The 72,089-nt window shown below is 39.9% G+C and overlaps 2 protein-coding genes across 5 annotated transcripts in view; both read left to right on the forward strand.

Moving 5' to 3' along the window:
• Positions 1-13,672: 13,672 nt before the first annotated feature.
• Positions 13,673-54,178, forward strand: LOC146488681 (histone-lysine N-methyltransferase 2C-like). Of its 3 annotated transcripts, none has more exons than XM_085119335.1 (42): positions 13,673-14,063; positions 15,386-15,432; positions 17,197-17,342; positions 18,221-18,317; positions 19,251-19,339; positions 20,267-20,765; positions 21,430-21,534; positions 21,950-22,007; positions 22,919-23,096; positions 24,049-24,163; positions 24,604-24,912; positions 25,375-25,878; positions 26,010-26,126; positions 26,207-26,419; positions 26,789-26,970; positions 27,243-27,407; positions 28,301-28,500; positions 30,254-30,891; positions 31,322-31,477; positions 31,608-31,930; positions 33,233-33,396; positions 33,825-34,514; positions 36,112-36,185; positions 36,701-36,748; positions 37,390-41,610; positions 41,930-46,222; positions 46,840-46,953; positions 47,318-47,427; positions 47,639-47,765; positions 48,242-48,376; positions 48,561-48,679; positions 48,788-48,920; positions 49,646-49,811; positions 49,883-49,971; positions 50,368-50,415; positions 50,638-50,774; positions 50,874-51,063; positions 51,410-51,445; positions 51,598-51,678; positions 52,041-52,136; positions 52,538-52,624; positions 53,642-54,178. In XM_085119335.1, exons 1-42 carry the CDS (start codon positions 14,057-14,059, stop codon positions 53,732-53,734), a joined length of 15,399 nt encoding a protein of 5,132 aa, XP_084975461.1. In that variant the 5' UTR covers positions 13,673-14,056; the 3' UTR covers positions 53,735-54,178. The 3 variants fall into 3 exon arrangements, with proteins under 3 accessions (XP_084975461.1, XP_084975453.1, XP_084975470.1); XM_085119327.1 differs by having other exon boundaries at positions 13,674-14,063; positions 19,227-19,339; XM_085119344.1 differs by having other exon boundaries at positions 13,674-14,063; positions 19,227-19,339; positions 28,301-28,422.
• Positions 54,179-58,807: 4,629 nt separating this feature from the next.
• The window catches only part of LOC146488682 (uncharacterized), a 24,035-nt gene continuing 10,753 nt past the window's right edge, over positions 58,808-72,089 (forward strand). The window contains exons 1-7 of one of the 2 annotated variants that reach the window (XM_085119368.1): positions 58,808-59,496; positions 65,974-66,531; positions 67,392-67,436; positions 68,371-68,402; positions 69,297-69,463; positions 70,547-70,637; positions 71,315-71,397. In XM_085119368.1, the coding sequence (XP_084975494.1) occupies positions 59,049-59,496; positions 65,974-66,531; positions 67,392-67,436; positions 68,371-68,402; positions 69,297-69,463; positions 70,547-70,637; positions 71,315-71,397 (1,424 nt within the window). In that variant the 5' untranslated portion in view covers positions 58,808-59,048. The remainder of the gene's footprint in view (positions 59,497-65,973; positions 66,532-67,391; positions 67,437-68,370; positions 68,403-69,296; positions 69,464-70,546; positions 70,638-71,314; positions 71,398-72,089) is intronic. The other variant, XM_085119375.1, reaches the window with a different exon arrangement.

Consider the following 72,089-nt stretch of genomic DNA (forward strand, 5'->3'; position numbering starts at 1 on the left):
CACGTTTGAACGGATTTTTTTTTTCTGGGTTAGTCGGAAGGGTGGGGTTTTTGAAAAAGAAATACACCACAGCGACAAACCGATGAGTGGTTTTGTTTTTGAAAAAGGCCGGTAAGTGAACGTTTCTGCGTCCTTAGATCATGAAACCATTTTCAAGTTCGAATTGTCAAGAGTTATTTGCATATAATTAAAGATCAAAGTCTTAATAAATAGCCTGTGGCGTTATGAGGTCGTCGAAACGTTCGTTTTTATCGCTTATTCAAAACCGTTATTTTTTATTAACAATTTTGTTGTTATCATTATTATTATTATTATTATTATTATTATTATTATTATTATTATTATTATTATTATTATTATTATTATTATTATTATTATTATTATTATTGAGAATGATGTATTATTCAGTAAGTGACACAGGCACACTCGGAAAAAAATCCAAGTGCTCCTATCAGGAGTCGAACAGCTTTTGGTCGCTTACGAGATTGCAGTCTCCTAAGCAACCAGCTCTAGTTACGGCCACTTTTTCCAATTCCCGAGGTGGTCGGTATTTCTATCAGTCTCAAAGGTTACCTGAAACAGACAGCAGGAGACTGGAGTTCGAGTGCTCGACGGTGAACCATATTTTCACATAGTACGTTGTATCTTGCTTTTACACGTTTACTTTCAAAGGTTACCGACTTTTTTGCTTTGGGGGAGGGACACTACAAACAATGTAATAAAGATTGAAATCCTGCGCAGTGTAGTCAATTAATGAGAATTTAAAGACTTGTATAAAATCGACGCCGTTAAGAGAGTTTCAACCGACGTTTCGGCAATGCTGCCTTCTTCAGGGTACAAAACTATACCGTTAAACGGTGTGCGACAAATGCAGACTGCAGACTGCAGACTGCAGACTTGCAGACCTGCAGACCCTCAGACTAGCAGAGTCAACATACTGGCCTTTCCCAATTCATTTTAAAAATAACATCGTGCAACCTCAACCATTCCACATCACGCGCTGTCCGCTTGGTACTACTCACGGTTGTCCTTGAGGAATAAAATTCGTATGTGCACCAGTTTTGAGAAAACGTTGTCGGCTGTGTTAAATGATCGAGCAATTGTAAATTAAACCGATTGTGACATTCACATGTAAAGTCCATGTTGAAACAATCACATCGTATCTGAAAGTATGTACACCCATCGGGCTCAGACGGAAAGCTCTTCAACCTCGCTCGGCTCAAGGCCATGACCAAGATTCCAGATTCGGGAGACGTTGATCAGGAACATGCTTTTTGCAGATTTTGCAGCTCTTGTCTCTCACACAGAACAGCAACTCCAGACACTCATGGACAGCTTCTTCGTGCCAGCCAGGGCTTCGGGATGACCATCAGTATCAAAAAGACAGCATGTTGGATGTCGTCCATGAGTTCACTTACCTGGGCTCCACAGTGAGGGACGACCTCTCCATGGACACTGAGATCAGCAGACGCATTGGCAAAGCAGCCTCAACTTTCGCCAGACTGACCAAACGAGTTTGGGAAAACAAAAAGTTGACCACTCACACCAAAGCAGCTGTGTACAGAGCATGCTTCCTCAGCACCCTTCTCTATGGTAGTGAGTCCTGGACACTTTAATCTGGGCAAGAGAGACGGCTCAACGCATTCCACATGAGGAGCCTCAACCTCGTTCCCAGGGACTTTTCCCCAGAGGTTGGGGGAACTTAAGGCGCATCCTTGGCATCAAATGGTCCGACCATGTGACGAATACCGATGTGCTAGCGAAAATGGGACTCCTTCTCCAGCAGCGCAGACTCCGCTGGCTTGGGCGTGTCAGCCGCATGTCAGACGGGCGAATCCCCCAAGACCTGCTGTACGGGCAACTTGGTGCGGGCTCTCGAGCTCAAGGACGCCCAAAGCTGCGTTTTCGTGATGTTTGCAAGATTGACCTCAAGTCACTGGACATCGATGTCAACACATGGGAGGACTTGGCGGCTGACAGAAGCAGATGGAGGCATGAGCTCCACACTGGCTTGGCCAGGTCTGAATTCATAATCGCGACCGAATTCACAATCATAATCATAAATCACGAAATAAATCACGAATTCATAATCGCGCGCGTGCGCGCTATGCAAGTGCCAGCCCATACCAGCGCCCGAGCAAGTGAAAAACGAGCAATTCACGTAAAACTAAGACTCTTCGTAAAACTAAAGTCCTGGGCCCAATTGTTCAAAGCCCGATTAAGCAAATCCTTGGTTATCGAGTATATTTACTAATCCGTAAGGATTCGTCCAAAACATTTTGTGCCTTAGTTTTGCCTTAGACTTTTCTTTAGCATTAGCTTAAAATGAACCTTTAAATCATTATAAAGCCTCGGTTAACTTTTAATCGGAGATTAGCGTTAATCGGCTTTCCAACAACCCGGTCCTGATTAACGCCACTTGGACTAACAGTTCCACATTTAAAAATCAACCGCATCTTCTGCTTCTCCCGGTATTCTTGGTTGGCTAGGCCTGCCTTCAAAACTGCAACCTTCAGATCTTCGAGTGTATGATTCGCTTGATTGAAGTGGGCGGGCACAGGAAGGTCATTTCTCCCATTGATGACATCTCTACGGTGCTTCCTGAACCTGCCCTGCCAACCTACGACCAGTCTCCCCGATATAAACTGTTGATATTGATGGACATTTGGTGCATCTTAAACAGTAAACCACGTTGTCCGTGATGCAAGAATAATGTCCTGTGACATTACCTGCCCTTTGGGTGTTGTTATTGTGGGAGATAGATTGACGTGGGGACATGTACGGCAAACGGTCCTGTTACCAGGGAAGGTTCCTGGTGGTTGGTTCGAAGGGTTTTGGGGTAGGTTGCTACTGACTTGCAAATCCTTCAGATTCTTTGCACGCCTGAAAGCTTTCAGTGGTGGTTTATTGAAGATCTTGCCGGTCGTGCTGCACAGGACATTATTATTAGGAATTTACCAGGTGCGGGTTTTGTATGCACTCCCCCAATCTCTTGCAGAAAAAACTGTAACCCTCTTCCTAGTGTGATCCAAAAAAGTTATGACCCTCCCCACACTAAAAGACATGACAAGAATTATTAAACGAGATCAAGCCCCACCTTGTTCTGTTCATAACAGAAAGCGTGTTGTCCTCCTCCCTGATCTTGTACAGGTAGCAACGCGAGAGGAACTGTCATAATCGTTTTCATCACTTTCCTCCTCTTCCTCAGAGCTAGAAGAGCCAATTTCTGTTCACACAAAATCCACCGCCTCATCTTGATCTTCATCCTCTCATGAAAGAATGGCTTCTGCCAGCTCGTTGCCACTGCCAATGCAAATTATTCTTGTTGTGTTGCCGAGTTTGCTGAATTGCTTATTATATGTCTTTGCACTTCAATCAATTTAGCTTTCTTCAAAGGATGGGACTTCAGATGATGGTCCTGTCATCCTCTCTTGTACTGTATGTATTTGTCCAACACTGCTGGGGTGGATCCAGGATCTTAGTGAAGGGGCTTTTTTGATAAATGTCCCGGGGGACATTTATCCCCGGGGAAAAAAATTTGAAATTAGGTCCTTGGATAGGTGATTTCCAGCGTTTTAAAGGATAATTGTAGGTTGTTTCATGCCTTTGAAACAATCTCTGTTTTTAGCTATTTTAAACATGGACTACGCTTAAATATTTAAAATAATCGAGACCAATCTTCAAAAATAAAACTGAAATTACGGTGATATATTTGAATTGACTAAAAAATCATGCTTGAGTTTCCTCAAAAATGGGATCAACAAGTAACATTCTCCGAGGTTGTTGTTCTGCAAATCTCTGAACTACAGCATCATAATCGACGGACTTTTCATAGTGAGTGCTCATTAGCGCCAAGCCAGAGAGTATCTCCGTTGTCATAGTGGTCTGCAGGTAACTCTCGTTTTTCATTTCAGTTTAGGGGGTTCGACCGAACCATCTGAAGCACCCCTGGATCCGCTCCAGCACTGTTTGCTCACTTAGAGTCCCATTATTGCACATACCAACCCAATCATAGTCTTGGTAAGTCATTTTAGCTTACCAAGACAATTTCTCCAGTCTCTCGTTCTTCCTCTTTTCCTTCTTGAGTTCCAACAATTTCAAGTGCTCCAAATATGAAATATACTGAAATTGCAGTCCGGAATGGACATAATGTAATCTAAAATGTGTATGACGCTGACTTGTAAAACGTAAAAAAACAAACGTTTATAAAAACTTTAACAAGACGTTTCGGCCAAAAATCTTCGGCCTTCGTCGGTTTAAAAATTACAAATAAGCAAACGCTTATCTAACGTGGCAAAAAGATTGGAACGGGGAACACATATGGCGGTTTTCAACAAGAAAATAAACTAAGTCTTTGGCCAGGTTAAAAATTCCCGATAATTTCATCTTGCCCGACTAGAAATCATCCCGAAGAGCTTCTTTTTAAAGCCAAAGACTGTCACCTCCTCAAGCAAAGCCCAAAATATGCCAGCCTTCGTCCAAGCCCGAGTAACTAACGTTTACCCGTTTAGCTGAAAAACAGGACTACTGGTAGCAAGCATATTCGACCAGGCAGCAACTGCACTTGGAAGACTTTTTCCCTCATTAGACTTAATGATGTCCTCAGGAAAACTTTGCTTAAGGAAGCCAAACAAAACGCTAGGGCTAATGAATTTCTTCTCAGCTAAGAGCGCGCCGAATTCAAAGCGAGTTCGTTGTGCCGTGTATAAACGTTTGAGAGAGAATGGGGCTAGCTGGGCAAAACAATTAAAATAATGAGTCTACATCGGGTAGTTTCGGGGTGGGGGGGGGGGGGGGGTAAGGAGAAGAATAGCTTTTGTCTTTAAAATGACTGCTGGTGACTCTTGTATCGTACATCCTTAAATTTAATGGGAAATAAAAAAAATACTAATAAAAAAAAAAACAAGTTATATGTTAAGAAAAGTTAACAAAAATCATAGATTTCTGAGGGTATGTTCTTTTAAATTCAGACAGATATTATTAGTATTTGGGCTCAAATTGTTCAGACGGCTTGATATTCTTCTTTGTATCATTAATCACTTCAAGATAAACTGTAGTAACCAAATAAAGAGGAAATGGTGCCTCCACAAGTTATATTTTAGGCAAGAAATCATGTCAGTTTATGAGTGACACAAAGCAAGGGCTAACTAGTTCGTTGCATCGTTCGTTGTTCGTTGCATCTGGCACTCTCTGCGAGACCGAAATGCGGGCAATGAACATATTGATGTTCCTGGAATTTATAGCTCACTCACGTGATCTGTTCTCTCGCGCGGTGATCGTTCGTTACGCGTCGTGATTGTAGCACGCGCATACTGTGAACCGTTAGATAATCTTAGATAAGCGTTTGCTTATTTGTAATTTTTAAACCGACGAAGGCCGAAGATTTTTGGCCAAAACGTCTTGTTAAAGTTTTTATAAACGTTTGATTTTTAACGTTTTACAAGTCAGTGTCATACGCATTGTTGTCTGACTACAACACTTTTCGCTTGACTTGCAAAAATCACATAGTTTGCCGCCAGAAAATTCACAAGCCTCCTTCTGGTATTCAATAAACATCTCTACAATTTGGAAATGGGTATCCAATGGATGTTTGCATGGTCACACTTGAGAATACAAGGCACATTCATGTGAGCTGGAATTATGTATACTGTTCCAACAATTAATGTGTGTTGAAATAACAGTTAGTGTGTGACTGATGTTACTTTAGAAAATTGTATGTTGCAGCTGGTTCTGACAGAAAAAAACCATTTTACCGTGTATAAGAATGTGTAGATACTAAAGTTTTGTTTGATTTCTAAAAAGCACATTTTCTGTGCAACAGTTGACATACATGTAGGCTTGTTGGGTTATTCAGGTTGATCATTATTGAACTTAAAAATGCTTACTGTGCAAGGGACTTATTTATTTATTTATTTATTTATTTATTTATTTTTATTTTAAGTGAACAGCAATGGTTAAAAAAAAAAAAAAAACAACAACAATAACAACAAAGTTATGGCCCTCCCCAAAGCCCTGCTTAAATTTTTGGTGACCTCCCGTTTTTGGTTGGATAAAATGTAATGGCCCTCCCCCCATTTGCACCATCCCTCTCTCCCCTCCCCCCTCTAATTAATGACAGGTTCCTTACTCAAATCTAAAGGATAACTCATCTCGGAAAGTTTGTTCGGCCTTAAAAATTGTAAAAAAAAAAAAAAACAAAAACAACAAAAAAAAAAAACAAATCGTCAAGGGAAAACTGCCCGTTTGCGAAAGATTGTTTTGCGGCCTTCCAGGAAACGTGCCACAGAGGAAGCTTGTCAGTCGTTTTACAAGGGCAAATATATCGAGCTACAACTTATCAAACATAAATCACCGTGAAATAATTATTTAGCCTTTACACATGAACAAGTTACAATTTTCAAAATAAATTAAAAAAGTCCGGGAATCTTGCTATTGTGGTAGCACCAGCTTTAGTTTGCATTAATGTATGCCTGCTTTACGCTTGTCCACTCGCGGTTTACACTTCAACTCTAGTTTTCAAATGTTGTATGTGTATTTACTCCCAGAGGTAATCGTATCTTAGAGACACAAACCAACAGTTACTTTAAAACTGAACGGTTTTTTAGAATGTTTCAATACAGATATAACTCATCTGGACTTTAAAATAAGATACTTATTTTCTAGTAAAATTCCTTTCTTTTGGCACATGGCTTAACTTTTGAGCGGAGTCAAAAATATTAATTTACCAGTTGCATGTTTAATCACGATCAGGTTTATGAAATGTTGACGTCAAAGTTGTCTTTGTGAAGTTTGTTTTTATGAGGGACACAATGGAGAGAAAAAAGTCATGACATATTTCTCTACTTAATCAGCGCAAATTCCAACAATAAAAGATTTCGATTTCAGAAGTTTTAGATTTATCAGTTAACATGGTTTCCCTGCCCTTTATCTTTTAACACACACTATCAGTGTTGGTTAGTAATAATACGCGCCATTTACCTTGACAGCTTTTGTTTCGCACGCAGACGATGGTCATTAAATATTCGATGCTTCATATGCAAATTAGTAAGAGCAACATGTATGCGCTCCAAAATTACTTCTTCTATTTGAATATTAATTCACTCTTCCTCAGACGCACGTTATTGTGTAATTGCAAGGGGGATTCCCTGGCTGGCACTGTGATTGGTTAATTTCGTGCATGCGCATGCAACACTTTATCATTTGAAATCTTTGTTGGATCGGCCATCACGGTCTCAACTGTTTGGTCATCTAATGATATGAGCAAGCAAAAAGAAGTAAGGCGCTGGTTTAACCTCCATTATACAAATAATCGTGCCCATCGAAGTTCTCAGATATGGGGGCGGAGTATGTGTGGTAAATTACTCCCCCCAAAATTGATCAGAACTTTTATTATTCCTGATCTATATCATATAGAGAAGGCCCCTTAAGTAATAATTTATTCGGTGTAATTTTAACAAAGACAGTTTTGCCTTGTCATTGTCAACAAAGTATAATTTATGCTTTAATCTTAAAAAAGAACGGCTTAATATCAACCAAAAAAGAATGATAGCATTTTTATTCAAGTTTGAGTCAAATCACATCCTCATCAAGTTTTATACCGGGTACACATTATATTACATGTTGCCATGGTAGCAACCATCCTCTTCTCGATCTACCTTTAACCCTTAAATCCAGATTTGCTTGTATAGAGTCGAACCTTCCCAAACAACCATCTCTCTTTACCGACTGCGACCACTTCCCACACATGCCGGCAAACCTAGACTTAGTTAATTCCACACGGGTACAACTGTTACGTGTTTCACCACATGATCACATATTTATTGACTTGAACTTCAACTTAGAGTTTTTAGTTTAAATACAAAAAGGAAGAATTAAAGAGGAAAAAGGTTAACGGATAATAAAACAAATATACACTGAACAGTTGATCAATATTACCTCATCTTTCTCTACCTAACTAATGGGCCAGGGGATTTTCCCAGAAAATACTTTCCAAGAAGACACACCGATTGGGATAGATACCCCAACAAGACATTAACCCTCACACATGCAGGAGTCCCAGTATGATGACCTCTTTGCTATCACAACGCGGCAATACTGAATTCAAAATTATACCAAAAGGTATACCAGCTTCTTAATTGCTATACCAGCGATTAAAAAAGGACGTGTCTCGACGAGGACTCAATTTTGAACAGATACAACTAAAGTGGAGTGCGTATCCATTTTTCTTATGCTTAATCCAATTATCATTTTAATATTCATGGTATTTTCAAAGTTTGGATTACCAACTTGTTGGGGGTATTAAAGCGGTAAGCGCCTTTGGACTGTCGGTATGAACAGCGGCTGGAGGCTGATCTCAGCATTTCTCCTTACTTACAGCTTGGTGTCATTGTTTCCTTAGCTTAGCTCCACACATTTAGAGGAACCTAACAGCATACTGAGGGTAGCCTTGCAAAGGACTAACTTCACACCCAGAGGTGGGTAAAATTTTTCCTAGTTGTTTCGCCAAGGAAACTATGTTCCACCTTTCTTCACCTTTGTTGGAGTAGGATACACTTTTTATGGTGAAATCATGTAAACCTTGACGATGTTTCATTGGGTGTACCTTACAGCAAAAAGCGCCACATTTTAATTCTCCTTTTAAGTGCCAATGTAAGTACCCATTTGGTAACGAAACGCTCACCAAATTAACAGTTACGCCCATCTTTTACAGTTGATGTGATGACTTACAAGATTTTATCAACTTAATAAATGTAGATGTAGCCCAGTCTTGACATTTACAATTTGCAAGTCATGAGTGGCATTAACAATACATCGACATTAAGTATTAGAAAAACAATCAGATGAAGGGCTCAATCCGGATTAACAGAAACATGAATGAGTTAAAGGACCAAAAAACAAAACAAAAGTAAATCAACTTATTATGGGCCATGAGGTTTATAGTTTGCGTATTTGAACAAAAGTGACACATTACTCAGTCATCGAGCGTGTAAAGTTAAATAGTACTTGTGGTCGACTGCGTGGCAGAAGATAAGTAAATCTCCAAATCCAGCGTGATATTTTGCAGGCCACCAATTGAAAGGGGATTCCCCCATTGTCTGTCATCTGATTGGGTTACTAACCGGATATTTTTAAAAGGCGTCAATTAATTTCGCCATGACCAGATGACATGAAACCATTGACTCTAAGGAGGATTCTACTGTTCTAGCAATTGTACTGTGCAAAAGCGACCACCGATTTGAAGCCGAATATTACTGATATTTCTGGTGCTGATGGATGGACCGTTACGTTACATAATTCTGATATTCACTAGCCATCCTCCACGTAGGCTTGCAAACGCCTACAGCGTGCCTCCCATTTCCACAACTGGTTGGACTTCGCTTCATCTGCACAGGACGTAAAAACCTTTTGCTCCTCTATAAGACCTGTAAACTAATAATGGTGAAGAAGCGATGAAAGGCGGCTTCAGTTTTTGACAACAACCTTGTTCAAACATCCAAGATGATCACGAAGTTTTTGCTGTTACGCAAAGAATTATGCGTCAGTTGTTTCCATCTACCTGAGCAAACTGCAGGGCATTTGCTCATGTTGTTAGTCCAGGGGATAGGGCATTAGCCTCCGGTCATCTGCCATCCTCGTAATTTTGACCTCAAATATAGATCAGTGGCTTTGTTTTAGCGTTGAGTTCGTCAACAAAGAGCCCAGCTTTCTCTAAGGAAGCCAGCACCTGTTTTCAGTTTCTATTTAACTGATAGAGTCCTACAGAGATGGCGGATCCACTGCGGAAGAAACAGATACTAGCCTGAATACAAGGCTCATAGATCATGGGATCGGCGAATACATGTGGCTGAAACACGAAAATAAAACGCCGGAGGGGAAACTTAGGCTGCCACTTGAAGAACACTGAAAATCAAGGGCAGGTTAATGTCACAGGACATTATTCCTGTATCACGGACATTTACTGTTTAACATGCACCGAATGTCTATCGACAGTTTATATCGGGGAAACTGGTCGTGGTTTGGCGGACAGGTTTCAGGGAGCACCGCAATCTCGTACCCAGAGTCTTCAGGCTTTTTGGTCAGCGGGGCAACGCCGGGAAGACTCTGGGGACATCGAAAAAATTCAATTTTTTTGATTGGCTGTCCCGTAACGGTTTCCATTGTTTTACAGCAGAAATCCTGCGGTGATAAAATTTGATGTCCCCAGAGTCTTCCCGGCGTTGCCCCGCTGACCAAAAAGCCTGAAGACTCTGGGTACGAGATTGGGAGCACCGTAGAGATGTCATCAAATGACCTTCCTGTGCCCGTCCATTTCAACCAAGCGAATCATACACTCGAAGATCTGAAGGTTGCGGTTTTGAAGGCAGGCCTAGCCAACCAAAAATACCGGAAGAAGCAGATGCAGTTGATTTTTAAATATGAAACTGTTTGTCCTAGTGGCCTTAATCTGGCCCCGGTTGTTCAAAGAGCGGGTAACTTTATCCACTGGATAAATCGCTATCCAGCGGAATAAATGCCATTCTTAAATTTGACATATGCTTTTACTCTATTCACAAATTATAGGACTATCAGGAAAATCTTGCACACATTTTATCTGCCGGATAGCGAACTATCCAGTGAATAAAATTATCCACCCTTTGAACAACTGGGGCTTTAGTTTTACGTGAATTGTTCGTTTTTCACTTGCTCGCGCGCTGGCAGGCGCTGCCACTTGCGTTGAACGTACGCGCGCGATTATGAATGCATGTAAGCTAATTTAACGAACTTTTTAACGGTATGGTTTTGTACCCTTAAGAAAGCAGCATTGCCGAAACGTCGGTTGAAACTGAATTAACAGCGTCAATTTTATAATCTGTAAAATCTCATTAATTAACTACGCTGCGCAGTATTTCAATTTTTATTACACAAATTTGACTACCTTTATAGTTGTACTGTTAAACTGCTGTTGAATGCCTAAGGGTTTGGGAATCTCTTGCTACTGAAGTTACTGAGATGTAGAGAAATCATTCCGAAAAACTGTAAGCACAGACAGAGTATGTATGGGATAGGTTAGTACCGAGCTTTATCAAATAAGTTTCATGCACAACCAAAATACACGTGACCCTATCCCTGAGCCCCGAGGCAGCTAATAAAAAACAAACAAAAAGACACACATAAAACAACAACAACAGCAACAAAAACCAACCAACCAATAAACAAATTAACAGTTAAAAAGAAACCTTTAAAATTTTCGACATTTCAGTCTTGAGCAAGGGAGCAGGGAGACTGGACGTTACTGAATTCACGCGAAATAGCTTCTTTTATCTATTAATTGTTTTGTTGACGCAATCCCAACGTTAATTCAAGTATTCTGAGTTTCTACTCCTCATCACTTTTGATTTTCCTCTCCTTAGTAAATTATAAATCGTACTGTATGCTGTCAAAGTGGTGGAAGTAATGCCGGAAGGATCGCTGAGAACGTTAAAATTCAGCAAGTGATCATGCGTTCAGATCTACGAACAGCAGATTAGGATGCTTTTAAACTGATGCCTTTTTGTATAAAAATTTATATTGGAATTCTGGTATTTCTCCACTTCAGTTTGCAAATAAACCTAACTGGATTAAATATACATGGAGAGGAGAGCGGCAGATGTACATGTGGTACGGTATAACTTATTATTGAATGGTAATTAGCAGTAATTACAAAAAGAAAGGATTAACTAATATATTTGCATAATCTTCAACGAAACGGTTCAGGGAACAGAACTTAGTGAGATAAACGGGAAAGTCCGTGCGCGAACTGATAAACAAATTTATAACCCGAGTCTCGTTTCTATAAATAGGTCATTGTCACGATTACCCAATCCGCGGACAGGTAGTTGTCAATAAAAAGCGAATTTGAATGGATTGAAATGAGAGTCCATGAGGGGTATTCCCTGGATTGCACTTTTGGCGCCAATTGTTGTACGGTTGCAAAACATTTTACCAAAGCATTCGGTAGTCTTAACTTGTTGCCTAACAATAAATCCATAAGTCAATGATGAAACGTTTGAATGCAAAGGACAACGCGACGCACAAATAAAATGTTCTGAATACTTTTCGCTGCCGGATCTCTCAGGTAGTGGAGATGCCAGACGTCACTTTGTGTGTAAGTATACCAAACTGATGCAGGGCTGACACTACGGCGAAGGGCTTATTTATTTGGGCCAATATTTCAACTAGTATCATTTGTCTTCTCCAGGGCCAGAATTACAATGAGAGAAAATCAATGAACGAAAAGTGCCGGATTAATTCATGCATAAGCAAAAAGGCACCATCAAAAAGAACTAAGCAGAAAATGATAATTTTAGATCCTCATTGTTTTGAAGCCTTGGCACTGATGGTGCCTCTTTGTTGCAAGCAAAACTTCAATCACATTACTGATTATTGAATCGGTAGGCTGTCATGTTGCAGTTCTCCTTAAGGATGAAGTTGAAGAAAGGAGGATGTTTGTAATTGAATTAGTTTGATTCTCTAGAGGTGTGAAAGTGATTATCTGTATCACCATAGTAATTCTCTGGTAGTTGTTAACAATGCATACTGATTAAGTTAATTGTTTTCTGGAAACCTCGAGGAGACTTAAAGGCAAGCTAGAAAAAAAAGTTTAAAATTCAGTTAAAATTATTACCCGAACTCAGTCAAACAAGAAAACAAATAAAAACAACTGAAAAACAAAACATGACAATAACAGAGGGAAAGTGCACGCAACGAGTAAAAAAAAATCCTTCAGAGCTTGTACAGACAATTGAAAAATCCATTGATACAAAATTACAATTAGAGATTCAGTATTTCATGATGCCTTGATTATTATTATTTTTTTAGAATTCCACCTAATGAAGAAAGCTTGAGAATTTGGCGGTGTACTTTGTAAATCAAATTATTTTCTTTCAAAAGTGGTGTCGGTCACGGTCGGTTCACCCCGAGGGACAGAAAGTCACGATATGTTTTATCACCAGGGAAGTTAGCAAGTTAGCGTTCTGCCGGACACCGAAAACTAGTATCATTTCAAAAACAAGGCATTTTTTCATCTGTGATTGTATCTCTTTATTTCAAAAACGTTTGAATTCCTGGCTTTGCTTGTTTGCTTGCAACAGCAGAGAAAAAGTAAATAAATAGAAAAAGAAGCCTTGAATTGCTGTAACAAATTAAAACAATTTTCGGGTTGTCTTTCTTAAATGATCAGCAACATGGTTAGACGGTGAAAGTGCGCGATATAACCTTATGGACTATCGGAGAAATTAAAGCAAAATACTTCTGAAATCGACCATACATGCCTCGCGATTATTTTTATTCAAAAACAATCCTTTGAAAATCTTCCACAAGGTCACCGCGATACCAACGGAATACATTTCCTGTGTTTACACTTTTTAGATATTTTCCCATTTAACAGAAAGCTTCTTTTATTACTGGTTCGAGCTCTTTAAATGATTAATGCATTCCTTCTTTTAAACCTACCTCTTAGCGCAAAATTATTTATTCGGTTTCGTGACAAACAGGCGCTATTTGGAACGCCTGGCAAACTTGGTGGCGCGGTAATAATTCAATCAGCTGACGAAAATTCTTCCACTTTACCGCCGCGTCACTTACCACTGGCCAATCAGCGCTCGTCATTGGAGGAGGAGCGGGCAGATTTGATTGGCGTGGCCACTTCATGGGGGGTCGTGTTGTTCGCGCAAGGCTATTGCAGATCTCTAGCATGCATGGCGGCATGCTATGGGCTCAGAGGCCACTGAAATTCCCCTTCTTAGAGACTTAGTGAAGCTTGCATGAAGAAACAAAATTGTGTCGTCTCTGAGAGGAAGCTATGTACATTTAAGAAAAATCGGATCCGAAGTCTTGATCGTTGTAGGGAATTGGAAAAGTGCGATGAGTTCAATAGTCGTTTTGCGTTTCTAGCTTCTTGACTGCGTTTGACGCGTTACTGAGTTGCAAAGGCGGAGCATATCTGTTCTGGAAAGTGTAGTGGATTGCTTTGGATTAAAATTATCCGAAGAAACTTTTGGAAACACAGCTTTGATTGCAGAACTTGAGACTGAAGGACATGTCTGGTGAGTAGAAATTTGTTTTGTTTTAAACTTGCATACGATGACGTGCTGTACTGTAAATCCGCAGAAACTTGAATTGTATTTCTTTCCCTCTTGTTCGTGCTTTAGACTTGTCTTATTCATGTTCTGATAAAAACCATTTTATTGATTAGTTCTGTGTAAATTGGCTGACGTACAAAACAACGTCTGTTTTTTCCTTGCATGTCTTGTAGCTGTATGTACTCGTCTGAGGGACGCCATTTTGTGCTAAGTCCAAAGATTGTGGCGCGTTCCAACTTTAAACTGTAATATCTCTCATAAACTCTAGAGGACCACGTGAGTTTATAATAAAAATCTCTGTTGGACTATCTTTTTTAACCAAAAAGATGAAAAGCTTTCTGGTAATACCTTTAAATTCGGGAAAACTATTGACGCTTCGCTATCTTCCCTTTAAACAGAACCGCGGCCATTCATGGGTTATGTTGCCAATAACAGTTGATTTTTCGTTCGATGGGCGTAACACACGGTTCAGGAATATAACAATTGGAACATTTGTGGAAGTAAAAATCTTCACAGCCAAGTACTTGAGGAAAACGTCTTTCGTAGATTGAATACACGAGAATCTTGTGATTCTTGAAATGCGAACAAAGGCACGAACCAATGTTCTAGCGATATGAATAATTACTGCATATGACATAAGATGGCGGATGTACGGTGGGTGAAAAATCGAAAAAGGTCATTTCTTTTTAGCAGACGCATTTTATTTTGCATGTATTTTTGGTCTGTTTTAGACCGCTACTGCACCGCTTATAAGTATCGCGAAAAGATGTCGTTCGTGAAAATGTTCTCGATACGTTTACCGGGCGAAACATCTGCGTTCTTTGCGATTTTGTATTATTTATGAATGTTCATTTGTTGTTCTATCGGAGTTTCCCCGTGGAATGGAGCACGGATGAAATACGTACTAATTTTAGTTGGAGTCTTTTCTATAAGAAGAGTCCGACTTGGCTATGCTTTCGATGACCATTTGCTTGCAAGTTTTATATCGCCATGGCTTCTCTTCAATTCAGTTTACTCGTACTAAACGATCATTGATGCAGAGCTATCAGCTAAGACCAACGTTGGGAGAAAAAAATAAAGCTTAAACTGTTCAAGATGACTGAAAGTATGATTTATTTTCATGATAATAATCCATCAGCCAGACAACGCCTTGCAAACTCTGGTCTCCAGAGCTGGAACGATCACAATTCAACATGTGTTTCAAAATATCTAAGTGTTGCATTCTTGGTTTTCTTATTTATTATTTTCTCTCTCCTAATTGTAAAGCTTGTGTTCTCACTTTTCAGGACGATCAAAGCGAGGCCCTGGTAGACCAAGAACCACAGAAATTTTGGTGAGTTGTTTCCACCGTTTTTCTTTTGTAGTAAATAAGGTTAGAAGGTTAAAACTTTGCTTGGTTATCCGAACCTGTGGCATTAATTTTATCACGAGCTCTATTCCTCGTATGTCTTTGGTTGTGTTCGGACCGTTTCCTTGGCTAATCTCTGTCTGCTAGAATTTCAACTTTTTTTTGTGTCCAATCGACATACTGAGGAATTTATTAGACTTAATCCAAGCGTGTTAAAATAGAAAATTAAACTGAATTCCACTATTTGTTTAAGATAGTCAGAGCAAGAGGCTCTACATAACTTTTGGTTCTTAGAAATTGGAAATAATGCAATGCTTGTCTAGAAAACATTTTTTCACCTGTACGGAAAATTTGATATATCGTCTGTTCGACTGTTTTAAAGATTTTTTTTGTTATTTTTGGATCACTATATACGATTTCATCTGACAGGTTCTCAGTTTACAACCAAAATTTTTTCTCACACAAAAGACTTTATAGGTTTTTGCAATAGCACTCTTTCAAGTTGTGCTGCTGCTTACAAGTTTGTGGCTAAGAGAGACACAAAGTAACCTTAATGAAGTATCAAGTGAAGCATCTTGCGTTGTCGCTCAAAGTTTTGCTCAATCTATTGGCCTTACTATAACATAATATGGTCCTTCACATTGGCCCTAATTATCTTATTCTGTAATTGGAATGACTTAAAATCACTCACATAATTGTCGTGGTTTTTTTTTTTTTTCCGCTGGCTGAAAAAGCAATAATTATGGTTTTTAGTTTGGAAACTGTGACCGGGTCTGTTAAATTTCCTCTGTGTCTATTCCAAATTGGATTCTAAATTTCCTTGCCAATGTTTGACTAATGAAGGCCTGTAATTTACTGTGCAGGAAGCTAACAGGAAGTAGAGGAGATAAGATGTTCAAGGAAGTATTTGACAATTTTCAAGTTCTTCCATCTGGGAATTGGATTTATAGTTTAACTTGAAAGTGTTTTCCAAATTCCACGATACATTTTTACAGATGTGAAGTTGACATATATTAATGTACAGAACTATTTTGGATTTTTGACAGATACAGATACAGTTCAAGTAAATTGTTTTTTAGCAACTTCCCTGTTGTTTTTGTGACATCTTTGAATTAGAGTGATGTCGTGAATATCTTGTTAGGGCTTAGAAATATTTACGTTATATTTGTTGTTGCCTGTGATCTCCTGTCACTGACATGAACAAATACTTGCTCTTTAAGAATGATCTGTCTACTTTTTATTGTATTTCTGTTTAATATGTTAATTTCTGAGGTTTTGGGTTCATTGGTACGATAAATAGGCTATTTTAATGCAAAAAACCTCAAAGAGCATAAGTCTTGGTGCAATGGTGTCCTTGTTTATCCTTTTTTTAGTATCTTAACAGACAAATTGAATTTTTGTCACCTTTAGAAAAAAAATTAATTTCTTTGTGTTTTGTTTCCACTTATTTTGTATTTCTTGGCTGTAAACCTAGTATAAGGAAAATAAAAATTGACAGGCAGACATCACATATTTTTGGCATTATGTCAAAGTTATGACAATGCAATTTTTGCTGTGTTTTACAACTGTTTCTTCACCCTTATGCAAGGGGCTCATGGCAAAAAATTATTTTTAAGTAACATTTTAACCTATTTCTTGCATAGCACATGTAATTGTGATTATTTAGCTCATTGACCTCAATAAAATTTTGCATAGTTTTGTTTGTAACTTTCTTGAATGCTCATGTATTATTTTTCTGATGGACTGCAGTCACTGAGCCCGTATCCAAGCTCTCCACTAACACCAGACTCTGAAGAGAACTTCATAATGAGCATGAGAGAAGAGGGCCGTTCAACAAGGGTGCGAAACAGACCAAAGCCTCAGCCTGCAAAGAAGACCAGAGTCAACGCTCACAGGTACTGTGTATTTTTTTTAAACTTGTTTAATTCACTTGTGAACACTGTATTGTAAAAGAACTCATCTAACCATTTGTTTTTGGGTCGTTATGACACAATAGTCTCCAATATTTTCATGTAATCCAGTGAACAATATAATTTGCTTGAGCATGTATTACATTATACCACTTGATTATAGTGTAATTTTATTTTCGTGGAAGAAATGTGTTTTGTTGTTCCATAAAGCCATTTTTTGCTGTATCTTTTTAGTTACTGTGTCAAAGGTTATGATATGTTTAACTTAATTTTTTTTAAAGTAGACTGTGATGAATATTATTTACTTAACAATATTGTAACCTATTAAATTTGTCAATTATCCCTGTAATTTGTCAGGGATTAAAATCTTTCCTGTTTAACACAATGGGGATTCCTATTCAAATATAGTAAATAAACATATGCCTGACTGAGCATGACAACTGGTTTTACATAGAAGAACATTTGAGAGTGTTATTTTCTAATATGAAAGGATAATTATGTAATTCTCATCTCATCCAAATTGTTCTGTAAAAGTTAACTTCAACATCAAAGAAAGTAAATATTCTTTGTCTTTCAAAGGAATTAAGTCTGAGTTAACCCTAAATTGCTGTCTCTGATCATTACTCTGCAAGTTTTTACAGTAGAAGTCAAAAGCATTCAATCCATTCTGTTTCTTGCCAACTTCGTAAATTAAAATAACCTTTCCACTTCACAGAAAACTGTGACTCTGGTCCTTTGTCACGGTTCATTTAATCTTCCTTGATCTGTTTGTGTTTCAGTTAAATTTGAGTTGACCATTGCAAGTGTTATTGTCCTCTTAAGTCAGTCACAAGTTACTGTATTTTGTGTTATTTTATTTTCAGTAAGTTGAAATCTCCTATCAAATCCTCACCCATTGGTTCCTGCACTGAGCATAACCGTGATAACCATGACATCAATCCAAATCATGGCGATTTGATGGTAAGGAAAATGTACTGTTGGGCCCTGTTTCTTTTTTAACAGAGCAGTAGAATTTTAAGTACTTATCACTCTTGGGTTCCAGCCCAGTCAAAATGTTCCAGTAGCTGGCAATTTTGCTGCCTTCAATGAAATATCTGTGGCCTGTTTCACACCAAAAATTAATATTACATCTCAAAAATTAATACTAGGTGTCAACTAGTTGCCCACTACTCAATCCATCTTGCCTACTACTCAAAACAATTTTGACTGGGCTTGGGTTCTGAAAACTTGGTCAGCTAGGGGAGGTTAAAAATGGTTTCAAACAAGTTTTGATTGGGGAGCTGTTTACTGAGAGACATTCAACTCTAATAATAAGTTATAAGATAATTCAAAGAGGCTAGCTCACTATATTTTAAACAAGCTATCACTGAACTCTCACAGCTGAAGAACATTTAAAACTATAACTATTAAGATGATTTGCTGTAATTGGTGGGAGATGGTAACATGGAAAAGAGAAGTAAGTAATAAGTGATAAGTAAATTAGTGAAGAGACAACTTGAAATAAAACCCTTATAAAGGAAGGCAAGAGGGAAATTGGGTTGACAGCAATAAGAAGCATTTTTTTATTTTGTGTTTGTCAGACTTATAGAACACAAAATGTAGGTAAAGTTACTTGTAGGCAGAAACTGAAGGGCTGAGAGCAGTTTTAGTTTTAGCTCACATTCACCGGATTTTTTGCCTGTGGCCTTGAATTCCTTCAGGAAACATTGCTCCAATGTTTTATCGACAGTTACAGTTTTGTAAAATAATTTAGAGGCTGTGTGAAAAGAATAGCCCTAATTGTGTTGATTTTCGTTTGTAGGTAGAAATAGTCATGCCACTATTTTTTTATTCAAATTTAGATTTGTGATAATTTGTCTCCCCTAACAGGAGATGTCATCTTACTCTGTGCAGGCTCTGGATGGGTCAGGACAGCCGCTGTATGATAGCTTGACATCTGATGGCTTAAGAGTTACCAACAGAACAGACATGGAGGACAAGTTGTAAGTCCTTTATCCATCTTTTATGTCTGTCATCTCTGTTTATTGCATTCAACAAAGGAACCACAGGTTAAATATTGTATTGGAAGACCTGTGGCATCTATCGTGAAGTAAAATGGAGGTTTTTGTCTCTTTCTCTGTAATGTTAGAAGAAGATTTTTTCAGAGCTCAGAAGTGGTCTATACAGTAGTTGCCTTGCTTTTATGAAGCCTGTTGGCTTCACTTTCAAGACGTCAAAACACACTCCTATGGGTATAATCTTTAGTGGGTATTATTTCATCGGTCTGATGACATGATATGTATAATAAGCAAATTATATTTAAAAGTAACTTACAAAGTTGTATTGTATTATAAGTCAGGAATTATTTTAAGTAATACTGTTAATGCTTTGTTACCCAAGATTTGGGGTTAGTTGACCATCATTATTGCTTTATCCATATTTCACATGGTGCCTCCTAATACAAAATAGTTTTTGCACAGTTTATGACTATGCGGGAAAAAAAAAGAAAATTGAGGGTAACCACGCATTTTTCAGAGATAATTAAGCAACAATAATTCAAAAAAGTGCCAAATACAGAACAATGTGTGGCATTTTTTTCCCAAAAATAGAAGCTCGATTATTTCTGAAAAATGTGTGGTTACCCCTAATTTTCTGATTCCAATAACTCTTGCCAAGATCTGCTTTACCCATGTAGTTATAAACCATGCAAAAATATCTCTGTTTTAGCAGGCACTGCTGTTAAAAAACCCAACTTTCTTGAACCATCCTGTGATGCGCAGAATGTATGCGCAGTTGCAAAAGGATGCACCATCCTTAGGAGCATTTCAGAATCCACATCAATAAGTACAGTTGCCCTTTATATTTACGGTCCTTTTACTCAAGTGCTGCACAACCTTACTCCTTTGCCGGTCAATTTTCTTTTTAAATAGGGCCAAGAGCAAAGTTTGTTCATTCTGCAACTGTGGTGTGGAGATGCGCATGTTTCATGGCAAACTGCAGAGATATGCACCAACTCCAGGATTCAATGCCAGCAAGAAGCTCCAAAACAGACTCCACCGGCAGAATAGTGGCTGTGACCCCTTCAGAGACCGGCTAGATTTAGATCCATTGGACACAGGACAGTTTGTTGAAGATCAGCCCGAACCTCAGCCAGTTGTAACTCGCCGTGGGCCTGGCAGACCCCCTGGACGTGGTAGAAGGAAAGGAATCGTTGTAGTTGGTTTGCCACTGAGATCTGGTACCCAGGAATTGACAATTGATAAGACGACGTATGGAACTGCGAGAGAGAAGGAGCTAAGTGATGTGTTTGAGGAAGATGGCTACACTTGGGCTCATCATTGTTGTGCCGCATGGTCTGAAGGAGTCAGCCAAACTGATTCTTATGATTTAATAAATGTTGATAAGGCTGTTGTTGACGCTTTATCTGAGGTAAGAGCATTGTGTTGGCTGGCACAATTCTGTTTTAGTATAGCTACCACTGTCAACAAAAATCTACACTTCACGGAAGAAGCCCAACCACCCCTTCCTCCCTAATCGAAGTTGAAATAACCAAAAACATGATTTTGCTTGGGGTCCTCAAAATTTTGTACTGTCCACTTTGTTGGTGGTATAAGGCTTCAAGGCTTCTCAATAGTTTTGTCTCGGATTGTAGTTATATGGTTAAGGCTGTCCAGTGTCCTGTCTTCAACTGGCCAGAGTATTCATTGAGTGGATAACTTTATCCAGTGGATAAGGCGGAGCAAGTGTACTCAATTAATGTTTTTGGCAAGATTTCTGCATACTAACCTCTTACTTCATTATACATATGCTCTTGTCTATTCACAAATTAAACAGTAATATGGAAGTTTCCTGCACAGTTAATCTGCCAGATAGTGACTTATTCAGTGGGTAAAGTCATCTAGCCTTTAGATGATTTGAGCCCGGTGTATAAATAGTGCATAAACCAATTTTGGTGGTTAGTGGGGCTATTTAGCATTTCTCACCCAAGTTGGCTTGGAAACAGACAAGTGTTATGTGCAAGTTAACTTTGTTTCATTTGTAATTTTCAATTTAATTATTGTGTAATTCACTTGCATTACATTTTATTCCATAGCGTTGCAGTCATTGCAATCGATTTGGTGCGAGTGTGGTTTGTCAGATTCCGCGGTGCGGCAAGACCTACCATTATCCCTGTGCTGCCAGTAGTGGCTCCTTTCAGGTCTGTCCTGTTCACTCGATTTCAACATACTTGCATCTATAGGGTTCTCATTAGTTAGTTAAAGTCTTTATTGAAAATCATCATGGGAAGCGTACATTCGAATTTACAATCATGTGTAAGAATACATTCATATTCCTAAAATGTGCAACAGAATGTATTTCATTATTTTATTTTTTAAGACAACACTAAGTATGGTAAGTGTCAGGTACGATAAAACAAGCATATATTTAAAGTAAAGTCATGTTAAATCGTTTAGTGTGCACAGATGCCGTGGTAACTGAAAGTTGTAGGAGGTAGAAGCTGATATAGTGGGCCATTAGGGTCAGTGGATAATTGTGACCAAAGGTGCCTGTGACTGGTATACTTTTAATTTTGGATTCCCATTTTAATTAAAACAATTTTGATATCCTTGCAGGACATTAAATCCATGACTATGTTGTGCCCAGATCACTTGGAAGATGCAGGACGTCTTGGTAAGTAATTTAAGAAGTGAGAATCCTCTGTGGTCTCTAGTTTAGAAATGTTGTTGTTAGGAAAGAAGTTACACACAAAAGTGGGCATGCAAGTTGACTCCCAAGGGATACCTTCATGGATAAATGGCTGTCTGAAAATAACACAAATGGTCGGAAGGATCTCATTCATCAGAATAACGAAAGAAATTAATAATAATAATAATAATAATAATAATAATAATAATAATAATAATAATAATAAATAATAATAATTAAAGTAATAATAAATAATAATAAATAAATAAAATAAAATAAATGGTTTCATTAGAAGCCGGCAACCGGCAAAAATCGCCACCTACTTTGTCAGAATTTACCTCTTACCTTCGCCGACTTTGTCTTTATTTTTACTCAAATTATTAAAAAAAAATTTCAACAGGTCACAGCCTACTTTAGTTAGCTCAGAAGGGTATTTCAAAACTTATTGAAACCCCTGCAGTAGCATTAATATCATATTCGTCTCTGCCAGTAGTCAAAATGGCACTGTCTACAATGTAGCTGCAGGTAGGGGGTGGTCAAGTCCACAAGGAGGTGTGAAGGGCCTTTTTGGATGTGGAAATTTGCAATTCTTTTGGAGTTTGAATGTCTTGACGTTTTTTTTTTTTTAGTGTAAGATTGGTACTACTTGGCGGGGGGGGGGGGGGGTGGGTCAACACTCTTGGGCTTGGTTATTGCCCCTGGGTATTTTTCTGGGCATCAGCTAATGACTTCATTCATGCCATGCCATGCCATGCCTTGATATTAAAATATGGGAATTGTGCCTTCGTAGACTGTGAGAAAATTCTGATGTATTGTTTTGTTACCTCATACTATTCTAACTTCCAAATAACAGTCATAAGTAATCTTGTTTGTGATACTGTTACTTATTTTCCTAGCGGGCAGTGAAGCAGAGTGCGTCCTCTGTGGGGAAGCTAAAGATTTTGCTGATCAAATCTTCTGCACAAGCTGTGGCCGTCATTACCACGGACGGTGCTTGGAGCCATCTGTTGATTTGACTTCTGTGATCAGGATGGGCTGGCAGTGCCCAGATTGTAAAGTCTGTCAGGGTTGCAGGTTTGTTCTTTGCTTTGTGACAGTTACATGTACATTTTTAAAACCCCTTTCTCCCTATAATTCCAGTCTTTAATTAGAACAATAAGAGACAAAAAAAGCCGTAATTAGGGAGGTAAATGGCAGGGACATTATATATTAGGCTTTTTTTGAAATATGAAAATTCAGTGAGGCCTAGAGGACATGAAGAACAGCAATGAATAAACAGTGTGAAGCTGAAAGGAGCATATATTGAAAGAAGCATATTGCATCACCTGTGGATTTATGAGACCCCTATTCCTTTATGACATTGTGAACTGGCTTGTCACAAGATGTTACTTGTAGCGTAAAGGGCACATTTTAATGATCAGGGCTGAGTTGCTCGAAGCATGGTTAGCGTTAACCATTGGTTAAGAGGTATTAAAACCTATAGGTTGTTATGGTATTTAACCCGGGTTAGCGCTAACCATGCTTCGAGCAACTGGGCCCTGGATTAACTGTTCAACTTACACTAATCCACCATAGATTGATCGTTCTGTGCCCTATTTGTATAGGCAGAATCATAAATATATAAATAAGCATATCATGGTCAAATTCAAGGACATGTATCACTGACAATGGTTTGAAGAGTGATAAAGATCCAGGCAATATTTCAAGCATTTTTATTAATAATTTCCACAACAGTAACTCAGTCTTCTATTTCAACTAGCACTTGTCAGATAATAGTGCTTTTGTCAACAGTACTAAATGGACTAACCTTGAGCCCTCTTCCCAGGTAAAGCAAAGTCGACACATGACAGTTAGTGTCCGTCTGTCCCCTTTCCTATTGAATACCATGACCTAGGGAGTCTGTCCTTGAAAAAATGGAACATGTACCAGAGCATGAGATGGATGTAGGATGACAGTGGCCTGGGTCGATATTATTATTAAACAGAAACGTTGGATCAAAGTTAACATTGAGTTTTAAACTTTACAGGCAGCCTGGTGATGACAACAGGATGTTAGTTTGTGACTTGTGTGACACTGGGTATCACACATACTGCCTCGACCCCCCTATGAGTACAATACCCAAGACTGGATGGAAGTGTCTGGTTGGTTATCTTAATTTATTTTTTTGGCATTGATTATGAATAAGGAACTCTGTCTCCAAGAAATGACTTACCCTACTAGTTCAGTACTCTTGAGGAGGAACTTTACAAAGTCCCCTCCTTCGTCCTGGATCCCCTCTCAGGGGATGGCTGATGATAGGTGCATTAGGTACAACATAGTTATTAATTCAATGCCTGAAACAAACAAGCAAACAAACAAATGAACAACAACAACAAAAACAAAAAAACACCAAGGTTAGGACTTGTGTTCTTGGATAGTTCAATTTACATTGTGGTGCTTGGGCAAACTGTTGAGGAGGAAGTAGCAACCTCCTAGTGAGCTCATTATAGAGAAGGTAGTGAAGCTCTGGTTTGATGGGTTGCTGAATTTGGTTTACGTGTAGTTTGTGTATAATCAACAAACATCTTTCTTGCTTCCTTAGAGTTGTCGTCGATGTGAAGACTGTGGTTCAAATACCCCTGGAGGAGGACCTACTTCTCGCTGGCACCACAACTTCTCTGTGTGTGACAGTTGCTATCAACAGCGTAATAAGGGCCTGTTTTGCCCACTGTGTGGGAGGGCTTACCGACAGTTCACTGATGTCGCCATGGTGCAGTGTCTTTACTGTGAGAAGTGGATTCATGCTAGCTGTGATCACATTGATAGAGAGGATTATCAAAAGTATAGTTCCAAAGATCTTCCCTATGTCTGTCCCAAATGCAAACCAAAGAAGGGCTCTCTGCAGCTGTTGGTGAGTGTTATTTGTATCTTGCTTGTGGATTCAGTTGCTAACAAAGGCAGAGGGAAATAATTCATTTATTGTCTCTCTCGCAAAAGTTAATCTAATCAGGAAATTGTTATGGTTAATCAATTTAATTTATCCATTTAACAAGTGACAGTTTCTTAACTGTGTTGTAAAAATGGACATTGTAACAATAAAAATACAGTCTTTGTGTAATCGCTTTTGACCAACTGGTGTTGTAAACTTGAGAGCGAATATATTTTTCTGATTGTTTGTTTAGTTTGTATGCCATTTCAGTTTTTCGAAAAAAACTTTGATGATGTACTATATGTCACTATTAGAAGGCAAGAAAACCAACTGATTGAAGCTTATTCAAACTTACATGTACCTGGCAGATGATTTTAACACTCTCCCCAAAGGTCAAAGAAACTTGTTGAGTATGTAGTAACACTCCTTTGTTGATGATTGCAGGACAAGAATCATGGAACTGAGCTTGGCTTTAATGACCCACCCACTGATGAAGACATGTCATTTGACTATCCACCAGAAGACAAGCGTACACTGACAATGGCAGCTGGACGCATGAGCCCTTGTAACATGGATGATGGACTTCTTTTACCTTCCCATCTGGATGATCTGAATCCTCTGCGGCACTTTGATCCTGTCCTGGATGTCACTGACACTGAGACCATTCCTATTCCCAATCTCGACAACATTGAGCCTGAGAAACTGTCTTTGGGTGAGAAACTGCCGCTGGATGAAGAAATGGAAGTGGTTGTGAAGCCTGATAATGAATTGGACATGCTAGCAACACCTGCTGATCTTACTGATTCCTGTTCATTGCCGTCATTTTCGGTAATGGACCGGCATCTGTCAGAGCCAAAAGCACCCCCGCCTATCTACTATCAACATCGTAATTCCTATATTACACCTCCGAAGGTATCAGGGAAGAGAAAACTGACTGGCAAGATTAAGGTTTGTATACTCATACTGACGAAATTCAACAGTACCAGTCACTTGTACTGGAGGGTTACAGGTGTCAAATTTAAGAAATCTATGGCATAAATTTTCCCCTGCTTCATTGACTTTGTTGTTTCTTTCTCCAGTCCAAGGCAAGTGGAACTCCTGCGCGTAAGAAGTCAAAACATGGTAAACCAGGTCGTCCGCCCAACAAACTGAAGAGTAAAGCAGTACCACAGACCTCACCGGGCAAAGAAAATGTGGTGAGTAAAATAAGCTGCTGTTCTGTTTAGGGAGTGGTAATTTAATTATCAGTTGTAACTGGACTATTGTTTATTCACAGGCAAGCGCTGCAAACACAGTAGATCAGACAAACCAGGAAGAGGAGTCTGAGAGCCTGCACACCACCCTGGTGCTCTTTTCTGCAGATGATGAATTTACCACAAAGCAGGACATGTGTCTGTGCTGTGGTAGTTTTGGCAAAGGTTCAGAGGGTCAGCTGATTATGTGCTCACAATGTGGACAGTCTTACCACCCTTACTGTGTTGGTGTCAAGGTAGAGCAGACTTCTTTTCAGCTTAAAACTAGTATAATTATAGAGGTTGTCCATATTAATTACTACACAGACAGTACATTTTTTCAAAGTCTTTAATTAACTGAGCATCAACATATTTTATTTATTATCGTTGTTAAGCATTAGATGGTGTGGGTCTATCAATGTGGACAGGTTGCAGTTAGAGTTCTGCCATCATCCTAATCCAAACAAAGTTGTTTGTGTGGTCAGTGGTCTTCGTCATGGCTTCAGCTTGGGTTTCATTAAATTTGTAAATTTGGATTGTCTGGTATGGGGCTGTTTTTGTTGCGCTTGGTATAGGAATCAAGTTCTAGTTTGTTATAAAACCAAGTGTCTTCCTTTTATTTTAAGATCAACAAAGTGGTCTTAACAAAGGGCTGGCGTTGTCTGGATTGTACTCTCTGTGAGGGCTGTGGCAAGGGAAGTGATGAGGCACGTCTTCTGCTGTGTGACAGCTGTGATATCTCTTACCACACCTACTGCCTCGATCCTCCACTCGGGCATGTGCCACAGGGAGGCTGGAAATGCAAGTGGTGAGTAATCTTTGTCCTCTGTAGTTGAGTACCTAGATCCTCCGTTTCATATAGTACATGGAACTAGTGGAATTTTGCGGTGGGACAAGGTCCTAGGTACAATACCGCCTTTGCTTTCTAAATTCTGTCCATTTACTTAAACATAAACAAATAAAACTATGAACATAAGCAATACCTCGGTTGGTTCTTCTTGACCAAGCCAGTTATTATCCTCCTTGTAGTCTTGCTCTGTTTGAGTGGAAGGCTCATACATGTAGTATCTTTTCCTTCAGGTGTGTTACTTGTATTGACTGTGGAACAACTACACCAGGAGTTGGTTGTCAGTGGATGTCAAATTACACCCAGTGTGGTCCATGTGCCAGCAAAACAACATGTCCTGTCTGCAAAATCAAGTACAACACCAATGACCTCATGATACAGTGTGCACATTGTGAAAGGTAAGCTGTAAGATGTAAAGTGTTAATGGTAGAGCTGATAACTTCATGTTAGAGTACATCCTGCTTTATAATGCTGCTTTATAACTCTGAAGACCACCATCTTAAGTTCACATTTCCTATATGATTATCTACATTGTCATGTTGATCATTTTGTTGGCGTGATGCTTTGTAAACATAAATGCCTTGTCTGGAAGGGGCATTTTCATGGGGATTAATGGCCTCATTTTTATTTTAAAATTAACACCTTACCCACACATGAATAAAATCTGAATCACCAATAAGATGAAATCAAGTGAATAACTAAAAGTTATTTGTAAGACACAAGGGAAGAACTTGAAAACCCCTGTGGAACTTTTTCAATTGTCTTCCCATGCCCACCTTGGCCAAAAACATCTATGGATGGTTTCCATGCACTATAATAGTTGTTTAAAAGCAGGTTGGCTATTTTTACTCTGTCATTGATGAGAATTTCATCATGACTAAAAACAGAAATAACATAGTCTCTTTAACGCCAGTTAAAATGTTATGGGGGAGCAGGAATGGCGCAGTGGTGAGAGTGTTCACCTCCCACCATTGTGGCTTGGGTTTGATTCCTGGCCTCGTCCTCATGGGGGTTGAGTTTGTTGTTGGTTCTTGTCCTTCCTCCAAGAGGTTTTTCTTCGGGTACTCCAGGTTTTTCCTCTCCTCAAAAACCAACATTTCCAAATTCCAATTCGATCTGGAGAGTGTACCCATACTGAAAAGTGCATTTGATCATCTTGTCATGGAATTATGCAGTATTCAAATTTTCAAATTTGTAAAATGTAACTGAGGTAATTGAAATGTTCATTTTTGTTCAAAATTGTTGCTAAGACATCTTCTGTATACATATCATGTATTGTTTTCTCTTGTAGATGGCTTCATGGCTCATGTGATGGTCTTGTAAATGAGGAAGAACTTGATCGTGCAGCAGATTTTGGATATCACTGTTTGTATTGTCGGCCAAAAACCAAACAAGCACTTGTTGGCGTCAGCGGTATGTCTAGTAGAACTCCATCTGCTTCCCATCCTTTCTTCTCCTTCTTATCTTCTGCTGGAACTAACACTCTGCACGGTTAGTAAGTACATAACTGAGCACCCTAGAACCCTCTGAAGAAATTGCTTTTTCTTTTACTAGAAAGTCTGTCACGTAGACCTAGCACTAGATCAGACGATTTCATGTGAAAAGCTTGTCAAGATAATCATGATCTGTTCTTTGCAAAAAAAGGAAAAGGTCTAGGAATGCTGTTTGGTTTATTGTCAAGCGTATTTGAGATCAAAAATCACTTTCAGAAAGAGTTGTTTTAAAGGCCAGTATAGTTCAGTTCAGTTTCAGCAGCTAAATGTCTGTCGTTGGATGTAGGCCAGAGACTCTTAAAGTCTCTGAACATACACAGTTCTGTTTTCTCTAATTTTAATTTTCGCTTGGAGGGGACACTTTCAAGAGTTTAAAACTCAAAAATGATTTCGCCAATTTCTGAAAATTTATAATCATCATAAATGTGCCAAGGAACTTAATAATTCTTAAAATTATTTCCTTGAAAGCGATTTCCGTAAGTTCACCCTGCATGTTTTCCTCACACTTTATAAAATGTTCTGTAACTTTTGAATACAATGTAAGTAAGGTAAACCCCAACACATTTTTTTAGCCTTTGGGATCCTGACCTAGAGAAAAAAGACAAATTTCCAAAAGAAAACAAATCGCATTGAGTTGAAACTCTAACACGATGGACCTTCAAGTTTCGACTGTGCAGAAAACTGGGGAATTCATTTTCTGAAAAAAACCAATGAAATATGTGAATACCCAGTTCTATAAGTTTTAATCTGATATAAGGTTTTGGGTATCTGTGATATAACTAAGAGGCACTACATCCTTTAAACTGGAGGCACCCCTGAAGGTACATTGTAACCTTAATGAGCATAAACTCTGAATGTGAATTAATGATTCCACTTCCCACTGATGGTCAATTTAAAGTTCTAATTATTGGCATGACGTGCCAACACACGCTTTTTTTTTTTGCATTTAGCTTGAAAGGAGCTTGAACTCTCTTGAAATTTGTGTTATCTTTTATGACATCCTTCAAATTTATAGTTTACTTTGACCTTATAACAGTACCACCACGTTACAAAAGATGTGTATTTGGGTTCAGAGATGTGGAGGGTATTTAAACTACAAGCCTTGTCAGCTTATCTAACTCACGCCGGCTAATCTTGTCTCATGTTATCTTTTATTGTCATCTTTTCTCATCTGAGCTATTCTCATCTCATCTTTTCTTTTTCTTTCCTCTTGCACCATATTATTATTTGCTTGTTACATTGCATTTTCATGTTTTGTCTTGTGTGAACTGTCAGTAGATATGAAAAGCCATCTGAGTTTTCATGTGCAGCTTAACACTGTTGTAGTGTTGGTTTAAGGACAGTGCCAGTGACAGTGACAGGGATATTTTGCGTGGGTTAAAGCTATATGGAGAAATCAGAACTCAGCAAATGCTTTTGGTATCTCAAAAGAAAATTGGGGGTAACCATGCATTTTTCAGAGATAATTTAGCTTGAATTTAGGAAAAAGTCCCATGCATTGCTTTAAAATTTGGCTCTTTTTAGAGATATTATTGCTTAATTATCTCTGAAAAATGCATGGCTACCCCTAAATTTCGTTTTGGATTCCAATAGGCCTTGCTAAGATATGTTTTTCCCGTATAGTCATAAACAGCACAAAAATACTTCGGTATTAGTAGGCACCATCCTTAAAATAACCTCAAATGTGGACTGTCTCACTTTCAAACTGATTTATACAGCGATTTTGTCAATAGTCTTCTTTTTTTCCAAAGGTCCCCCATCACCCAGGGCTACAGCACTGCACCATTATCGACCTCAGTTTTTACAGGATAACAGCAATTCTCAGCCATCTGGAAAACCACTGCATCCCTGCCAGCGGCAAAACAACAACTTAAGGGAGTTAAAGTTATTTGGCCACTTCAGTAAAGTACAGATTCCAGAACCCGTTCCTGGTAACAGCATTGAATTGACAGAATCTGGTGTACGGCACATGAACAGGCTGAAGCTTCCCTCTGGCACCAGGAGGCGTGTCATCAAGAACAGGGTCAAGCCCAAGAAGTTTGGTTTGCCTGTAAGTCCTGTGAAAAGGAACAGCTTTGCTGGTCACATGGAAGATAAAGATGCCTACTTCAACAGAGCAGTCATGGAGGATGGTGACACCAACATGGTTGACAACATGGATGGCCTTGAACACCAACCAGTGCTGCCCCCTTCAAGAGTGAGCAGACCCAGGCAGTCTAGTGCAGGACGTCCAGGTGTTGGCGGCTTTTTGTTACGTGGTCGTGGTTCAGGAGGAAGGCGGTTTGTTGGTCGGGGTGCTAGAGGAAGCGTAAAAAGAAAAGCTCCTGGATTGTCAGTTGCATCACGTGGCCCATCTCACTTCACCAGCATTGGGAGTCAATTGCCACAGGCATGTATTGCACTTTGTGTCAGTCAAGATTTAATTTGTAACAAAAGATCCATTGCAGTTACAAAAAAAATGTTTACATAATTGGCAACGTGGCAGCACTGCCCATATGAAACAGTGTACCATGAATGTTAAGAGGACTTCGCACCGACCATTTTTACCATAAGCTATTTATCATTCATCTTCACCAACTATAGCTATTGTGAGTAGAGGTGTAAGAGTGAAAAGTCTGAGAATGCTTTGTTTCGGAAACTGCAGTTACAGAAAATCCCAGCAGCATGCTGTAAAATAAGGTTAATCTTAAACCATCTTTTAGATTAATTTGTGTGAAAACGTTTTAGCATTAATTAGCTTTGAGGATAATGAAGGCAACTTGAAAAACTAATCCAACAAGAGCTTACCCTTTATAACTGCTTTATTCTCTACTGAATAGCAAACATTTTCAAGTGGATTAAACAGTCCATCCATTGGACCTAAACAGTCTTCTTTCAACCATCTGGAGGCTTCATTCAATCAGGGCAGTAATGACAGTTGGGCCGATAGTGGTGATGAAAATGGACTGCATGATACATACCCTAAGTGGATGCAGGTACAGCTCCTTTCTGGGAGTATAATACATTTTAGAATGCTATATTGCGGGGTTTGTGATTTTCCTTAGAGTGCAGTGTATATTCTGATTTTCTGTTTAGTCATGGTAAATCATTTTAATTTGTTTTTAGGAGGCATTTTTTGGCAAAGACTTGTTGGACACTTTAGGAAGAGATAAAAGATCAAAGCATGGCGGCAAAACACCATCAACTCCTTCTGAAGATGAAGACAGGGCTAATCAAGACCCATTTACAGCAAGGCAGGGTTCCATGCACCAAGAACAACAGTCTTCATTTGCTGGCACAGGGCAAGTCCCATATCAAATGGTGTCTGGTGAAGAACAGCAGCATCCTCAACACTCAAGGCAGGCGCTTCAACAGCCAGGATACCCACGAGGTGGTCACAGCACATCACAGAAACACCACTCTAATCTGGGTTTAAGTGGGCAAGACCTGTAAGTTGATAACCTACCCACACTTGTTAAAATATGAAGCAGAGTTTATTATCTAGGCTGGCAGGGGTAAGCCCAATTGAGGTTTACCCATTTTCAATCTATTCCATAAATCCAGATGTCCAGACACTGCAGTCACGAGACTTCCAGTTCTAGTCAGTAATCTATAATAAATATTAATGTAAGGAAGATGTTGTCACAGACGTTTCTTGGTATTGACCATTCCTAACCTGACACACTTTTGTTTTAAATCACATTTTGTATTTATTGGTTAACCCTTTCACTCCCATGGGAAATGTCGTATTTTTGTAAAACAGCAACTGTGAACCCTTACACCAACTGTAATACACCAATTAAAAGGTTTTATCTGGGGCATTGTATAAATCATTCCATCTAAAACAAAGGACGTAACAGAAAAGAATGAAAAGCATTTAAAACGAGAAAATAAAAACCTTAAAATACATCTCACTTCTTGTATACACTGGGTATACCCCTAAACTATAGCTTAATTTGCAGATCTCAGTACATAGATTCTTGTCAAATGGTGACTTGGTCTTAAAAGTGTAAGAGGAAAAAGTTACAAAAAATGGAGGGGTGGTTAATCATGTCTTATGTAGGAGGGGGGTAAGATTTTATGCTTCCATTTTGCAGATCTCTCCAAGATCTGTTTGGTGTCCAAATTTGATATTAATTGACCCAATATTGAATGCGTAATGACTTCTTGTGCCATATGGCACTCTTGGGAGTGAGAGGGTTAAAGACAAAATTATTGACTTTCTTGTGCTAGCAACCAACAAAACAAAATTAAAGTGGATTACATGCACTTGGAACTTAGGGCATAAAATATTTCCCACATTGTCTAATTTATCATCTTGTTTGGTTTAGAAAATTTCTACCTTTCTTTTGGTTCATGAACGTTTAGGGCAGATAGTCTTTACCCTTTTGTATAATGTATGTTTTCCAGTACAAAGCAGGTCAGAGATAAGGGAACCAAAACATGTTTATGATGTGTTGGCACAAAACAATACATATCCTGAACTGTGTAAACTACCTAGCTTGCAGTGTTGTGTTGTTGGTATTTTACTGTTGATTTTGAATAGCCTGAAATAGCCTAAAATATTGCCTCAAAAAATCTTTGTATGTATTTAACAGATGTAACACTGCATGGAAAAAGCTTTGTGCAGTATTCACCGAATTGTAGAATGTCAACTTTTTTTGTGGAATAGAAGTGTTAATTATCCTCTTCTTTGATGATTCCTGTGACTAGAGAGATGATGTATATTAAAATTTTGTGTTTATTATCAGTTGGCAGCAGCCGCAGCAGTCTGCTGGGACAGATCCATTTCCATCACATGCACTGAACCTGCCAGAGGAAGTTCCTAACCCTGATGCACTGTACCACTCACTGGATATGCTGACTGAGGATCTGCAGACTGGAGGACAGAGTGATTGTCAGGCGGCAAATAGAGGTAAGTGTTGTTTTGATCCGTTATTTCATGGACCAGCTCTTTGTGTTGTTGCTGTGAGAAGCAACTATGAATATTATTGTCTTGCAGGGTATTGTGTGCACAAGCCTTAACCTAGCGTACAATCTTCTGTACTGGTAGTCTTCAACCCTTTAATTGGGCAATCAGTGTTTTGTGTCTTAAAGGGAACCTCCACCCTTATAACAAATTGATGTTAAACTGTTGGAAATGAAGTCTAAATTTCAAGGTGTAGTGGAGATAGCATTCTAGTGTTCTAAAAATTGGATGTAATTATCACTCATTCGCATTTAAATTCCCCATGCTTTGCCTTTGCTATTTTATTACTATTTGTTGCAAGATTAAGGCAAGAGAATTAGGTCAAGGGCAAGTTTGACTTGTATGCACATTTAGTTTGCTTTGTGTTTACACAGGACTTTCCCAACCCAATTCCCAACATCTTCCACCGACGGTTACCAGCCAACCCCATGTACCTTCTGCAGGATCTGCATGGAATCAAGCACAGCCCCGTCCACAGGGGAATGATCTGGACATGCTGGACGCCGGAGATATCTTACCTCATGTTGATGGCCAAGAAGTGGAGGAAATCTTTGCTGGTATCGAAAGAGAGATGACCAACAGGGTGTTCAACTTTTTGGACAGTGAAATTGACAATGATGTGGCCACCACTCAGGAGCAGTTTCCTCCACCAGCTTCTAATGCAGCACCTAGTCATGGTGTCAGCTATCAAGCTAGTCAACACCCCATTGGTGCCTATGGCCAAGGTGCAGCCAATCATGCCTACAATTCTAGTACTCCGCATTTCCAAGGTGTACCTAGTGGGTCAGGGTATCAGCAGGGACCACAGAACCACATGGAAGGGTTTTCGAATTCTGTGGTACCGGGTCACCTTGGATTCAGCCAAAACAGTACATTTTCAAGACCCGGAGAAATTGATTTGGATGACTTTCCTAGGGAGCGGCGCAGACCGCCCAGCCCTCGAGTTGACCCACTGAAACAGCAACAGAAATGGGAAGAGGATGAGAAACTTGGTGCCATGGCAACTATATCACCAGTTCTTTATGCGAACTTGGAGCACACCAGCCTGAAGCAGGAGTATCCTGGTGAGACAATATAAATGTGCTTTAAGAGATAATTCAATTTTAATAAAGTGTAATTTAACAGGTAGTGGCCGAAACCGCATTATTCAAAGAAAGTGACAAAATAATGAGACAACTGATTAACAAAGCTATCACAATTCTGCCTGTTGAAAGGAAACCTAGCACTTTTACAAAGCAGTGCAGGTCTGTCTGTATCCAAGTGCACCTTTTCTGCTCATTGTGTTATGTGGAGCTGAAAGAACTGTATGGACTCAGTCACAAATGAACATGATAGAGTCCATTTTAAGTATTTCTGTGTGGAGTTCCAAAACAAGACGTCATGAGGTCACAGCATAAATTTGGTGATCATTGTGTCAAACCTACAGCCAATTGAATATTGATATGTGGCAAAACGGGTGTATTTTGTTTCTTGAACATTGCTTTGCTAGGGAGTTTCTGTTTCTGATGTAACATAGTTATAGGGCGCTTTCCATTCAGTCAAAATTTCCGAGATTTCCGGTCAGAAATCCAATGGAACGGGAAAAGTTCCGGAAAGAATTTCCGAAAATTTAGGACTACCTTTTGAGCTTACCCTTCTTTCCGAAATTTCCGGAATTACCGAATTTTCTGTGTTCCATTCGCGATGAGTGTCGGATTTAGTCTCCCCGGCCGAGCGCGAACGTCACGTAAGCCGAAAGAGCCGCAAACAAAATGGCTACGGAAGTGTATCAATGTTCTACTTGTGTTTTTTTGTCTGAGATTTTCGACGTTTTCTTAAACCACGAATGTCACTTACCTACGACCAGCAACGGTAGGTTTACATTCAATCCAGGTCACGCGTAAACAGTATTTCTAAGAATGAAATGAACATTCGAATTTCTCTTTGTAATGTCCGACGTGTGGATGGAATGTTGGACATTTCTCTGGAAATCGTTCCGAAAAAGACGCATTAACTGAAAAAAAGATTCAAAATACTAGGGAAACAATTGTTATTCTTTCAATAAAAAATTTTGCAATGTAAAGAAAAATTCATAGCTTTATACCGTCAATGAGCTAGGGAAATTTATACGGGAACTCTGAAATCTCGTTGGCGATTTTCAAATTAAACTGACATGTAAATTTCTAAACTCCGTTCAAATTTCAAAAATATCATTCACGCGTGACCTGGGTTGATTGTAAGCCTCCTCACGTGATTCACAAGTTCAGGGACCCGTTCCATTTGACCAGCAGAAATTCCGAAATCTTGAACCAGTTTTTTTTGTTGAATGGAAAGCGCCCATAGTGTATGGTTATTACAAACTTATTACAAGTGTTTTTTAAGTTGTATCAATTAACATTTGAACAACTGCTATTATCTATGGCTTACAAGAAAAGATGTCCTTTTGCATCCTATCTTTGTTTTTCCCCTCCCAGCAGAGTGTACATCATATTTAACATTGTCTGGTCAGTGTGTCTGCTAGGGTTCAGTAAATATAATTTAGTGGGTAACCACTCACTAGTGTGCAGTGTTGTACCTCTGTCAGTATGGAGTGAGGTGTTGGATCATGGAGGATTGTTTGATTCGTGAAGTTACCAAAGTTTTAATTTCAACAAGTTGATTTAGTTTAAAAATTGTTTTCAGACTGGACTAACAGGTACAGAGCAATAGCAAGATTGTGGAGAAAACTGTCAGTTGAGCAAAGGGATCCCTATCGGGTAAGGTTACACCATATAAACCAACTCATTATGTAAAGGGATTTCTGCAGTTGTGATATTTTTAATTTATTAACACTGTATCATGGTTCTTCCTTGACTCAAAACCTTAAGTCTACAAGTTCTCAACTCTTTACTTTCACTAGTTGAGTTGAAGCTGTTGAGCAGCAAATTAGTGTAAAGCTGGTGCAACCTGGATTTTTGGAAATGGACCTACTCAAGTCATGCCTCTCTAACAGTGTGGTGTGAATGGTTTTTATTCATTCAAAAGTTGCCATTATAAAAACAAAAGGTTGCATAGTCTTTTTCCCCTTCCCTCTCTCTTCTTTCTCCTTCATCTCAATTTTACATCATTCTGACCCTTCCTGGAGCCATAAAACCCATGATCTGGTGTCGTATCGAGACAAATGCTCAAGTTTCATTGTCCACCTTTTCATAATGTGGGTAGAGGGTACAATAGTTATTTCATGAAAACAAAATATTACTGCAGCCTTACACGCACACATATTTGTTTCCAGCTGAAGGCAAGGGACAACCGTGTTAGATTAAAAGATCAAAGCAAAAAGGTCAGTGCTCCATTGTCATTTTGTTCATGATTTGAATAAGTGTTTCTGTAAGGCCATTTTTATTTTAAAATAATAGTGCACTTGCCTATATCCCTTGACCAATATCTGACCGTGTCAGTGTTACTATGAGTTCACTTAACAGATTGTACTGGATTCGGATAACAATTTAGCAGTTTACAGTTTAGTGTGGAAAGTAATTTGTGTTTGCTCTTCTATGTTCTGTGATTGGTTGGCAAAACTTGTGTCACTCTCTAAACCAATGAGTTAAACAAAATGTAATCAATTCCAACTTGCTTGTATGCATTTCCCATGCTTGGCGTTGGTTACATTAATTGTCTTTGAGTCCAAGATTTGTTCACTGTGCCATTTATGTCTGTTGTGATTGTTCAGAGTAATTACTTTGACGTTGGTTTTGCAACACTCAATTTTATTGTTTAAAGCCCTCCAATTTCCTCTTTAAGGCAATCAAGTGTTGTGGCAGGTGCACTGTTCAGTGGAAAAAAACATCATCCAATCTAGCAGGACCCTTTCATGTGTATTTCACGAAGACTGAGATAGTTAATCTAGTTTTTGTACAGCCCGTCTTTTTTATCGAAGGGTGCCATTCTGTAAGGAGTTACTTACTGGTGCTTTTGTTTTAGTTGATTGCAAAAAATGAAGACAAGTCAAAGACAGAGTCTCAGAAACCACTGCATGTTAACCAGCAGCAACAGCAACCATTACAACAGCCATTACCAGTACAGCAGCAACTGCAGCCACAGCAATCTCAGAAACCTCAACGCGATCAGCCGCCTCAGCAACAGATGTTGCAGTCTGTGCAAGACCCACATCAAGGCCATCAACATGAGCAGCTTGCACCTTCAGTTTCTATTCACACTGTTGTGGACAATGTTCCTGTCACTAGTGTCATACCAGTACCACTTACACCTACCACACCTGTAAGATCAGTTACTCCATTGACACCTGGTACTCCTGGAGCCCTGACACCAACCACGCCAACAGCACCAACATTTCCCCATGGTCCGGTTTTGAGCCACCCACCAATAGGACCAGGCATTGCAGCACCTGTGACAAATCATCCCCCATCAGGTAAAACTGTGAGTAGCAAAGGTAAGAAATCAAAGGAGGAGAAGGAAAGGGAAAAAGAAATGAGGAAGCAACGGCTACGAATTCAACAGGAACAGGAACGCCAGTGGAAAATTCTTCAGCAAAAAAGAGCTTTGGAACAACAGCGTCAACAGCAGCAACAGCAACAGGAAAACGTTCTCCTTAGAGCAGAGCTCAAAAAGCAACAGCAGGCAAAAGGAGCAAAGGCAGGTGAAGAACAAAAGAAAAAACGTTTACCCAAGGGTAGCAAGCGATCATCTTCACAGGCGGCTAAAGACCCGGAACAGTCTATTGAACAAACAGCAATTCCAAGTCCCAGTTTACTGGAAGAGAAATCTGAAGGGTCCCCTAAAAGTGCTCAAACCACAGTACAGCAGCCAGTTCTACCTGTTGGTGGTGCTTCATTTTCTGCTGCACCCAGAGCTAACGCTAATGCTCTTGCATCATCTAGTGTTGGATATCAGAGTGAAACCTCATTGGAACTGTTGCCGCAATGTGATGGACAAAGGAATGGATTCTTAGAGGAAAGGGAAGGCGATCAAAGCATAGTGAACTCCAACCATGAAATTCTTACATCAACTCAGTCTGTGAGAGCAGAAACTAACCATCAGTATCAGGGAACGTCTGTTTGGCAAAACGACCCCATGGAAGAGATGGCACACCACGCAAGCGAAGCTTGGGAACAATTGCAAGGTCACAGTCAACTGGAACTTCAAAACCAACCTAATAACCACAACTCACAGGCACATGAAGCTGCAAGACCAAATTTGTGGGGCCATGAAGACCTGCAACCTGAAGCCATTCAAGATCGTTTGGCCAGTGACAACATGCAAGGCAGCACCCCATTGCTTGAGCAACATGTGAGGCCCAATCAAGAATGTCTTCAAGCTGAACAAGCCCCTCCTGGTAGCAGAAGTGCTCAGGAGCAAGTAGTGTTTCATGGTGATAGACAGCAGTCTTGGTTACCAAGATCTCATCCCCATCCCTCTGGAATACCAACAACACAGCCAGCAATGCAAAGCCAGCAGCCTAGTAGAGAGAGTGGGCAAATCGTACAGCAACCTTCCATCTCTGATCCCCTGCAGGCAGTTCCTTTTGCATCACAGCACGAAGTGACATTGAATTCCTCCGACAAACATCAGCAGCAAGGTGTGGAAGTGCACCAGCCTTCTCAGCAAATTCCAGTGATGCATTGGCAAGAAGAGCTGTCTCAAGTTCGTGCACAGGTAGCAGCTGCCCATGACCTTCATCCAGCTCAGTCAGTTGCTCCAACTTCAGTGCCTCCTCCCCCTCCTCCACCACCACCTTTGCCAGCATCCCAACAACAGCAGTCTGCCTCATTACATCCGTACGACATTAGTACAGGATGGCCACAACAAGGCCAGGTACCACCCCCGCATGTACTGCCACAGTCAGTGGTTGCATTCCCTCAACAACCTCAAAAACCAGGAATACCACAAATATCATTCCAGCCTATGCAGCAACCTCCAAACCAGATTCCACCTAATCAGCATTCTAGCCTCCCCATTTCAAGTCAGCCACAGGAAAACCAGATGATACAACCACAACAGCAGCAAGATGTGGCTCAGAGGCAACAAAGGGAACAGCTCATACGAGCTCAACAACAGCAGTTTATCCAGATGCTCCAACACCAACAGGTATTGCAGAAGCAGCAGCAGCAACAACAGCAGCAACATCAGCAGCAACAAACTGCTGCCATTCAGCCAGGTTTTGCTCGGGCAAGATTTAATCCAGTCGTGAACACAAAAGATATGCCTGAAATTGACACCGAAGAAGAGCATCAGGAAAGGCTGCGGTTCCTTTACCGCCAACGACAAGCACAAAAGCAGCAACAGATCCATGCTCAGCTTATGCAGCAGGCTTGGATCCAGCAGCAACTTACTAATGGTGGTGGTCAAGGAGTGATGCCACCAGCTGTTGTACCAGTGGATATTTCCAACCCTCAGATGATGCAACAGCTTGCTGCTCAGCAGATACGTCCCCAGATGCCAGACTTGACACAGCAGCAACTCTTTGCTGAGTACCAAAGGCGGCTTCAACAGCGCCAGGACTTAGGCCAACAAACAGTGCAGTATGACAAAGTCCTGCACGAATTGCAACAACAACAAGGAATTCCAGGGGGTGGTGGTACTCATGCTGGAGGCCCCTTTGTTGAAGTTACACAGCAAAGGTTTGCCTTAAGGCAACCTACTCCCATGGTTCAACCTGGTTTGAAACCTATCATGCCTCTTGGACTTGATGGACATTTTGTGGGTCAACAGCAACAGCTGTACAAGATGCAGTTGCAGCAACAGATGATAATGATGCAACAGCAGACAAATGAACCACCTCCGAAGGACACTCTTCAAGCGAGTCCTGCAACAGGAAAGGTTGATATCGTGAAAGGGAATGGTGAAGTCAGTGCAAATTCCGAAAGTGATGGATTGCAGAAGTCTGTGTCTCCAGCACAGTGTGATGCTGTGTGTGATACACAAGGGAACCTTAACAGTTCTGTGGAAGAATTGACACAGCCATGTATAAAGCCTGAAACTGTAGTACAGCAACCTGACTTAAGAGTTGATAGTGTGAACGGGTTATCAAGTGAAGCACTAACCTCTTTCCCTTCTGAAGATGAGAAAGTTAAGAAAGAAGATAATTACAAGAAAGACCATTCAACAAGTGAACTTGATGCTGGACAAGAGAGTAGGATAACTTTGGAAGGCAAAGGGAGTACCAGTGGACAAGACAAAGATGGTGTGGATCCTCTAGACACCACTGTCGTTAAAGAAGGATGTGATAAAAGACAAGCTGAAACTACTCATGCTAATGATAAGGAGAGAGACAAGGATACTGCTGAACACGTTGCCGAACATCAAGCAGAAGAAAACATGATTGGTGATATTGGTAATGAGAAGGCTAGTGAGTCAGCAGAAGCGATTTCAAGTGCAAGCAATACTTCATCTGGTGCTTCAAGAGATGTTGAGTGCAAAGTAGGAGCTAATATTGAGGGACGCTGTGGGGATGAATATCGGGTAGGCACTGAAACACAAGTAAGAAAACCTGACACTGAAGACACTTTGAAGAACACAGGGGAGAGAAATAAGGTAAAGGCAGAATCGGATGTTCAAAATGTGAAACGCCCATGTAAACCACAAGAATATCATGACATCAACCAGGTCGCTGCTCAGCCACACCATGCAGCCAGTCAAGGGATGCCAGCCCCTCCCCCGCAGCTTCAGCATTTCCACAGAGATGTGAACCTCCCTTCTAAAACAGAAGCATATCATGAAATGAGCCAAGTCCCTGCTCAGGCACATCATGCACCCACCCAAGGGCCGCCAGTCCCTGCTCCCCAGCCTCAGCATTTTGTGATGCAGCAGCAGTTTATGGGACTGCAGCAGCAGTTCCTGCAAATGGAACAGCAGAGACAGGTTCTTGTCCAGCAGTACCAACAGCTGCAGCAGCAACTACACCAGGCAGGAGGACAGGACCCTGGGCTGGCATCTCAGGTCATGGCTGTGCAGTCTCAAGGACAGGCTCTACAGCAACAAATGGTTCAAGTCCATCAACAGATGCAGCTGCTCCAGCAGCAGTTCGCTGTGCAACAGCAACAGCAACAACAACAACAGCCACAGGTTCAGCAGTGGCCACAGCAAGGTCATCTGATGGGGGTGCAGCCAGGTGGTTTTACTGTTAGACCTGGGGTGGTGGGAATGCAACATCCTTTGCAGGCTGCTCTTCCTCTGCCAGACAAGGTGAGATGTTTCTCATGACATCACCGGTATATATTTCTCCGTTGTATCTTTATAAGCAAATTGTTGTTACTTTATGGGTCAAGGCGTCGGTTTTTAATGCTCTGGGTGAGTAGATTCATTGGGAACATCACAAGTCAGCTGTCACAGTTTATAGAAATGTGTCAGGTGTGAACAAGGCTAATTGTGTTATATTTGGTACTCTTTTTCTTTTAGGTACTTACCTATTAGTTATAAGGCAAGGTTGTCAATGGTCAGTGCCTTGATTTTGCTAGTTTGTGTATGTAATCACTTATGTGGTTGTTTTTTTTTTTTAAACCAGGTTCTTGAAGAAAAACCCAAACAACGCAGATCTAGAAGTAAGAGCAAAGACACGCCACCTCCTGGACAGCAAAATACAGGAATGGATTGGCAACCTCCTAAGGGAAAGCAGACAAAATCGCGGTCAAGAAAGAGTAAAAAGTCAGACGCGAACGCTGACCCTGATCTTGAACGACAACAGCAGATGCTTCAGCAGCAGTTGTACCAGCAGATGGAACAAAGGCATCGCTTGATACAGCAGAAACAGGGCGTTATTGTTGAACAGGGACAACAGCCTGGTCAGCAACCTCCAATCCCACTAAACCAACATATGGTTGATAACCCTGGCTTATTGGCTCAACCACCTGTAGATGTGTCTAATCCAATGCGACCTTTGTCACACACTCCAGAACTGTCACAACGACCCCCATCAAGACCAGATTCCCAAATCAGTTTGCCTCTTGGAGCTCCAGGTCCTCAGATGCCCCTTCCACCCAGCACACAGATACCTCCAGGGTATCCACAAACTAGTGACCAAGGCTCCTTTTCTCAAAGGTTCCCAACACCTGAGCACTACCTTCAGCAATTCGGCCAACACCCGATGCACCCACAGAGACAACCAACTGTACAGTATGTAGCCGAAGCCAACAACCCCTTCAGTGACAAGTTTCAAGGTCTGCAAAGCAGAGGGAGAGGCAGGGGAGGGGCAAGGAAGAAGTCTGGTGCCAAGAAAGCAGGGAAGTCCTCTGCCAAGAAGGCAGTACAACCAGCACCTTCAAGTGACGCTCACCAGCAGCAACAGCAACAGCAGCAGCAGCAGCTGCAGCAAGTGAATGTTGTTCTGCAGGAACCAGCTTCCCCATGGCATGACCCCACTCCATCACCAGTAGCACATGGTATAAAGCATGAGCAGGTGGAAGCTGAGGGAGTTGTTCCTGAATCATTGCAAGTGCAGAATAATACAGAGCACACTGATCCTCATACCACTGTACCACTTGAAACTCCTAAAGAAAGTAAAGACAACAACGATGCTTTGGTACAGGAGGGGAAATCTGGGAAGAGCAATTCATCAGAACCATTCATCGAGCCTTGCTCTTTCATTTCTTCCAACGAGAAAGGTAGCAGCAATTCCCCGCCCTCAGGGGAACCTAAACACGATATTAGTGTGGCTGAGGAGAGTAAAAGTGACACTGCAGCTCCTGTGGAACAGGAGGCTAACGAGTCTGCTGGAAAGAATAAAGGGCCATGTAATGGCACTGGATTAGAAGCATTGCAAAAGCTCGAGTCTATGGTGGCAGACATGGCGAATGAAGAAGAAGCCTGTAAAGAGCTGGAGAAGCAGAGTGAATTGGAAAGGTTACAGTTGCAGCTGGATGAGGATGACTTCGATCCCGAGATGGATAAGATGTACGAAGGAGATTTCATGGAAGATACTCCTTTTGAACGAAGTTTAGTCTCTCCTAACAAGACGGTGAACAATGGATCTCAGGCTAACTCAGTGGCCTCTCTCGAGTGCCACGAAGAGAGTCTTATTTCACCACTACTTGAAGAGTCAGAGAAGAGGAAAGACCGTCAAAAGTTCTTTGCAGAAACGTTGTACAATGATTCAGTTTCAGTGGAAAAGAAAGTTCCAGATGTGTGTCGAAGAGAACCTGCAAGTGAACAGCAGAGCAAGGAGCAGACTTCAGTGACACCTTCCACTGCCACTGATCCTATTCCAACTTCGGTTACTGTGTACAATACTTTAAACCCAAATGCTGCAGAGTCGGTTGCCCATGTGATCAACAGTGGCTTTGCAGAAGCTGATCAAAGCAAGCACATTGAAGAGTCTCTAGAGGAAAACCTTGGAGATAGCACGCAAAATCCAAGAGAGGAGATGAACTCTCAGGAAGCGGTAGAAAAGCAGACACCTCAAGGGTCTGCAAGCGCTCAAAACTGTCCCGAAAAACTAGAGCAGGGATGTGAGACAGGCCAACCTGAATCATTTGCTAGTCAAACATTTGAGAGTACTGCCGGTGAGCTCACCCAGGCTAAAGACCAGCCAGACCAGCCTACGAAAAGAACAATCCTTGCACCCGTAACTCCAGTTGTTAGACCTGTAGTAAATAATGGGAATGGAAGCTTCCCTTTAACTCAAGAAGGTACAAATCATCAGCAGACACCTGACATTCATGATTTTGTAAACAGTGTTCGTAGAGACGTTTGTCAAGCCCTTCCGCAGCAAACTGATGAAGATTTAGCGAGCTGTATTGCACCAGAAGCTGTGCATGAAACAGTCAGTCAGATCCCAACGTCTTTAAATTGTCCTCAGCTTGTCCAGCTGCAGGAAACAACTCCAACAATCCCTACTCTTCCAGTACAACGTGAGAAGCCTGTCAAGACACCCAAACAGCCCAGTAGAACCAAGAATCAACACACTCTCTCGGACACAGCCGCAAAGAAGAAGCCCCTTCCAAAGGAGGAAGACCCTATCAAAAAACAGCTGCAGGAGCTGCGCAGGCAGGAGTATGAGCGAAAGAAACGCGAATACGAGGAGCAACAGAAGAAGAAACGCGCGCTGCAGATGAAACTCCGCATCGAGAAACAACTGATCAGAGAGCAGAGAAAGCGACAGCGGATTTACATGAACACAAGCAATCGGAGTAAGCAGAAAACAGAGGTCAGGAACAATGTTCCATCCTTGAAGATATCCACACCTAGCATCACGCACAAGGAGATCAAGCCTGCTGCTCCTCTATCTCTCTGTGAACCCAAGTTGCTGTTGACTCATGCGTTGTCACATCCGTATGGAAGTAGGCCTTTCAATGGGCAGTGTCTCTTAAAAGGAAACTTTGGCTCTGCAAAAGTTGATGGAATAGTTGACTATTATTCACAGTTTCCAACCTCTGAGGTGGATATTGTGGTAGGACACCCACCGACCCCTCCGTCATCTCTGCCACCCTCCCCTGGGTTGCACCAACAAAAGAACGATTCTTCTGGAAAGCCTCTTGTGAATGGCGATGCTTCACTGGAGGAGCGTGAACGCACTGAAGCACTTGCTATGTCCAAAGCACACGGTCAGGACAATGAGTTTCCAGCCAAGCGAGCTCGGTTCATGGCCAGTGTGGACTCTGCTAGAGGAAACGTCAGTGTTCCTCCATCAATGCCCACTCCACCATTGTCTGATTCAGCGGCTACTGTCAACGATCGTCTTGCTGGAAAACAACTCTCTTACGCTCATGCAGATACGAACGGTAAAGAATCGAACGGTAATTCTCTTTCCTCATCGCCTGAAACGGTTCAGTACATTGCATCTTCCTCTCCAGAGTCGGACGCCCTCAACAGAGTGCACACACCTAAATTCTCCGCGTTGTTACATCGTGACAGCACAGACTCGCCTGTATTCCCAGCGGTGACCATAAAACGCGAGAAAGTGGAACACTATCTAGAGAATGGAGTATCTCGGTCTTGTGCAGGGGCCTGTAGTAGTGTTTCGGATACCCACATTTTACAGTCCAATTGCAAACTAGAAGGATGTCATGGCTCGAGAGTAGAGAACGATTCGGACGATCTGGATAATATTCACGTAACACTGACGCTTTCACCAACATCAGAGCAAAGAGTTACGGATACTGTAGCATCAGTTGCGGACCTTATCGGCTGCTCTCCCCCCAGACACTCGGACATTGTTATTGAGCCATCTGGGAAAACTGTGGCTTCCACAGGCTATCTAATGCCCCACTCGTTGACAACCGGGGACAAGCTGACTAGTTCAATTGCTCCTATGGCTCATACCTCGTCAGACATCTATCAAAAATCTCCTTTTCCGTGTTCTCAGATAAACTTGTCATCTACCGAGGACAGCGCTTCAAGGAAAAAGCCTGAGGGGCCGTACTGTCGGCACTGCGACGTGTTAATAATAGGTATTGGTGTAAAACGCAAACCAGATGATAAAGAAGGGACGGAAAAACCAACAACGATAGAATCAAGTGAAATAGACACTGAGAGTGCGGATTATAAAATCTACAGAGTGAACGTAGAGGCAGGAGACTGTACGGGAGACATATTTTGCTCAGACGCTTGCTTAAAGCAGTATTTTGCACATGTAGGATCAGAGTGTTCGTCACTGACACAGGAACCTAAATCAGAGCTCAATGCTTTACAGCCTCGTGTGGATGTGTTAGTTTCATCTGAAGGTCAGACCAGTGTTGGGGCCGGCAATGTAACATCACTTAATGAAACTGATACTCGGGGAGGTGTAATAGCCGATGGATTATCGCCCACGGCGTTACGCAAAATTCGAAATCCAAGCTGGAAGGAAGAAGAGGATGATGAGGTGAGAGCTTGCTTTGTTTTTGTACGAGTTTATTATGGCCCAGTGAAAACGAAAATGAGAATCTTCGTTGTTTGGTGAGCTTTTTGGAAAGCGCGTTTGTTGTGTCGTATACTTGAATTTGCCGCTGCATATTTTCTCCTAGTTTTGTTGCATCTGTCTTCAAATGCCGTAATAAACCAAGTTCCGAAAGAAACATGGCTTTGGGTCTTAGCAGTGTTATACTAGCTACTTTCAGATCGCCGGAATGTTTTCTGTTTATGTCACGATTCAACTAGTTAGTGCAATAATAGTACAATTTTACTTTAAAAAAAATAATGGATCTGTTTTGTTGTTGTTGTTGTTTTTCTCAATGAAGACAAACACACGAGTGTTTGCCCAGCTGGTTGTTTTCTTTCCAGTTGGTACTCCTTCTGGTGATTGAGGTTATTTCCCCTTAGTCTTAGATAGTTGCTTTCTGATCTTCACGGTATTATGGAATTTAATTAGAGGAAAAGTTCGTTTAGAGAAACGGTGTTCCAAGAATGTCTTGGCAGTTAGGACGGGTCATATTTTCATCTTCATGGCCAGCTTGATTTGCTAGATCCCTTCATAATAGTTTCAACTTAATCTGTGTATAGGCAAAGAACTGCAAGCGCCAGCGTCGGTTACGATGGAAAAGATGGCAACAGAGTGAAGCAGCTAAAGGTGACAACAAACAGCGGCTGGAACTTTCACCTGAAGAAATAGCCCAGGTACGTGAAACCAACAGTGGTTTTGTATGTAACATGGCTTGGTTGAAACAGCGATTCTAGCGGTCGATTCACTGACCTCGGAATAAGAATCAACGGAATGCTAAACGAGCACTTTTGCACTTGTAATAACTGCCAACACAGTTTCTTTTTTAATTAAGGTATTTTGGATCCATTCGCAATCCACACCGTCAGGAATTTATGGAATATAGTGGATGTAACGTCCGCTAGAAACCGTTCAAAGAAGAAATAGTTATAAAAAACTTTTAGTGTTTCTGGTGGTTGCTAGGCCTTCCCTTTGTTGTCCATGGACGTTTCACACGACGTTCGTGATTATATCTTCTCTGTGCGTTTTATATATTTCCAGCTTCTGGCGAAGCATGGCGCTTTGGAGCCAAGTTCAGATCTGGCGGATGACAAGAGGTTATGTACGCTGTGTGGTGAGACTGGCGATGGAGATAACAACACTTCAGCTCGGTTAGTGAACATAACATTGCTTTCATACGTCACACAATTTCTCCTTGCTTGTCAACAACTTTGATTAGGACACCATTTTCGGAATAAAAACTGTCGGAACTAGTTGACTGAACGCGTTAAACGTACCACCATTTGCGCTAAAATGATGGTCACGCTGTGCAAATGCAAATTAACTTTCAGCCTTTCAAAAACTGTTTTTTTTTTTCCACAGGCTGTTGAATCTGGACGTGGACGTGTGGGTTCACCTCAACTGTGCGCTTTGGTCTCTGGAGGTTTACGAAACGTTAAACGGCGCCCTTATGAACGTGGATGTGGCTGTGAAGCGAGGAACTGTAACGGTAAGCTCAGCTTTTTCCTGCTTTCGGTGCGCGTAACTTATTTTCGCTTTTTGACGCCAGTTTGAAATAGCGCGAGGTCCCCGCGCGTGGTTACTTCGATTATCTGTGAAGGATATCTTGCTCCACTGTTCCACTACCACATCGTTTTTGTCATGTAAGAAAAGAAAAAGACGTAAAATTTGACTGCTTATTACACTTAAATTCTGTATTACACTATTAAATCCAGAGATCGCATGTGCAAGTGCCGTTCTGACCTGAGTCGGCCACCTTGTTACTCTTGTTCTCTAGCGTCGTTTGTTGAGAATACTGCAAATAAAAAATCGCTCGCACATTTTGTGCTGTATGGCCACTCGTGTTGTTTTGATAATTCTCAAAGTTTACTTGCTTACGGCTTGTGTCATTTTGGAACTATAGTTAATTTTGCTTCGGACGAAATGCTCCTTTAACCTATCGACTTAATTGTTTACTCTTGGCAGAACTGTGTGGTTTGTTTCAAAAGAGGCGCAACTGTGTCGTGTAACCAGAAGATTGGCGTGACCAAGATCGGCTGTCCGAATAATTTCCACTTCACGTGCGCAATCACTCACGGATGTTTGTTCTTCAAGGACAAGGTAAGCTGGTAACAATTTTTTTACTGTTGCATCTGTTACTGGAATTCCGACTAAAGACAAAATCGGGGTAAAAGCAAATTCAAACCAGACTTAGTTGCGACAACGTAAAGAAACGCTTGGAAGCCTCCACAACCTGCGATGATTTGTTTGTGAAGTGTAAGCATTGTTTTTTCCTCATTATTAGACGATGCTGTGCCACGAGCACAGGCCGGACGTCTCAGCTTTGCAGGACCTTGTGCTGTCGTCTTATGCTGTGTATCGGAAGGTTTACGTCAACAGGGACGAGATCCAGCAGATCGCCAGGTAAGATGCGCGGTTTTCACGTGCATATATGTTTATTCCAGATGGCAGTCCGTCATGCATTGTTCTATACTTGTCACGCTTAATTCGTTGCCTACCTTTTGCCGCCAGTATGTTACGTCATAATCAGGAGACCAGTGACAAGCCTCAGACGTTACGTGTAGGAAGCCTGGTAGTTAAATCCTTGGGACAGCTTCTGCCTCATCAGCTGCAGTCATTCCACACAAGGGACGCAGTTTATCCGGTCAGTGGTTACTTATAAAACCAACATGCGTGGTACGGTGGTTGCGCTGCCCGCTATTAGTTTCCTCTGAAATAAGTCTGTGAAGCCTTCAGATTATTCGATTTACTTTGTCAGATCATAGTGGTTTTACCCAGCTGCTGTATAAATCCTGACTCAGAGAGGTTTTTGATTTAGCGTCGTCAAACCAAAACCAAAGTGATTTCTCTGGCCTTCACAACACAGTGAACAAACCAGCTCGAAGCAAATACATACAATCGACCAAAGGAGCGGGCAAACGCTTCCGAGCAAGTCACAATTGATTTTAGTCTTGCTTCCCATTGGTTGAAAAACTGGCGGGAGTTTTGCCAACCAATCACAGCGCACCACAAAACAGCAAAACCAAAGCCGGCAAACGCGAATTACTTTCGACTCTGAATTGAAAACTGCTCAAAACCATTGCAATACTTATCAATAACTGTGTGCTTTCATGGGTTGCTATTTTCAGGGGAAGTCAAGCCATTCTGCGTCTGCGCGTGTTTAGTTTATAACTGTAGCGGTTTTGAAGATTACTGTTTGATGCCAATCGAATGACACTTACTACAACGATTAGAAACAATCCAAAATATTCTTGTTTTTTTTTTTCAGGCCTTGGCGTCTGCCTTCTTTGCTTGAATCTATACGCTTAAAAGTAAGATCAGCATATGTGTTTTCTAAAGCCCGCTTTGTGTTCTCTCTTGGCCGAACAGGTGGGGTTCAAGACAGTGCGTTTCTACTGGAGCATGCACTCTGTGCATCGCCGCTGTAAATATCACTGTACGGTCGAAGATGCTGAAGGTATCCCTAGTTTTACCATCAGAGTGGAGGACGTGGAACACAAGGAGGAACTTGTGTTTAGAGGAAAAACGCCAAGAGGTAACGAAAAGTTGCTTTTTCACATGCTATTTTTGTGGATAATTACATAACGTTTTATGTCTTTCCAATAGATGTCTGGCAGCAGATTCTTGTTCCGATTTTGAACAAGAGGAAAGAGGTGGGACTCATCAACTTGTTCCCACGATACATCACGGGAGAGGTAAGCAAGAAAAGAACAGTAACCTTAACAAAACAATAATCCCTTTATCTCGTCGGATGTTTCGCGAAGAGTGAAACTGGTTGTCAAACGCCTTTTTGGTGACCTATACTGTACATCTATAACCACTACGTGAAACTTTAGGCGAGAGAGATGGGACAGCAAGTCTCACTGCTTCATGAACTTCGTGTATCGCACAGAATCAATAGGAACGTAAAACACAAGGCCTTGGTTCTTTCTGTGTAAAAACTGTTGTTTTAGAACATTTTCGTAACAATTCCTTTGGTTTTTTGTTAAAAAAAACAAACAAACAAACAAACAAACAAGCAAACAAACAAAAAAAGCCTTTCGGTTGGGTCATTTTCTTGACGTTGCTACCTTTTCTGCATCTTTCTCCAGGATTTGTTTGGTTTGACAGAACAATTTGTGCTGCGGATCATAGAGTCGGTAAGTATTTGTGGTTCTTTATTCATGCACAACACTGATGTGCGGTGCGGTTGGTTATCGATTGCTCCTTGTCTTAAAAATACCACGAGTTTTGGCAACAAACAGCGACAGAAGAAAAGCAATGGAAAATAAAAGTGAATAGTATAACCTGGAGTGAGACTAGGGTGTTGTGTATCGTGGTTGAGTGTCCATAGTCAAGCCTTTGTGTGTTTTCTGTGTTAGATGCCCGGTGTGGACCAGATGCAGGGATACAACATGCGCTACGGACCCTCGCCTATCATGGAGCTACCTCTGGCAGTTAACCCCACGGGCAGCGCCAGGTCTGAGCCCCTTCTGAGAATGCACTTTCGGAGCGCTAGGTACGTTTCTATTGATCTTATTCAACTCCTTATGGTCACATGATCACAGCACTGTCGAAAGGGCGCCATGTGAGTGTGTTGAATTTTTCGTCTCTACAGAGCACGCGCCTTGCGATCAGCCACGAGTTCTGGGCCAGTCCTGTCCCCTGCGGCTACAGTTAGCGCGGGAAACGCAGACGAATCTTCAAGTCTGTACCTCAAACAGTTTGTGTACTCCAAGGGTGCACAGTACCGCAAGCTTAAGACAGAGTGGAAAACAAACGTGTTCTTGGGAAGGTCCAACATCCAGGTGAGTGGCGGTGAGATGTGAATTGAGAGATGGTATTGCTCACGAGAGTCCTACTGTACATTATACACCATCTTATTCCAGAAGTTTATTTTCTTATTTGACTGATAGCTGGGCGTGTGGGGTTCATTACACATCCAGTGGGTGAAGAGCGAATAAATTTTCCAATTTTTCAGCTTTAAGAGAGTTTGCTGTTCAATAGCTTTCATATAAACTATCAAACTGAAAATAAAGCATTTCATCCTGATAGTGAAATGTAAGAACCACCGTGTACGGCGAAATAAACAATACCACACTGTTAGTTTTCTTTTCTTGAAGTTTACAATCTAATACGTTTTGTTTTGTTCAGGGCTTGGGTCTGTTTGCCAACAAGGATATGGAAGGGGTAAGTTGTCTCGCTTGTCCTTTGTGTGTGTGATTTTCGCGGAGTTGTTGGGGGGGAGGGGGGTGGGAAGTGGGGGGGATGCGTGTGATGAGAAATTTCCCTCTGTCTGTTGTCAGTGATTTTGAGTTTTCTTTGTTTCGCGTTGTTTGCAGGGGAGTATGGTGATCGAGTACATTGGTTCCATTATTCGAAACGAAGTGGCGAACAGAAGAGAGCAAATTTATGAGAAACAGGTTAGTTTCATATTTCTTTTGTGTACTAAACAGATTCAAGTGCCATCTACAAACTCTTTCCAAATCTGCATTCGTGTAGGTTGGCAAGGCTGGGTCTTCTGTTTACGCGATATTTATTACATGTGAAAATAGTACGCAAGATCTCGAAGATACTGCAATGTTTCAATAGCGAAATTCCATTCCTCGTCACATTAGTCCACTATGATATAGTCTCTGGTTTAACAAGTGTAAAACACTAAACGCAGAGGTTATCCCAAGGGGAGGGAGAGGAGGACCGCCGGGCCTTTTGGTTTCCTGAACGTTTGTTGTAGACGCTCAGACCCGAAGCATTTCTAGGTTGAGAGTTTCGTTTCTTGTTGCAGAATCGCGGTGTGTACATGTTCAGGATCGACTCTGATGCTGTGATCGATGCTACAATGGCTGGTGGACCAGCGCGATACATCAACCACTCGTGCAGTGTAAGTTTTGACATTACAGGGATTAAGCACCTGACAATGTTTACTCTACATTTGCCACACTCTGTTTTCAGTTTCTGTGAAAAATTGAGTAGTTTTGCGCTAGCTTCAGAGGCGAGAATTATCTTGCACTATTTTCATCTGAGCACTCATTTTTTCAAGAAAATATAAACGTGAATCTCATGTTTGCCTTAAACGTGATGCTGAATCTCTCTATTTTTCACCAATCTTCGGCGCGGAGTCTCCAACTTCGTTTGTTGATCAAAGAAGCCTTCTCAACTAAAAACCGTCTGGTCAAGAAACCGGTCAGAAAACGGTGTAAAAGATGACAGGTTTCCCCCATCCCGCTCTTTGATATCAAGGTTCAACTTACAAATCTGCTTTTCGTTCTTTTTCGTTTTTAGCCCAACTGCGTTGCTGAAGTGGTGACGTTCGAGAAGGAGCAGAAAATTATCATTATTTCAAACAGGAAAGTTGAGAAAGGAGAAGAGGTACGCAAACGTTTATTTCCCCAACTGAAATATTTTAAGCGTTTGGAGAGGACACGTCGGTGAATTTGTCTGACCATTCGACCGCAAAGCACTAGAAATTCCAGTTGGCAAGTGAACTGGAACTATTTCGGAAACTGTGGTGTAGCTCTAGAGTCCTTGCTCGATATCCCTTAAACGAAAAACCGACCAAGTTGAGAGTTTTAGAAATTAAGAATGCCAAACATTTTTTTGGGTGTAGATAACGAAATATGGGCCCGTCATTCTGGGTCTTTCGGAAAGCCGGCTAACCGTTATGTTGCCCCAAATTTCAGTTTGTGTGATGTTCTACGCGCAGTCCTTGTTGGTCCAATGGATGGTGCCGCCAAAAGCGCGAAGGCTGCACCAAAAGCCAGTGTAATTATTTTTAATTCGGGTGTTCTCCGGTATTTTGTAAATAATCGAGTTCAGCTGTGTTCTTTTCGTGAGCCTGTTTATGGGCCACTTTTCTTCCCAGGAAGCTAGCGCACTTGTCTTAAGCACCTCGCGAATGCACGGAAGGCCGCCTCCACCAGTCTGCAAAGCATAGCACGTTCACGCGCGAGTATTGTTCGCGGAGTTTGCGCACTCGTCAACTAACTTGATGAAAACAGCCTCTACTGACCTAAGAATTCAGACGACACTTTCATTGATATTTCTTTTGGAATTGCGAATATACACCGACCTCCCGGGCTACTGAAGTGTAGCCACCTGCACGTGTCAGTACACGCGTGTGCAGCCGAATGCCTTTACACGCGCGAGATCTCGTCGAGTTCTCTCCTACTCTGCAGACTGGCGCGTCCCGACTAAACTCGCTCAGAAGTGTTCGGCAGTAGGATTGCAAACGCCCCCTTTCCCATGTTTACATCTACGCTGAAAAGAGTGATATCAGCACAAATTTTCTTTTATGATCATCTGGGTTAGTGCGGTCCTGAGAAGGATTGTTTGAGGACCTTTGAGGTGACATTGACTGACATTCATGTTACAACTCTTTTCTTGCAGCTCACTTACGACTACAAGTTTGACTTCGAAGATGAAGAAAACAAGATTCCATGTTTGTGCGGCGCACTTAACTGCCGAAAATGGATGAATTAAGACCAGGAAATACGCACAGTTTTTCACTGCAATTTATTTAATCGTTATTTATTTAACGCGAATGCTCTACACTTTTTGGCCGGTACAAATCCAGAATTTTCTTACACATAAACACAGCAAGAAATATTATATTATCTGATGTATAATTAATCATGTTTTAGTTCGCTTTTTTTCTCCAGTTCGTAGAGGTCAATTTGTCATGTCAGACATTTCACATAGGAATAAGTACATTTCATTCGGAAATATTGAATTCGCTAGGTTTTTGTTTCTTCTTTGCTTATTGTAAAGTGTCATGATAGTCTCGAAATATGTCCAGAGTTTTTAAAAATTTTACACGCACCAAATGCGTGTCTCATCAAATGTAGTGTATATAATGCTTTATTGGCTGAAGTGAGGTTTTATTGAATACGGAGAATAAATAAAATATGCATATTGTGGTTACAATTTTCAGTGAGTGCAGTTAGAGAATTTCTTTGTGCTTAACCTGTTTGATGAATCTTCTCTTGTGGCTCCAGTAGTATTATAAACGAAGGAAGCAATTAATCCTTCTTTGTTATAAATGTCTTGAACTTGGCGTCAGGAAAGCGTGCTATTTACGTTAATTAGAAACGAGCTTTTATTAGATCCTCTAGGTAGCTCAGTAAGCGGGAGCTCGTTATGGTTTGGCGGGGAAACTAGTTTCAGAAACAATGTGTTGTTTTCAAAACACGAACATGTTAATTCCAAAGTCCGTGAACTGTATTCTGGACTTAACTGAATTTCGTAGGAAAAAATCTACCTGTTAAGTTTTTAGCGGGTGGGTTTGTAAATTACGCGCCCCCTCTTTTAACATATAAACGCTTATTAGTGAATGAGCGAGTGGGAGGGGTAGTACTCTCCGCGCATTTGATCCGTATTTTTGAATCGCACGACTCAGAGTTGACGAATTGATCTGGTTGTTCTCCTGCCGCGCGCGGACGGTCCCTCGTAACTCGGTTATCCTGATTTGAAATGGTCCGAGTATTTTAAGTTCATTCATATCGGTGTTAGGAGGCTTCATGCTAATGATTTTGTTGGTGGCGAAAAGCGAACGAAACCAGCTCTTCGCGCAACAAAGGATTGGACGTGTGATAAGAACTGCTAAAAACTGGTGTTATTTGGCGGCTTATGTAAAGCAGGGACAAGCGCGGCACTCGAAAAACATGTCTTGGTCGTGTGCAGGTGTTAGTGCAAAAATGATCGAGCGATATTTGGCGTTCCATAATCTGGGCGCCATATTGACGAAAGGAGATGTTGTGGAAGACAAGTTGTCGCCACACATTTATCTCGATTAGTTTTGACAAAACAAATGACAAAGGTGGCAGAAATGTTGTCTTGGCAATTGTTGTTTTGTTGTAAGTAATTAATTAGGCAGTTCTACTTCTTGGACTGTGAACATAACAACATCGAGGACATCTTCGTTTGCATTTGTCAGGGAACAAATTTGCTGTGTTCTCACGGCAGGGTATCAACACAGTCGGACAACGGACGCCACGTTGGAAGTACTGCATTTTTATTTTGTTCCGCTCAACTGTCCGCTCAAGAGAAGTGTTAATGAGCAAGCGGATCGACACTTGATGTGTCAAAGGTGTGCGCCTATGGGAGGTTTGACTGTGTTTTATATCGGCCATACATTTTTATTACATGTATCCGTGTTCGAACTTGTGTTGATACAGGATGCCATCTGCTAGAAACATCTCGTATGAATACCGATTTAAGTTTCCTTTGCTACAGCGAGCTGGAAAATAGTTTTTATGCCCGCGCGGTTTTTGCTTCTTTTTTAAACTTTAACAAAACGTGTTTACGGTTGAACTCCATCAAATTTTTATGTTCCTCAGTGGACGCCTTTGTGTGATCTAGTGTAGTCACCCGCAGCTAGATTGAAACACAAATATCACAATTCACTTCTTATCACAATGTCGAAATGAAAATGAAAATTATCCTTTTCGACAAAAAGGCGTGTGTCTAAGCAGCAAAATTTGTTGAAAGATTTCCCCGACCACTACTTGAGTATCGACCTCGCTAGTACAGTACCGGCGGCAGGCTTTCTCTTGCGTGATTGTCCTCGAAAACACGCGAAATACTATTTCCTATTCAACCTGCGAACATCTGGCTTTACTCTTCTTTTTCGTTCAACCGAAGATTTTAACCGCGGGCGATGCTACTTTGTATTCTTTCAGTTTTGGCACACTCTCCGTACCTACTTAAAATGTCAATACTAATAAAAGTAATATAATTGTTTTTGTTGTTGCACTTGTCCAATTGCTAAGAGCAAAATGTTTGGAGCGGTTTTATTTGGCGAATTTGGAGTTTTGCATGAGATCAGGTTTTTTTTTCTTTTTTTTTTTGTGGCTCAGGGAGACTGATATTTTCCGAGTTTGTGCGAAACAATAACAATATGCTTTTATTTTAACAAAAACTCAACAACTTACAGGTTCATATTTTGAAATTAGATGCAATAAATTTTCACAAAAATGCTTCTACAGGTACACAATTTTTTCTGAATCTTAAAAAAAGATAATAATAAAAGCATTTAATTCCCTGCAGCATGTTGAACTTTTTCTCAAGGCTGCTGTTGACAGTGTTGTGTTTCATTTTTTATCCGAAGTGACAGCGAGTTAGTTTTTTTTGAGGTGCCACTTCTCTTTTCAATACCCCTTAGGAAATGCAAGACAATCACATGCTGGAAATTCAATGCTTTTATTTGCGGTTGGTAAACTCGTAGGAAGAAAACTACCTTTGAAAACGTGACATGTACCTGCCTCTAGCCTAACACCTAGGACCGATCCAGGTCGCGCTCTTTCACTTTAGGACAGCGAGTGGTCCTGTACTTACTTTGTACATAAGCCGGAAGGAGGGGGGTAGGGAACGTTTGCGCAACATTTTACTCTTATTAGTCGTGGTCACGCTACACACTTTCAGCTGGGCGAAAATCATTTACCTTGGGCAAACTCACTCGTGTAAATAAAAGGCCATACCGGTGAAGTCAACATCTGGGTTTCTCTTATACAAATTTAAATTTCACATCCGCGTAATGGAAGTTTTGGCAAGTAAATAGACTCGCTAACAGCACTATGCTCGGAGGCAAAGCCCATCAAAGAGAAGTTTTCTTCTTATATAAGTTTCCTGCTACTTCTCAAGTGCGAGTAGTATTCTTTTAAATATTCTCTTTTTTTGTCTTGGAAACAACACCATCTGTCCGAACGCGTGGTATGGGTTCTTTGATCATTTTTGTGCGACTGTTTTACTTTAGACAACACGCGCTGCTTGCAAAATTAGTTTTGCAGAGTGATTATGATCCCTCCTCTGTCATCAACGCATTTGCCGACAAGGGCCTATTCGATAAGCTACCTTGGGAGGCTGTCAAGGGAAAAATTCCCTGGGGTAATTTTGGTCACAAGATTCGGTTTCCTTAGGGAAACTGTCAACAAGTCAAGTTTTCCTGTAGGCCAAAAGTGTGTGGTGTGACCACGGCCATTGACTCTAAAATATTGACAAAAGGATATTTTTTGCCCTCGGAAACGAAAACGGAATGAAAGAAAATGAGCAGGCCCTTTAACATCGCGCGAAAACTTTCTTTTAAAAAGGATGCGGTTTTGTAGTTGTTGTTGTTTCTTTGAAACGAAAGCATTTCAAGAAACTGAGAAGAATGAGGCGCTTAGTTGATTAGAATTTGCATTGTTGAATGCAAAAAGCGTGCTATGCATGGACTGCATGCCGAGGGCCCCTTTGGGTTTTCCTGAAAGGACAAAGCTATCTGAAAAGCGGAAACATTCACTTCCGGTGTACGTGGTGAAAAGAAAACAATACTGGAGATGAGAAGACAGCTTGTCGTTCTCTCTGACGACTGTATACGACTTGGTGCGAGTCAAACACGTACATCGCCGCTTTTTATAAAACGCTTTTCGAGATATTGAAAGATACTTGTCGGTTAGCCGCTCGACAAAAACCCGTACACGCAAAAAAAAAAAAAAAAAAATAAAATAGATATATGACTCCAAAGGAAATTGAGAAGTCTTTATTGCGCAAAAAAGGTATCCCCCCGCCCGCTGCCAGGTGCGGCAAGTTGATCCTCCCAGACAAATTCTTAGTATCCCATCGGGCGCGACGAAAACATGGCCGATTGCAGACATACTCGAATTCCAGACAGACAAACAAGGCGGCCAGACGTTAGTATTCGGAAGCATCATTATACCTCCCAGAAAAGCCATTATACGAGACAAATTTGACTACTTGAGTCTCAGTTCAGCGCGAATAAGGTTTGCGTGACTTGCTGTTTCACGGGGTCGCTGCCGTATTTATATTTTATACAATTTCGTTTAAAAGAGACCGCTACTGATAACACGCGGGTCACTTCTATTTGTGTTTCGCACCGTACAAAAGTAAATGAATTCAGTTCGAATTTATGCCTTGATATAAATAGAACAAGCATTTCAGAAAGGAGATTGAAAGGTCGTAATACCGCTTGAAAAATTTGGTTTGTCAAGGAGGTATTTACATTTAACTGAATTTTAAATTTAAATTTAGTTTTTTTTTCTCGGCAATTTTCAAAGCAATCCCAGCGTATAAAAAAAAAAAAAAAAAAAAAAAAAAAAAGGCGGAAGGCGTGGGTGGCGGATACATGCATGCTTTGAATTTGACAAGCTACTTGTATTCTTTTACTGCCCGACAGTTTAAAACCATCCGCAGTGAAAAATGTAATTTATTCGTAGTTTTTTTTTTAATAAACGGGACACATGTCAATCTCATTTAAGCGTTATTTTGAACTTATACGTGATAAATCTTACTTGAAAAGGTTGTAGAAATGTTAAAAAGTGGGTGTTCAACACAAACGTTTTTGACAGAATACACACTCCGGAACGTTCTCGACATTCGTGAACGTGAAAACGTGTCCCAACTCACCCTAACAGATCTGAGTTTCACTAAAGCAAATACCCGGGAATGTTTTATTTGAACAAACGTCGCTGGAAAGGTGTCAACTTCGTTAATGTCCTTAGCAAAAATTTTCGTGTCCTTTGCCTCGAAATTAACAACACACCAAAATACATTGTTTACCATTACCCGTCAATCAAAGTGATTGACAAGAACGCGTGTAAGAAATAATTGCTATCACCTTTTGAGGGATGTGATTGGACGAGAGGCTTGCTATGACATGACCGTACTGATTCAATCTGAACCCTGTACTGCGCATATGGAGTTTGTTTGGGAAGGAACGTTTATGGGTGTTTGGCGGATTGATTCTTCTTGAAATTTTAAACTATCTATGATGAAATGAGGACCATAGAAGGGGTCGGGAATGGAAAAAAGCTTAGTGCAATCGGCTTCCCCCAAACGAGGACCGAGCTCCGCCGATGCGAACCTAAGCATCGTGTTGAATCTCATGTGTCATACAACTTGCCATCGCCAAGGAGGCGAAACTGAGAAATTCGCAAAGAGAGCCATCGAATCGCTGGTGAAAAAACTGAGAAAGAAGTCTGAAGAGCTAGACTCTTTGATCACCGCGGTCACAAGTAAAGGATCCAAGTCATCAAAATGTGTCACGATTCAGAGAACTTTAGATGGCAGACTTCAAGTTTGCGAGCGCAAGGGCTTTCCACATGTGATTTACGCTCGCTTGTGGCGATGGCCAGACATTCAAAAAATGGAGATGAAACATTTGGACTTTTGCCGATACGGCTATGATCTTAAGTACGAGAGTGTTTGTGTCAATCCGTACCATTATGAAAGAATTCGCAGTCCGGCAGGTAAGAATTTATTTTTTCTTGTTGGAGTTAGTGTGTTGGGTCAATTGTGTGATGTCATGTAGCTAGCCAAAGGAACCAAATGAACGCACGCATTTCTTGTACGTGCTCTCACAAGGTACGTGATGACAAAATTTACACCAGCGCTATGGTATGTGACAATACTTCATATTGTGGCCGGATTAATCCAACTAACTCGGGTGAATTGGCCTTTGAAGCCCGTTTTTGTTTTTAATTTTTTTTATTTTTTACATGTCTATGTCACGGGGGAAGTTACTACAGGATTTATAACTTCTCAATCGGGGGTAATATTTTTGTAATTCGCTCAGGGACATTATTTCCGATCTAAATCATTCGAGCGTTTTGTCGTTGTATTATCGTCGTAACCTTTGGAAAAGCCTTGTGACAAGCGATCTGTTCGTGCGATATTTTGCGTTAAGACAGGTCGTGCTCGTTCGATTACAAGTACAGTATTTGCCTCACGAATTCATTATCGATAAAGATGTCAAAGAGCGAAATGCTAATTTCCTCCTTGGGAGTGGGCAAGGCAGTGTTTTCATCTATTGCTTCGCCATTGTTTGGATAACGAGCGAGTCACTGTTTTGCATTTTTAATTTCTGCTTGAACGTCGCTTCGTTTTTTGGCCGAATTTTTTGCGCGATTCTTCTTATTGCGCTCTCCAGACTGTGTTTCAGACGTGTTGAGGTCCGAATCACGTCAAATGACTGGCGATCGTTTCGTGTGGGGCGAGCGAATTATTTTGTCTGGGTTTTGTTTAAGTATTATTGTTGGTTAGTGCTCATTGTCTGGCTGGAGCGTTTCTTGTCTGAAAACGTCTGAAATGTCGTCTGCTTTCGCTCTAATTTATTTTGGGACCTGAATTTATTTTCGTCCGAGGCCAGAGCACGCGCGCGCGCTACTTGGAACCAAGTTTTGGGCTAAAAATCGCTGTTAGAACAGTGAATGTGGGTCGGGTAAAAGGTAAACACAAAACCTAATTAGTATTCAAAAGGGCCTTATTTGAATATATTTTTATTTCAGTCGGCTTCACTGTCTAGACGATAGCGTGAATTTTACCGCCACTACACGATCAGTTTAGTTATAGATTGCATTCACGCCATTTTTCCGAGCCAAGCGCACGCTATCCGTGTTCTTCACGGAACAGGTTTTCTTGTGTGGAATGTCTTTGAAATTTTGAATGTCATTTCTGACAACGTGTATTGTTCGTAATTGTATATCAATTCGAGGGTATTGCATTTAATCTCGAATTCTGTTCTTTCGATCGCCGAAATAACTACCCGAACTTTGATAAAAATCGTTTTTTAAACGACAGTAGCTTTAGAATAAGTCACCTGTACAGTTTTTCTTAACAGACCCCTATTAATATTTCTCATCTCCTGACAAACAAAACCACAAAAGCCACGTAGATGCATTTCAATTGCTTCCTCTTGTCTTGTCACGTAATTAAAATTTCGTGTTCAGCCACGCAGTGCAAAACGTTTCTATTCTCTTCTGGTGGTTTGCTTTATTTTATTGATCGAATGTTGCTTTTTAAATCGTATTTTTTATGGTTGAAGTTCTCAACTGCTAACAAAGATTACACGGCGGCTTCTTTTGTTTAGGTCTTTTGCATTTTAAACCCCAGGGGATTGGAGCCACAAGACAAGACATACTAAACATACAAGTTTTCAATTTTTGTTTTAATTTTCGCGTTTTTTACATTTTTTTGCGATAGATACACATCAGCTTATAAGTCCCTTGAGATGACTTGTAATTTAAAGTGACTTTCACTATAAAGGAACACATTTTAATATTGTCAATGGTCTTGCTGAACATTCATCTGAGCCAAAAATGTTATTTGTATGTGCTTTAAAGCGTTTGCTTGTGGTTAAGGCAAATTAGCGTTATTAAATTATTACCATATCCCTTAAAGGGAATTTTCAGAGGGAATAACAAAGTTTAAATATCTTATGTGAGAGAGAAAAAACTAGCTGAAATCCAGAGTAGCCAAAAATAAAATAAAGGAAGAAAATTCAACTTTAATAGTGGTGGACACGACAGTGTTTTTGTCTAAGCTTTGCCATTGTTTGGATAATGAACCAGCACAATTAACTTAAACAAATTAAGAAATATGTGTTTTTGCACTCCTTTCTCCAATTGCTATTGGTAAATGTGGTGACTGTTGTGTACTTCACTGACTTTCTTGTTCATTTTTAAAAGGAACATGGAAATGGTTTGCACATATTTCATTTCCATGGAGGATCATTTGTTGATTTAATTTAATTTTTGTTTCTGTGAAGATTGTCCTCACTAACAGGGAAATTTTGGCTGGGGACAGAGATCAGTCCTTGATTTTTGGTGATAATTTCTTTATTTGGATCTATTTTATTTGTTTTCACTCCATCTGACCTGAGCAATGCTTTTCAATCGACAATGTGTATCAAAGGAAATGATATACTGTTATGATAATTTACAGACAGACAAGTGACCTGTAATGTCATTTTGATCGCTTGAGGGTGCACAACGCTATTTCTGTTTTGCAGGTAGTTTCCTGAGATAAATCATAGTTTTGTCTTGTCAGAAATGTTATACAAACTTCTTTATTGTTCTATTTTATAAGATGATTTTTTTCCAAGAAGTCTGTTTTATATGACAATTTTTTTCATGTGTGTGCGTACTATTAAAGAGTTGTTTAAGTGATATCGTCCAGGCTACATTATATACTCATGGTTTTTTACATAAGCTTAATCCTTTGACATGGTTAAATACTAAACGTTGTTATCCATTTTGTTAGGCCGATATCTCTGCAATGCTTAGTAACTATTTCACTTCCTTGACATGTTTTGCTTTTTGCTGAAATTTGTATCACAACAAACATTGCAAGGAAATATATTGCAATTTACACCGTATGTTGTAATAACTGGATTAAGTTTTATATTTTAGGTAATATTTTTGTCACTTTTACAAGGGTCTTACGGAAAAAAAGTGAAAGGGGCACATATGCTGTCAAATATTTTGCTGCACTTTGGCGTCAGTGAATGTGATGTTACTACTATATGTGAAGTCATCCTCTGTATCTGTCAGACTTTTTTTCAAATTTTTTCATTATTTGATCGTGCCAGCAGCATCTGGCAGCAGTCCGAAAAAATGTGTTGAGTAATTCTCTGAAGACCATTTAGTTCTGTACATCAGGATATAATTTGGAATGGCTTCAAGTAATCAGTGTCTCTAATTCAATTAATAATAGTAACAAAGACAAAGTCCAATTCGGTCTGTAATCATATAATTGATTAACAAAATAGGACGACAGCATAGCGGGAGTCTGATTACAGACTGACTAAGCAGACATAAAGTCCTGTTACCAATTAAAGGGGAAGTATCATGAAAATTTGATGTAATTTCAAAACCCAAAAATGTTTGTCTGACAACAGAAACAAAAAAAAAAAATAGTTGTCTAGGTTTGTTATAAAATTAATTATAACCCCAGTGCAAGAAAACTGTCGATTAGTGCCTCTGGCCAGGGACAGAGTAGGTCGCAATGGATTGAAACTTGAAAAATGTTAGGCTGATGTTTTTCAAGTTCTCGTATTTTGTCTCCAAAATGTGTTAGAACAAATCACGAGTCGTTCCTGTCAAGAATTTAGTTGACTTTTCTCCTCTCACTGTTCTAGAATTATTTTGTAGTAAAGTGAAGGTCTTATTTCACCATTTTTAACAAAAGAGGTCAATTAAACCCCATGATACTTCCCCTTTAATCGTGACCATTTCAAATTTTGAGAACGAACGGCTGTGACAAATAAACAGCATTTTTTATTGAGATGTTTCAGAGAATGTAAAAACAACTGCTTTATTTACAAATGCATTGGTAAAAGGACCCTGGTCAAGTGCAGCTATCCTATTACAGCATGCGTAAATGTCTACTGTCCAATTAGGTAGGCGTGAGGTGCATACACTGTCCTATTGATGCTCAAATCATGGCTGCTGATAGCCAATCAGATTCAAGAATTTTGTTATAGTTACGATTAAAGCTGTTATCAGTGGAAAGGAAGGTAAAGTGATCTCAACCATGTTTTTTTTTGCTTTTACTTTAGGGGAATCTTATCATGTTTTCCAACAGTATTGTCTTTTCTTGGATTATAAAATGTTCTTGTGATAGGTTAGGTGGTAATCGTGATAGCTTCATCTGTTGTGTTTCAGCGCATAATATAACCAGTTCAGAATACAAAGGTTTATAGATCAGGGCATTTGACGTTATTGATGGAGTTTCAATTTAATTGCCCGCTTCTGCTGTGTTTAGTTGAAGTCTGTGACCGCATGAATATCAGACGCATCAGCTCTTTGCTTTTGTTTATGGGCAGAGTGGATATTGATGCCTTCTGGTAATCTGATTATAAGTTCTGTTTTATTTGGAATCAATGTATTGTCTGTAAATGTATCATGACTTGTACATCAGTTGGAAAAACACTAGGAACTCTCAATGTCTCCTTTATAATTTCTGCAGGCTAAAAACATTTTGTTATCAAACTGTCGCCCTCTGAACTCATTAGTCTCTTCTGAAACTAAGCAGAACAGGAATAATTTTTAAGAAAACCTTAAAATGGAAAAGTCTGGGTGAATTCTTGAATACGAAACTTATTTATTTTTAATTATTCATGTAGATGTTATTAATTGTGTAATTTAGTGATTGTAATGATAAATTTTTTATGTAGTGATTTTTTAATCATATCCTGTATTATCTTTGAAAATCTTCGTGGGAAAGATAAAGTATGTAAACTATGTATGTCTGTCTGTCTGTGTGATGTCAAAGAATACACTAGTCTCATAAATCAAAGGTAGTTGATATGTTTCAGGATGAAGGGTTAGGTCTAAAGGTGCGGTGCTTCCCTTCCAAGTAGTTCAAGTTCTGATTATATTTTGCTTTGTCTCTGTGTTATGTTTTTTGTGGTTTTGTGACAGTATATAGTTGTAAAAATGGATGAGTAACCAGGATTATGCATATTAAAAGCTAAATGATGTTGTCTTAATGTTTAAAAATTCTTAAAGAAACAAGCTTTCGGCTACCAGACTGCAGCCTTCAATGACTGATAAAAAGCTGTCGCAAATGTATGAATATGTAAACATGTCTGAGTAAGTGCAAAAACATAGCAGGATAAACATTACGAGTAGCTATTTTAAAAGAATCAAGTATTGCCTAGGTAACGGCATGGAATTGCTTCATTAGTCCTGGCATCATGCCTATTTTTTCGCACTCGGTGGTCACCTTTATCAATCACACTATTGTCTTGCATTTTCAAAGTCAATTGAGTGATTAATTATTGTTAGTCTGATTAGAAATGTTGGTCCTCTGTGGCAGCTCTTAACTTATTAGTATTAATAATTATAGTTGGTTAAGGCAAAAAATGTCTGAAGTTACATTTGTTTGTTCTTGTGGAAATTTGTCAACATCTGATAGAAATGCTTAAAATTTTTGAAAAAAATTTGCAGTATCCAGACATGTTTTTTATTTTTTTCATAGATTCATTTTTCGTTCTGGCAGACTGTCACATACATTTCATTTGATTTTATTATTATTTTTTTATTTATACTCTCCACACTTACTGTTACATAAGCGCAAAATACAAAAGTTGGAGGTATTAAAAACATAGGCTAGCATGCAGCTCAAAAATACAATTCAAATAGGGGAGAGGAGAGTAGAGGGGCACCTCTAGTAAAACTAATATTGTCCCCCTTTAAAGGAAGTAAATTGACAAGAAAAGTAACAAAGTAGAATAGAAAAAACAAGAAAGATATAGCGGAAGGAAAACAAAAAAAAAAACAAAGAGAAATGAAAATAATTGGTGTAAAGTATCATTGATAATGAGCAAGGAATGTATCATCAATATTGAGCAAAGGTAATATTTAAAGAGTGGTTTTCTAAACATTCATTTAGTAGGTTTGTCCTTAACCGTCTGAGAAATGTTATTCAAAAAACATTTTCCTGTTACAGTTGGACAAAATCTCCTTAGATTTGTTATGAAAAGACTGTCACATTCTGTTGAAAAAGATGCAAACAAACCCATGGAAGAATTTTAAAATGTAACTAGAGTTTCTAGTGCTGTTTGCATTTCTCATTTTTGGTTAGTAACACTTTTCCTGTTCACTTGGAGATTCATAGACACTGTATTAAGTGTTTAGGTGAAATAAAAAGAGCCTTATTATAACCTATCAGGGAAGTGGCTAGGATGGCAAAGAAATCATGAGTTAACCTTAAGACCTGCTCAATGGTATGGGGAGGGGGGGGGTCAAATTTCATATACATTTAATCATTTAAAGGTGATCAATTCCTTTATTCTCATGAGAATACAGTGTAGTTATATTGTAACGAGAAATTACACTTAACAGGTTTAACATGTAATGGGGCCTCAACCTCAACCTGGGTGTCATCCCAGGTCATGTGGTTTATGACTGCCATTGAAGAATATATTTTTTCTCTCTATACAGCTGCAACTCTCTCAGTCAAAACATCATCACCAAATTGTGACAAATGTGCCTTATCTGTGTTGAAAGAAAGTCCTCCCCAACCAACGACAACATATGAACAGCCTAAATATCTAGAGGCAGGGCCTAGCAACTCTTTGCCAGGAGCCAGCAACATTCCTTGCTCGGCAGATCCCTGCCCAATCATAGTGAGGAATTTACTTTGGCATGCTGTCCTCCGACATCAGGGTGCTGATGCCGAGAGCTTTAGTCGAAGGGCTATTGAATCCTTGGTGAAGAAACTCAAGAAAAAATTTTATGAGCTGGACTCGTTAATTGTGGCTATCACCTCAAAGGGACGGCAACCCTCAAAATGTGTCACTGTTCAAAGGACAATGGATGGGAGATTACAAGTCGGGGATAAGAAGGACTTTCCTCATGTTATTTATGCACGGCTTTGGAGGTGGCCGGATGTGCACAAGATGGAAATGCGACATAAAGAGTTTTGTCAGAATGGTTATGATACAAAGCATGAAAAAGTCTGTGTTAACCCATACCATTATGAAAGAGTTCAACCACCAGGTATGTTAAACTTATATTAAATTTGTCTCGGGTGGTGGCCAGCTGTCTTGTGAGAGCAGTCCTGAAAAAGGTTGGAGTTATCAAAGGAATTCCAAAATACTTTTCATTTTTCCTTATTTGTGATTTCATTCCTTTATATTACTTTTACAGTTATCTGTCAGTAGACTGTTAGTACAGATTTGTGGGGAAAGTGTTCTTCAGTTAAACCGAAAGTTGAATTTTAAGTTTTGTCGCAACAATGATAGTACATGTAGAATTGGATATTAAGCAAATCACCTGGCTTGTTAATTCTGTTTCAAAGTTTTCGTCTTGTCACACTGTTAAAAAGAACACTCGGGCTTTTTTTAAATTTACAAGAACTTCATTCCAGTTCACTTACGCACTTATGGAAATAAAAAAAAATTATGTATGCAATTTTCAATTTTGAGCAAGTTCATCTTAACCGTTTATGAGCATCCTTACTTTGCACACAATTCATGCCAGGAATTAAAATGTAAACAGATATAACTCTTCAGGTGATTGTTTAAATAGTTTTTAAGTAAGATAAGTAAGAGAGTATCTTGGTAGTAACTTTGGAGTTGAGTGTGTGAAATTTGAATTGTTAGAACTGTTTTTCAACTCACTTCCCATCAAATTTTGCCTATTAACACCTTGGTTGTATTGGAGTTGCAAGACAAGTGTTGAACTAGAAAGGATGGCTCAGTTTATGTAACTCTATAGCTGGACTGACTCTACACAAGTATTGTAACACAAAAAGTTTGTCTCCCAAGCAATCCATTTGCACTATTTTTTAAACCATTAGCTAATAAGTCATTTGTTTTTCAAATTTGAATTCATGATGTTTTCTTTCTGTTTAATAGATTGGTTTAGGGCTTCCTTGTATGGGAATGCACACAAGTCGCATGGTATGTCAAATTTGCCTTGATAAATGAAAATTTTAACTTATTCCTGTATATATATAGCCATAATATTAATAATTTTAAACCAATGAGGTCACGACATGGAAGAGTGCTTCTGATTTGGTAATAAATCTCATGTTGTACATTGCTTTAAGGTACACGTTTGTAGTCTATAAGGGAGGTTAATGACACTATGTTCAAAAGATGATGTTAGGTGGCAAAAGTGAATGGTAACCTTGAGGCTTTGCAAGACAGATATTAGGTGGCAAAAGTGAATGGTAACCTTGAGGCTTTGCAAGACAGATGTTAGGTGGCATGAATGGAAACCTTGAGGCTTTTTTAGGTGGCAAAAGTGAATGGTAACCTTGAGACTTTGCAAGAGAGTAAGGCTAGTGCTTTCCTCTGCGAGCAATTGACTTCATGGCCTTTTTAAACACACGACTAAGACCTGGAGTTTTGTGACTGTGAGCCAGCTGAGAGCCTGATAATTTTTTTAGCTTTAAAGTATTGCTGTAATAAACTAGTTCTTTCCTGAGACTTTCAGTGTAGCAAGAAGGAGAATCATATCTTACTAAGTTAATTTTTCAAATGGCCTTAGACAGTTCTGGGTTCAAAGTAATTGGGAATCGAAGTGTGTTTGACAAGAAAAAAGGACTTCCAAGACAATACCATTCAAACAGTGAGACTACAAGCTTAAGACCTGTGAAATTACACCAAAATCTGGCAAGACTGGCATATGTTTTATTATTATTAGACCATACGCCAGGTGTTTCTCCATATGACATATCAAGAATGAATAAAAAGTGGACTTTTCACCACAGAAAATTCCTTGAATTTTTTTATTTGACATTTTGTGTTTTTAAACTTAAATGTGTTTTGCTTTTGATTTTGTGTGACATATTTTGCTAATTAATATTTTTTCCTGTACTTAAAACTCAAGCAGAAGCTGAAAACAGCCGTAAAAGTGATGAGGTAAGTTATTTAATATGAAAATCAGTTTTAGTTTTAATTAATTTATAGCTGACAGGAAATGAAAGGAACAGACAAAATAGTATATTTGTTCCATTTTCATCACTGAATAAGGTTGGATTTTTGTTTGTTAGCTACATTTTACCTCAGTTTCAGGTTTACAGTGATTTCAGTGATTTGCTGTATTCAGTGGTCACATGCTTTAGACTTTAACCTCCTTATTTTTCAAGGGTGTTTATATTACATTTGGTAAAATTGTCAAAGTAGAATTCTTTAGCGGGCCTTGAAGTGAAATTTATCACATCTGTAAATTAAAATTCTTTACACTTGTCTATTCCAGCATTAGTGTTTTTTCCTTATTCAAGTTCATTCAATCCCTACAGAGGTCAGTTGGCATTTAGTTTGAGTCGACATGCTAACAACTTAAGGCTCTTCCATTGACAGTTTAGATTTACAAAGTTCCTTAATTTATTCCTAAGAATATAACAAATTTGGGTCTAAAAATATGATGATTAAATTCTTGGCCTGTCATCTCTGAGACAAAATTACTCCTCACTTAATCCAAACAGATGTGCTCGTTTAGATTGGGATCCTGTTTTTCTAATCTTTTCAGTAGTATTTGATTGTTAGTTTCCCCTTCCTGTAGGCTACTAGTTGGCCGGTTACCCCTCCAGTTAAATAGTCAACTATACATTATACATGAACCTAGTTTAATGGCCCTAGCTCCCACGAGTCTCCTGTGGCTCAGTAGTAGAGCATCCAAACTAGTAAATATTGGAAGGTCTTAGGTTCGACTCTTGATAGGAGCACTCTGATTTTTTCAGAGTATGCCAGTGTGTCTCACTGAATAATACATCGTTCTCTTATACACCATCTGTTCTCATGTTGTTTCATCAGGACTCCAATGGCGGCTCGCTGTCAAATGAAAATGACGTTGGTGAGAAAAACAGTTGCTACTGTACACACAGCAGTTCTTCTCAAGGAAACAGGAAGAGACAAGAACCTCAAGATGCAAGTTATTTCAACTCCAGGTTAAAACGGAAGCCTGATTTTGAGGGAGACAGGTATACTTTCAGTAGATTCTTAGGATGGGTAAATGCTCTTGCTCAATAATACTTTTCCTCTTGATCATTGATACATTCACTTATAAATACATGTACAGTACTCCTATTAAAACCTCACCACAGCGTGCAACTACGATGGTGGTATTTTTCTCCCAGTTGCTGATAACCTGGACTTCTTTTTGGATCTGAGTTTGGATAGGGGTGTGCTGCCCAGGCTCTGAAACCCTGACCCTATTTATGACAAAAATGTATACAGTCGCACCTCTATTAAGCGGCCACCTATTAAGCAGCCACTCTACATTAAGCGGCCACTTTCCAAAGTCCCGAATTATTCATTTGTCAGTAAAGTGCTGTATTCGATACCTCTATTTAACGGCCAACCTCTATTAAGCGGCCAGTTTTCAAAGTCCCCAGGGTGGCCGCTTAATAGAGGTCCGACTGTACTTTCCCTTTGTGAACTGTTTAGAGGATAGATTTTATTATTCCCTGTTTAAACAATTACAAAGGTATATGCACTGCAATGTACCTGTATATAGCAAATGCTAATCGTAGGTTGACTTAAAAAGAAAAAGAGAAAAGTAGTAGTAGAAAAATATACGAATATTAAGTAACTAGCCAATAATGATTCAGTTGGAATAAAACAAAACAAAACAAAACAAACATGCTGTTTAAAACAGCACTATATTAATGGGGTCCTTTCAAAATATTAAAATTCGGCTTGAATGTGAGGTCTAGAGGACACAAACAACAGGAATGAATAAACATGATTATTTAGTTTCCTTTGTTTGTGTCCTCTAAGCCTTATTGTAAAGTTGAATTTTAATATATGGAAAGGAGCCTTCATGAATTTGGATGCTGGATTAAAAAAATATCAGGGAAAATTGTCAAGATACAATTGTACGGAAAATATTTCCTATGTACCATCTCTACAGACCTGTCTATGACATCTTGAAGCCAAAAACTGATACCTTATATTGATAACCATGGGCGGCACATTTCCACACAGGTTATGTATGGGCGTACCCCCCACCCTCCTTCCAGACTTTTTACCTTGGGTTAAAGAGTTTCTTTTTGTACTGACAGGGCAATGTCAGCTGCTGCATCATCAGTGAGTTATTCTAGCGACAGCGATGAAGATATTGACATTGAAACAGACTCACCCAAGAGAGTGAAGGTGAATTCATACAGGACTTAGTTTATTGAGATTTTATTCTGATGATAAGCCAATAGAACTTTGATTCAATTTGACCTTAGGTTGAAACATTCCTTTTTCTACAAAAAAAAAAAAATTAAGTCGCACTATGAGCCTAAGTGACCCACATGGCCAGAGCTTAACTTAGCTTCTGTAGCATGAAGCAACTACATTTAGCAGTCTGGATGGGATGCTACCTAGTCCATCACAGGGTTATCCCTAGCAGTATGTTGCCGGTAACCATTTATACACCTGGGTGAAGAGAGACAATGTGGAGCAAAGTTTCTTGTCTAAGGAAACAATACAGCAATTAAGAGTCCAATCTAGCCTTGAACCACTGGCCTTCAGATCTTCCAACCGTCCGATTAAACAAAAGTCTGTCATGCTAATCACTATACCACTGTGCGTCCTTTCTTTCCTAAGCCATGCTGTATTCTTAGATAGCTATGAAAGTTGTCAGAGCTTGTGCCTGTTGGTATCTTTGTATGAAGTGCTTACAGTGTACACAATTTCACTTTGTTTATTCCCATGTTCAGCACTGCGATGCTTACATTCATTTGACACTTAATTGCTTGTTTTTATAATAAATTAGTTAATTTAATGTTATGCACAATTCGCTGTTGTCTAATTAGCATGTTATTAAACACTTTGTGGTTTAGCTTTCTCCAAGTGAAACATTGAGTGAGAAAACTGGTCCTAAAACGGATGAGAGGTTAAGCAATTCCCACAGCAATTCAAGAAGGTAAGTTGACTTTAAACTTAATTTTGGATATAAACAAATCAGATTTTTTTAAATTTTCTTTTGGTCCAGATCATGGTTATGAATCTGAGACAAAATAAAAAATCAGTCACCTCCTGGTTTGAAAATTATCTAAAACAAAATAATTTAAACAACAACTTAGATATGATCATGAATTTAAACTGGCTGAAGTTCGGTGGTAAAGGTGAGATTCTGATCTTGTTTTTTTGGGAATAAATTAGTAACTTCACCTGAATTACAGGTGTAGTTTGTACAGCAAGAGAAACAGGAAACAGATGAAGTAACAGTAATGTTTCCATCAGTTGTTGCCATGCAATAAGTTCAGGTTCCCAACAAAAATCAAGTTCATTTTCTGTACAAAAATCACATCTCACAACAAATTTTAAGTTTCACAGAATATATTAAGACTAGCGGTTCCTAACAGAAGTGAAGTGCTGCAGGCAGATGCTCTTAGCAGTGAAGAGTACTGTAGCATTTGTTTGGCTAAACAGACACTTTTACTTGTACAGAATACAATACATTTCCAAAGCATAGATATCAAGACTTAGATGTGTGTATATCCCTTCCTGCAATCATCGTGATAAGCTTTATCTAATCTCGGTTTTACTAACTATCTCCGTAAATGTTAGTACAGCTGCATGCGGTAACTTTAAAATAACAATATTTTAAAGAAT

This window comes from Pavona decussata, unplaced genomic scaffold (assembly GCF_977016875.1).
Source record: "Pavona decussata unplaced genomic scaffold, jaPavDecu1.1 SCAFFOLD_9, whole genome shotgun sequence".
Lineage (NCBI taxonomy): Eukaryota > Metazoa > Cnidaria > Anthozoa > Scleractinia > Agariciidae > Pavona > Pavona decussata.

Bases quoted from the DNA above. Each gene is read 5' to 3' on its own strand.
- LOC146488681 (XM_085119327.1), top strand. The intron at 24,913-25,374 runs GTGAGTGTTATT...TGATGATTGCAG, and splicing joins AGGGCTCTCTGCAGCTGTTG to GACAAGAATCATGGAACTGA. The intron at 52,625-53,641 runs GTACGCAAACGT...CTTTTCTTGCAG, and splicing joins AAGTTGAGAAAGGAGAAGAG to CTCACTTACGACTACAAGTT.